This window comes from Eurypyga helias, unplaced genomic scaffold (genome assembly GCF_000690775.1).
Source record: "Eurypyga helias isolate BGI_N326 unplaced genomic scaffold, ASM69077v1 scaffold7735, whole genome shotgun sequence".
Taxonomy (NCBI): Eukaryota; Metazoa; Chordata; class Aves; order Eurypygiformes; family Eurypygidae; genus Eurypyga; species Eurypyga helias.
This window is the reverse complement of record NW_010253311.1, coordinates 26,842-88,886: the sequence shown is the minus strand read 5'-3', so window position 1 is coordinate 88,886 and position 62,045 is coordinate 26,842. Positions and strand designations below refer to the sequence as shown.

The following is a 62,045-nucleotide window of genomic DNA, read 5'->3' as shown; positions in this document are numbered from 1 at the left end:
GTGGATGAGGTGCTTAGGGACATAGTCTACTGGTGGCATTAGCAGGGCTAGCTAGTTAACAGTTGGACTTGATGATCTTACAGGTCTTTTCCAACCTAAAAGATTGTATGATTCTACTGTATCTTATAAACAGTGCACAGAAATCAGCAAGATTAAATACAGCATGGACAAGATGGCATAGAAGTCCAAACGTGCTGAAGTTGCAGGCCTGAATAAAAAGCAGAATAATGATGTGATACGAAGAGACAACAGAGAATTATTCTTTCAAGTGGAAAGGGGTTCAGAAAGATCAAAGGTTTATCCTATAAAAGTTGTCAGAGAGATAAGGGGATTTTTTAATTTGGACAGTAGGAGATGATGTTGGTATTGGCAAGTTCTGAGTCATCAACATACATGGGAATCAAATTTACTTACTAATGGGACTATATTAAAAAAGCGCAGGTTGGGAGAGGCTACCGCACTGAAAATATAACCCTGGAAATCCAGAGAAATCTACAGAGTGAGAATGATGAACCAAATAAACAATGAGAAGCAGGAGGGAATGGAGATGTGACCGAAATTACAGTCCATTTGCTAACAGAGGCTGGGAAGGTCAAGAAGAAAGAATAATATACATTCTGAGATTTGGATGTAGACAGGCTTCAACATGAGATTTCAACAAAGCATAAGGATCACTCTTTGAATGGCAGAATTTCTCGAGAATGGAATCAATGATGATGTAACTCCAGATACCTACTACAAATACACACTTTCACTTGCCTCAAAGTGAAGATGGAGAATGGTTCTGGAGAGAAAAATGGAGACCTTCATGCTCCTCCCAACATGGAAGATACCAAAAGAGTTTCCACAGCAGAGAAACAGAAGACAGTAAGTAGTGAAAGGAACAGTAAAGCAAGAACATGTGAACAGAAGAAACTGAGGAAAGTAGGGATGTGAGCACTGATACCTCTACGACAGCTCAACAGGCGAGAGACTGCAGCAACTCTAATGGGGCAAAACCGAAAAGACTATTGAGAGGGGAAGATGAAAGAGAGGAAAGTCACATAATGATTTGTTACTATCCTTCTGAAGGAACTGGTGAGATCCTGTGCAGACAAAGCAAATAAGACTGGAGGCACAAATCAAATGTAGCAGGGGCAGGGGGAACCACGAATGTTCTCATCTTGGCTGATGTCTTTAGACTGCGCAATACTAACATAGTATATTCCAAGGCTGAAAAGCAAAGAAAACAACTAGAAATGTTCAGAGTTAGAAGTTAAATTTCAAGGGCATTCATGGAGTCAGTGAACTTTCACTAACCTAGAACTTAATTTATTTAAAAAAAAAAAAAAAAAACAACAAAAAAACCACCAACCCACAAATGAAAACTTTAACATTAAATATGTGTTTGTTGGAAGTATTCAAATGCAGGTGGTAGTTGTTCTTACCACATATGGAGCCCTTTCCTGTGAGCTTGCTTTCCTCCACAGTTTAGCAATCTGCTTCACTCTTGTAGCCCAGTCTGCCACCAAAACAAAGTGTTAATACGCAAGGCTTTGGTAGGTTCATTTCACATCCTTTCAAATCAAGATCCATAAATTGCTACAAAATATTTAATTTCATTCCATAAATCACTCACCTGGAAATTCTTCCTTTAGGTTAGGGAAGTTGATATTTGTATAGAGAACAGGTGCTACTGTTGCCATTTCACCCAAAGCTTCTTCTTTTTCCCACTTAAGAGTGCTTCTTTGGGCATTGGACATTGTATCGCCTTCACCTTCCAAAGGTGGAGCAGATGGTGCCCAGGAGCTGTTTGGATCACTTACCATTGGATTGAACGCTGGATTCTTATCCCTGACAAATCAGAAAAGGGTTCTGTTTTATAGACACATTGCTCTCAATATTAAAAAAAAAACAATTAGCAAAGTACTTCATTATGTTTGCTATTTCAGCAGAGAACAGGCTGCAAGAATATGGAATTTTTGTAGCAACTGTCAAGAACTATGTAGTTAAATACTAATAATATCACAGTATTAAAACCAACAGCCTCCCAAGTGAAAAATGCTGAACAACAGAAGTTTTTTACTTCCCACCTCGACTTACCTGGTATCTGTATATGGTTGCTGTGTAATGGGAGAGAAAGTGCCCAGCCCGCCTCCAGCAGTCAGAGCTGTGTGAGGGAGATGGGGGTTAGGGCCGATCAGCCCGTTCATAATGGGCACTCTTGGAAATGCACTCTCTCCTGGAAAGAAGAAGTTTAAATTATTGTTTTGAAGGGTGACTACTTTTCAGGTAGAGGTGGAAGTTTTCAGTGAAAAAAGGATGTCTCATTTAATGAAAAATTAATCGCTTTAAAATTTTATAGTACTGAACTTGTACTTTTGGAAAAAATTTTAAATCAGTTGACATCACTTCCCTACAAGCTTAAGGGATTCTCTTCTACTCTATCACATCCCTGCACAGAGTTTTTCTTCCTGTCTCAAAAATCAGGTTTTTTAAATGGGTTTCCAAAACTTTTGCAGTAGCCCATGCCACGGTACTGCATTTTACATGGAGGCTGTCTGTCATGTTTGTTACACCCAGATCCAAGCAGCAGCACACACAGAGAAGGTGGTTTTCAGTCCTTGCAGAATTATCATTAGCCACCTGAATTAAACATCTCCTCTTCCGAGACTTCTGAGCAGTGTACCAAAGTAAGCCTCATTATCTACTAACTCCCTAATTTGTAACCAATGAAACAGATAAATCCAGTCAAATGAGCATCAGCACTTTCTAATTACACGTCCAGCCTAGCAGCACAAAGACAGGGAATTTTATTTATTTGATTACAGTATTAGGCACACGTGGCATGGGCAGATTCTTTCCAGCAGGCGGTCTTTGCAGATGTTCCTACACAACATTAACACTGGCCTTTGAATCCCTGTCACTTCAGTGCGATTGTAACTGTTATCCCAGGGTTTTCTTAAAACCACAGAAGCAGCAGAGGAATTAGATGCACCTGTAGGATGAGACGGTATCATTCTCTCATGCTTTAGGAGACTGTCTTCTGATTTACAGGTTACATACACTATGCAAGAAGTATAGTTTGGATGAAAGTAACTCAAAATTTAAGAGACTGTGCCTTACGACAGCTGCTAAATAGATGGTGACTGTGGAGATCTGGCAAACAAACAGGATGGGAAGTCAGGCCTCTGGTTTGCACTGTAGGATCCCATGTCTTTATGAGAAGAGAGCATTGATTTTATTTCAAATTGCTGAAACTTGATGCCAGCTTCCCCATTACTGAAGCATTTATCTGACAGAAACATGTGGATCATTACACCGTAACCGCATCAAATTATAAATCTAAAATTTTGTAACTGTGGCAGTTCCCACAGGGAGAAGTTACACGATCTTACAGAACTCAGGTGCTGAGGTTATCTCCATGTACTCAAGTAACTGGGAAACAGGCAATGATATCTATATTACCTTTTGCTTTAAATCACCTCATTATTTGCTTTAAAGTCTCTCCTTTCTAAGACGTTTTGAAGTCTTTCTTAGTTTGATGAATTTCCATAAAAAGGAAACCAATCATTTTTCTTTTTATGATTAACTCACTGGTGAAAGCAATTTGCATACTACTTTTTGCAGCACCAGGGTAACAGAATGGGCACTCTTTACATGATCTAAGGGAAAATCCCCCAGAGGTGATGTCTCCCCAGAAAAGAGTGCATTTAATTATGCTCATACACACTGCCAAGAAGAAAAACCAACCGTCTACTGGTAAAATCAATAAAATAAAAATATAAATATAAAATCAATCTGCTCCTTGCTTTCAATATAAAAGCAAGAACATGCTGCTATCAACTCATGATAATTTTAGTAGTAACAAAGAAAATAAATTATAGTCTCCCAGATCCAATTCAAAATTACTCTGCCTTCTCTCTATTGTTTGGATAGGACTAGTTAACATGTTAAACTGAATTCTTAAAGGAAATTAAGACGTAGTAAATCATTTTTATACAGACAGAGTCTTTCTTTACCCTTGAGGAGGCACTCAAAACTAATTAAAGAATAAAGTCAGAAGAGAACACATGCTTTGTTATCACAGGAAAATTGCAAAACCATGAACGTGTCAGCTAAAATAAAAAGTCAAATATGTGAGAAAAATCTAAAATAACTATCCATTTCTGTTAGCAATATTTATGTACATGTTAACCACATAGCCCCTTCAGAATAATTTTAGAATACTATTTCATAAATTAACAGCGGCAGCTTCCACAGATTAACAGTAGCAGAAAGTAAGGTGCGTCCTACTTTCCCATCAGTATTCCAAAGATGCACAGCTCTCCTGACCAGGCAGCTGTTTTTAAACCTTACAAAGGAACATACCTTGACCGTGCAAAGACATAAGTTGTGGTGGAGGTGGAGGCTGGGGCAAAGGAGCCGGCTGCGTGGTTGCTGGACTTAATACAGCTGTGAACAAATCTTCAACATCCTTTCCTCCTAGCTCTGAAAAAACACTGTGCATGAGCTGGCTGGCATTGTTTACAAACTTTATTTTATAAAAGTCAACAAAGACTAAAGCACTTACCTGGGATTTTGTACAATTTGCCAAGAATAGCACCTGGACAAAGTAAAGACAACACAGAATGAGTAATCATCAAAAGATGCAGTAACATTTATTCTGCAACCAAGTCCAAATAGGTATGTTACAATACAGAGATAGTCATTTGAGGACAAAAAAGAAAGAAGACGTCTACTTAAGTTTTCTAGAAGACAAAGATCAAGGAAGAAAAAATTACCATCTGTGACCATTTTGTCTAGTTCTGGACTCAGGATTCCATCCAACTGTTCTTCACTCAATGGCCGTGAACTCTGGTTGACATTCGGCTGAGGCAGAGAAGAAGGATCATCAGAGATGGGACCAATATCTAATCCAGCTGAAGGAAGAAAGAATATTGAGTTAGATATAAAGAGTAAAGTTTAATGATATAGAACAAAGAGCATATTTGGTTTTTTACTAGAGCTGAGCTACCAACTAAACCAAGACCTTCTAAGATTTGAAAGGTAACGCAAAATAAGACATTCATTAGAAAACAGTAAACAAAACAACCCACTATTTACCTCCAGTTTACTGTATTGTTTGAGGAATGTTATTTGACTAGAATGCAACTGGAAGAATGGCAAATTTCTTGTTGAAATAAGACTATTGAGATTTGGTTCAGCATGTTTTCGAGTCTATAGTTTTCAGTATATAGTTTCCACTATAACTCTTTATCACACATAAAAACAATCACACTAATAGTCAATATGGTTCATCCTCACGTACTTGAAGGTTCACTCTAAATGTTCTTATAATGTTACACTAAATATCTACTGAAGTGCAGTCAATATCAAACAAGTTATAGGTCTTTCTGTTTCAAAAACAATTACTAAATATTCTGGGTTACATCAGAGTGATTTGTTGGTACTGAGAAAACATAACTTATTACATAAATTTCCCAACATCCATTACAAGTAAATAAATCTCTCAAATGAGAAAAATCATTGAAAAAAAAAGAACTACACCTTCAGTATTTAAAATATATTTCTGTATGAGATACTAAATAAAACCAAATTTCAAGTAATGAAACATGCCGTTCTACTTATTGTCAACCTGTGTTTTACATCAAGTGATGTATCATCATCCAGTGGAAACAAAAAGACTTGATGCTCACTGCTTTATTCATGCTTTAATATATTCACGTTGTTAAAATGCTTTTTACAAAGCATTTACAAAAGATACCACTATGATAAAAACTACACGCTACTACTAGAAGTAATATTAACAGTGAGAGCAAGAAAATGCATGGGTTTGTATCATGAAACACAAAAACTCAGGAAGGTTTTTTAAAAGCTGTAAGCAAAACTTTATGCAGTACTTGCAGAGTGCAGAGTTTATAGGTTGTGTTAGACTCAAACACCACAGGAATAGTGGAAAATGAAAGCGTGAATTAAGTGACACGGTAAAGGAGTACTAGTTTCTACACATGCAGTTCTTTCAGCTAAAACCACTAGGAAAGATGACTACTTCTAACCATGGATCATCCATTGCTTAGTTTCTTACCAAATGGGGAGGGTGAGTTCTCAACCTGGAAAGTGCATAAATCAAGACCTACAGGACCCAAACCAGATAAAATGGATGATTATAACACGAAAACAAAAAAAAGTAAAGAAAAAGCTGCATGCTGAAAAAGCTATGCAGGTATGATAGACAACGGCAGCTACATTTTATTCTCTCTTAAGCAGCAAAGCAAAGAGCCAAGTAAAACAATGTTGGAAAGGTTGGGGATTTTTTTGGATAGAAGACAACAAAATCATCTCAGACCAAGGGATTCTTAAGATATGAAAATTGCACATGAAATCACCTAAAGCGTAACCTGTAAGTACAACACAACAAAGACAAGGATAATAACAAGCAAAAAAGAAAACAAATACTGGAGAGACCTTATAAACATACATACCCGAATGATCTCCAGACTTTACCAAATCATCAGAAAGTATTCCAAGAATATCATCATCCGTATTTAAGACCTCGGAAAGATCAGCTAAAGGATCGTCGGTGCTACCTGTATAAGATAAAACAAACAACACCAACCAGTCATGGCATTTACACATGACTCTGGTGATGTACTATAGTTTGAGCTATGAACAGATTTACCACACTATAAGGGCCTTCTGTAGTATGTACTTTAAGTCACTTTGGGTGAGAGCCTGTGCTGACCAGCATCCCCTCCCCCCAGTACTGCAGCCGTCCCCACAGGCTTACGTTGTTCAGTATTTTCTCCAATACAAAATAAAAGTGATAACACAATCAGTCATGTGGAAAGAATGATTTTAGGGGAAAAAAACCCCAAGATTCAGTATGAACTTGCAACCTCTAAGACAAAGGCCTATGAATGTAAAAATCAACAAATAGATTTTATAAAGAACACAACTCACAGCAAATCAACATGGAATATTAAAAAAAAAAAAAAAGAAAAAAGAAAACCAAAGCTAAACGTTAAGAAAATGATCAGTCACTTCTCTTACCACCACTATCTTTCTTAAGAATACAGAACAACCAGTTACTACACCCTGACAGGGAAGTAAAATGCAAGAGTAAGGAGCAGTAATAACTAAATGGAAATTGGAGATGCTATTTTTAAGGTCAGAAGAAATCCTGAAGAAGTGAGAACAGCCAGAGGTAGAAACGTCATCATTTGTCGTGTAGCAAAAAACTGGCCTGGCCCTAGCAATAAATTACTTAATATTAAATAATAAATTCTGGGCATTATCATCTTCTTGACATCCAATTCATTAGAGAGAAATGACTCCAAATAGCCCATCTGGTTTTATTAACTAGTTTTTCAGCACTATTACAGATGTGCAACATTTGAAGAGAATTTTTGACAAGTAAATCGAAGTCATGAAAACTATTTTTCAGAAAAACTGCAGCCTATCATGACTACACAAGCAATCACTGCCAGAGCAATGAAACATGACGGTACAGTAAATACACGTAATTAGAGAAAAGGATTAATACAAACCATAAAATGTGGAAAGCAAACATGGGCAGGTTGAAGAGGGCGCAGAAAGTCAAAGAACAAATAAATGTGACTCATATAGGGGTACCTTTCCCACTGTTACAACCCAACTACCCCACGACAGTATTTCTAGCTTAATTCAGAGGCCTGGTGCCAAGAATTTATTTCTATCATGAGGCCACTTTCCAAGCTGCTAAATTTCACAATGAATTAGCATTTCCCCTCTACCATTACTGAAAATCAAAATGAAAATGACTTCTGTGCTTTACTATTTTTCTCCTTTGTAATTCAGAGAAGATGATCCCATCCCAATTAAATGGTTGCGACTCAACTAGGTGGATTGGTGTGCCAGTGCAGACCCGTCCATTTACACGTACATGAAGAATATGGCTCCTCTTGATACCAGCAGAAGTAGTGAAAAAGTGCCTCAAAAGCACATCACTTTGTGGGTATAAGTATTTTGTGTACCTGATAAAATGTACTGTGAAATGTAAGGTTCTAAACATAATCAAGTTGTTGGAGTTTGGGTAGGGTTTGGTGGGACTTTCTGCTTTTCGTGGTGTGGTTGAGGTTTTTTTTGAGGTACTTGTTTTCCTTCTGGCAATTTAGTCTATTTACGCAAGTAACTAACAGCAGGCACCGCAAGGTGATGGTAATGACTTCAGCTAGCTGGTAGGCAAAGGACTGACTTTACCCATTGGTTTAACTTTCCTGAATTCCTACAGGAAGGCAGGTTAAGCATCAGGGATAAAAAAAGTCCTTATGAAGGAGGGACCAAGACTGTACTAGCAGCCTTTAATTCTTCTGTAGTATTTTATGTTATGGTGATTTTCTCCACAGTCCTTAGTAACGTCCTAAAAAATCAACTTCTAATTTGAATATAAATATACTGAGTAAGTAGCTAGAAAGAGCTCAGGTGGAAAGATATAACTGCAGAGTTTAACACCTGTAGCTACAAACCAGCCATGAATAAATTCAGGCTTCAAAATACAGGGCTCCTAACTATTAAGTCAGATTCTGTAATGGTCTTCCGATGAGATTAGGGGGTTGGAAAAAAGCTACCTGCTTTCAAAATGGAGCTTGTTACGTCTAAAAAAAGGCTGAGTGTTAGTGATAGCATAGGGCTACACTCTATGATCCATAAGACTCATCTAAGAGTAATCTACAGCATATTTTTTACAGTTTTCTTCTATTTTTTTCGTTTTAATTCCATGTGTGCTAAATATTATCTTGGAAACAACTAAATCACTTTAGTCAGCTGCTTCAGATTCGAATCAATAGCTGGTTGACATCATCTGCCAAACAAATAGCTCAATACTGCTCATTAATTTGACTCTTTCAGAATGGAGATGAAAACTAGGACAAAGCAAAAAGGAAAATAATTTGCTTGTAATGCTGGATCTCTAAGACAGCATAGTTCTACTGCTATCTTGTGATCCTAATTCCTCCAACGCATTTACTTTTATTTATTTATGAAGTTCTAAAAGAATAAATGCGACTGTCCCAAGGCTGCAGCCACCCCAAGATGTTTAATCAGGCAATAATGTATCTGGATAGAAAGAGTTCCAGCAGCATTTGAATCAGTGGCACGCAGACTCAGATGACTCCTCTCTTTCTGTCAAGGAAGAATTTCTTTAGCATTCTCTGGAAACCCTACTTGGGAGCCTAAAGCTCACTTCAGTCACCGTTACTAGAAATAAATGGCAAACAAAGGTCTCCAAAACCACCCTCCTGGCCAGCACTGCCAATCCCCATGACTACTGCAATCTTGTCTAGCAAAAGCTTCAGCTACCCTAAACCAAGCTCTATGAGTAAGCAGTCACAGACCGTGTCACCGAAACGCACTGTCAGTTGACGAGCAGCTGACCGCATCACCATTCGACTCCCGAGCAGCCCTATGCACATGTTGAAAAGCAAAGCAGATACAGGAGTCTCTTAGCACGTCTCTTTAGGTGCTTGAGAGCTGTTTGGAAGATAAACAAGTATATTTAACCCTTAATCCTGGCATGAAACCAGTGAGGTTTCCAAGAGAAGATCTTCCTTGTGGAAAAGACCTGTCCAGTTGAGCAAGGACTCTCACAGGAGTGAGCAATCCCTGTGAGAAATGGCACTGCAGGAAAACAAGTCGGTAACAGGATGTTACTTGACCGGTTGGAGCGAGTCCAGAGGAGGCCACGAAGATGCTCAGAGGGCTGGAGCACTTCTGCTATGGGGACAGGCTGAGAGAGTTGGGCTTGTTCAGCCTGGAGAAGAGAAGGCTCCAGGGAGACCTTATTGCACCTTCCGGTACCTGAAGGGGCTACAAGGAAGCTGGGGGGGACTTTTTACAAGGGCCTGGAGTGACAGGACAAGGGGTAACGGGTTTAAATGGAGAGTGGGGCGGTTTAGATTAGATATCAGGAAGAAGTTCCTCACAGAGAGGGTGGTGAGGCACTGGAACAGGTTGCCCAGAGAAGCTGTGGATGCCCCATCCCTGGAAGTGTTCAAGGCCAGGCTGGATGAAGCTTGGAGCAACCTGGTCTAGTGGAAGGTGTCCCTGCCCATGGCAGGGGGATTGGAACTGGATAGTCTTTAAGGTCCCTTCCAACCCAAACCATTCAATGACTCTATGATTCTATGTTCCTAAAGGGTTCCCAGGGCAGGGAGTAAAGCAGCTCACATTGTTCCTGCTCCAAAGCCAGGTCTGTATTGAAATGACTAAGATATCACTGGTGCTCCTGGACACTGCTGGCCTCCATCTCCTCTGCAACACCAGCCAGAAGGGAAGATGTGGCTATTGCTATCTCAGCAGTTAGCCCTTTTGCCAGGGTCTCCGCTAGGGATCTGGCTGTCTCACACGTGTGGATGCTATTGTGGAAATAACCATCTCCCACCAAGTCACAGTGAAAGAGTTAAGAACAATTGCACTGGAACTGATCAATACTGGCAGATGACTTCACCCGCTGCCACTCCAACTACAACAAACAGCTCCATCTGGACACAATTTTGGCTGGAATCTTAACAGTTGAGAGACAATTGTTGAGAACATTCCTATGGCCAGAAAGCACTGTCCTTTGAGTCTCTCGTATATAAAATGGGAAAGACAGTGGATTATCTGCTAAAACAGTTGCTGGTGATTTATTCATTTTTAAAAGCCACCTCATTATGATTTATTTCTGAATAAAAAGCAGAGGAAATAAGAAAGTTTTACAACTTTGCTTATTCATAAAGAACAGGGTTTTTAAAAAAAATCCTTTCAAACTCTATAGAAGGAGAACATTAAATTAACATCAAGTTTGTGAATTTCTAAAACCTTCTACTACCCACAATACTACCCACATTAGTGTCTTTAATCTTGCAGTTGGATAGGCCAGCAAAGACTTCTGAATCTCTATTTCTCTGAGAATGCTGGGGTGAAAAAAAAATCTGTGTAAACACATTTTCCTCTAGTGTTGAAACCAATGAAATTCAGACCTTGAAACACTCCATTTGCAGTGGTTTCCCCTTCAGGGGAAGTTAACTTTTGCATTCTCTATTACTCACAATTTCAACTGTGTAACAATCAATGTTTAATTATAATGTAGGCTTTTGCTCTTCGTTTAGCTCATTTTCACCAAGTTAACTAGCACAAATAAGCGACCTCTCTTCAAATGACTCTCTGGACACAAGAAACTACATCAATGTGTGTAAACATTTTTAGATGGAAAAAATTGTGAGGACGGGCTGAAACAAGCCACAAATTAACTAATACACACAAGAAATAGTAAGAGTTTTTTAAAAATACAGAGTGGTAAGAGACCTCTAGCTAATAGCACATACTACAGAACACAGAGGAAAAAAAATCCTTTGTTGGGGACAGTAAATTTTTGCTTTTAATTGCTCCTTTGTGTGAAGCTGCCCTTTCAGCAGCGCTCTACAACCTTCCGGCTATTTGCAAAACTCTCTGCAATGTTTTCAGTAAGGTTTTGCAATAGCAAAAGCAAAAGATTGCCTAGAGGCTACAAACTGTACCTGGAAAGGGCACTCATGTTCCGAAAGGACATGGTGAACCAAAAATTCCGAGGAGACTGGCAACCTAAAATAATCTAAAACATTAAAGAAAATAAAAGTTGGATGATATTCATCCAACTAATATTCACTAGACTACTAAAAATTTCTTTTAATTAAATTATTTTTGTCTTATTCTAAAATGGATCTGTATGCTTATTCTTCACAGAATTAATTTTCATGGATTTCATGGACACGGATGTTACAGTAAAGGAGTTTAAGATTTTCATTAAGTGCGAACTGTGGTGCCACCCACAGCTTTCTGAAACAGCTAAAGCCCTGGACCAGAATATCAGTGATTATTAATGTAACTTAACCTCACAAGGACAGTTAATACACAGATGCTGAAAGATACATCAGAAAAGCATTGTGAGGAAACTGGAAAAGAGAGCGGAAAGGCCCCGGGTGCAACAAGAAAATCAAACTACTGAATTATCACTAACTTTAGCTTTGTATACCTTGAGGTCCCAGTTTGGCCTGAGCTGGCATGGAGGTTGAGCTAAGAAGGGGGTCAGATGAAGGATCCAGGAAACTGCTGGTCAGATTTGTTTTACATGAGAGTGGAAGTGATTCTTCAGGTAAATTATCTAGGCTCATCTTGGTTTGCCTACTGGTATCCAGTAGGTCTTTCCCAAAGAAAGCTTCCTGCAAAGAAGATAAAATGATTTAATGTAGGAAGAGCACTGTATCTATTGAAAACGCTGGGTAAACGGCAAAAGTGAAATTAAAATCCAATGATTACTAGAAATATAAAAATACAGTCTCAATCTTACGCCTTCCAGTAGAGCAGGATCTCTGCCAGGCTATGAGGCGCTGATACGTTGAACACAACTTACCTGAGGTAGCTACATTATTAGTATTTTATGATTAAATTCACACCTTAAATTATGTAGAAAAACTATAGCGTTCTTATGTATATGTGGCACAGTGTACCAATATGGTCTTACAATATTATCCCAAGTTTTTAAGTATTTAAAACATGTCTCCTTGCACAAACAAAACAGTGGAAGAAGGGGAATACTACTGAGCAACTTGATCAAGGCCACACAAGAAGTTTATGAAAAACATGCAAGCGTACTGTGGTCCAAATTCAAGAATGATTGTACACTGTGTTTTAGTTGGCACAAAATCACCCTAACGTCAAACTGCTGTAACAAAACGCCTAAAGCTGTTTAACTTACATCAGTATCACTTCAAATGTTACATAACAGCACTCACTCACCTAAGCCCAAGTACTCAGTAATTTGACAACAACCTATCAAATTTTCAAGCCAATTTTTATTCATTATATAAGAGCTTTTTCTGTTTTCATGTAGTCTTTAAAATCTTGGTTTATGATACAGCTGCTAAAAATAAAGCTAAAGAAAGGGGATTTTCAGTATCTGTTATTCCAACATGTACAAAAGAAGAATCTAGGAAATATTCTATGTTTTACAGTGGTAAAACATGCACTAAGAAAAAAATATTTATCCTTATTAACAAAAAGGAAATGTTACTGAAGTATTTTCTTTTGAACTCACTTCCCCACTTATGAAATACAAATTATTTTTAGACAGAGATTGTTTTGCCTCCCTGTCAATTCCCTGCTTTCAATCCCAATACAGTATTGGTCATATTGGTGAATATCTACAACAGAATAAAGTTTTCATGAAAAAAGTGGCTAAGAAGACCAAGCCAAATAATGTTCTCAGTGACAGGCATATATATACCAGTCAGTTTTTAAACGGGTTGGAGATAGATAAATTATTCAATCACCATTAATATCCTGGTTATTTTCCATGAGTGCTACCTCTTATGTGCTAGGGACATCACAGAATAGGGGGAAAGAGAAGAGATGATTGTGGTAGGGAGATGCAGGGCATATAGAAACACAAAACAACTTTCCCCTATCAAATCATGTTCTATAATCTTTTAAAAAAAGAAAAAACAGTTGTCTTCAGGAAATGGCACGATCAGGCTACGACATCCCAGAGAGATGAATGCTGAAAACATCATGTTGTCTTTCCCCCGCACCCAGCTCCTCTCTCAGAACACATACAGACCTATATATTGAGAAACAACACCAGAGGACTGGAGATTTAACATGATATACAGCTTTCTGTACAAACTTAAGTACGTTCTTCACAGAAAAACTATTTAATTGGAATGATAAACTGGGACTCGGAAAAGAAACATTAATGGCTTAACAGAACTGCTAATCAACACAGATAAAGATCAGGGGTTTAGATGTATTTACGTAAGAAGCACAGCAATAGCTTTACCTGTAAGTAGGCGGGAAAGGTTTCTTCAAGCTTATTTTTCTTTTTTCTGTAACGCTTTTTTATTTTCTCAGTACTTTCAGAAGCTGGGGTAGACTCCTCAACTGGCGTGTCTGGCAGCTGTTCTGTCCAACCTAAAAAGTAACATTCAGGCACAAATAAGTAAAATACTCTGTGTCTTCCCCTAAAGGTACAGTGGCAGCACACCTAACGCATCTTGCTGCCTTTCTGGGCACAGGGGGTTATTGAGTATCACTCCAGATGTACCCTAAAGGTGGCTTTTACCTAGGCAGCTGTGAACTGCCACCTGATCATCTGGGCTCTGGCACTCAAATGCCATACGTGATACTAGTCGCATCACTACCTTGTTGTACCTCACTGGCTGTACATACACATTCAACTTTTCTATCTCCAAGCCAACCTAAGAATTCAGTAATTTGAGAGAGATTATAGGTGCCATTCAACCAAGTATTTGAAAGATAATTCCTCTGAAGTACTATCTCCAAATTAATCCATGCTGAGTTACACTTTAATCACCTTACATTTTATACACTAATTTTTCACAAATTAAAAGTAAAAGAACATTGTTTGAATCTGAGAAATTACTGTCATATAAATAATAAACAGGCCAGAAAACGAAATCCATAAAGAAGCCCTTCCAGAAAAATTACAAATTTATTCAGCTATCATATCCTGAAGTGGCACTGTTTATTCCAATAAACGCAATAGCACACTGTGCTCATCAATCATTGAATATTTTATTTCAGCAGGCCAGGGAGAACACTGTAGGTAAAAGCAGAACTTTTAAAGTCCTCTACTTCTGTCTCGCCAAAGCTAATTACATGAAGTTAATGACCCTGGCAAGTTATTTAAGAAATCATATTATTGTGGTAATAAAACCAGCGATCCTTTGTACTATCGTGATCTCTTGTACCGTATTCAGAGGACAGAAAGTAGAATGAAGCTCACCAGCACTGACCTCTGCATTGTTTGAGTGAGCTTTTGCAGGGAAAGGGGGTGGAACATGACAGGAGTAGCAAAAAACTTGGTGAGGCTGATGAGTACTGGCAGCTGAGAAGTGGGCTCTCAGCAAGCTACATTGATTTAAAACATACAGGGATTCTTCCTTGTTATTTTTTTCTTAACAAGCAATTGTGCCTGAGCAGACAAAAAGAAGCTCAAACTTTTAACTGAAGAATACTTAAGAATATTGCTTTTTAACAATATGCATTGTGCTGCTACCCAGAATGGGGAATAAACGTTTAGCCTTTTTTTTTTTTTACTTAAAGGAGCAGATCCCTATAGGAATGAAAAACTTTTAAAGCAAGCTTTTCAGCACTATCTGAAACAATGTAGCATACTATACTGAAATATTATTTACAAAGCATAAAAATGTAGCTATAACACCAAGATTAATGAGAAAGCAAGCACTGTATCTGAATAGGGAACCCAGCTAGGATATTGGGTTGCACTGATGAAAGAAACATCTGTTGGCTTCATAAAGTAATTCTACAAATGCAAACAAGGACAACTTTTAACTATTAGTTTTTAATAGTGCTTGGAAGCAGTCTACCCCATCCTGTACAAATGCATAGCAAGACACCAATCTGGCTCTAGAAAGGTTAAAAACCTCAATAGCTGAACAGACAGGAGAGAATAACAGGAGAAATCAAAGGCCAGGATCTTCTGAGGTGGTACCAGCCACCTTTAGAAGCAGCTGCCTCCTTCTACTGACTTCATAGGAAACAGGCTCTAAACTAAACATATTCCACATCTCACCTTAATGGCACGTCAGTATTTTCTAGAGTAGATAGTGTGAATAAATGCAGAGGGATGAAATAATTTAGCCTAATCACACACGGCAAGCAAGGGACCAAGGCCCATAAAAAAAATCTGATTTCTTGCTCAGTGCCCAGTCTGCTGAGAAGTACAGTGTCAGAGGCATTCAAATGGCTTTGCTATGAGAAGAGAGACCAGAGGAGGATTCTTCAGCTCTGGAAAAGACTCACGGGGGAATATGACGCATACCTAGAAAATATTTCTGTATTATGAATTAATATGGAGTTGTATTTTTTAAAATAATCTTTCCTAACAAAAAACAGGAGGGTAGCTTATGAAACTCTCAGATACCCAGTTTAAAATGAAAAGAAATTGTCTCCATGCAACAATAGTTGCATGTTGAACTCCCTAATGTAGGATTTTCCAGAGCACGAAGAGATACATAACAGTATCAGACACATTTGTGGAACATGGAACACTGGTGAATATTGAAACTGATGGTTCAGAACACACCTCTGGATCAGGAATGTATCTGGAGGAGGGTGTATCAGAAATGGCATTGCTCTAAACCTACCTCATTTCTTATACTTCTTTCTGTCTTCTACTGGTCAAAGCTAGGCTAAACAGAGCTCTGACACAATACCACATGTCCTTACAGTCCTCACTATTTATCTCCCACAATCGCCTGCAATTCATCGTTTGTTTCTTTGTACATCATGGGCTCTGCTGAAATTATAAGTATGTAGGAACGAGTATTTTCAGTTAAATCAATAGGGCCATCACGACAAATACAAAGCTTTTTCCTTTGTTGCACATATCTGGAAAGAATCGTGTGTTGATGAGCTGCATTGTTTTTACTGCATTAGGCATGAACAGAAATTTAAAAGCAAGTTTCTGCACTTACCTTCATCTCTGCCAGGCAACTGCTCAGAAACAGATCCAGAAGAATCTTTCCTGGAGAGAGATCTCTTAGTCTTCCCCTGCCCTGTACGGCTTCTCTGACGTACCATAAATCCACCAATACCTAACAAGGAAACAAAGTTCCATATATTGATTAAAACTATGTTTCGCAGTTTTAATGACAGCTGTGATTATCCTGCAGGTAAAATGGACTACTGCATCTGTAGAGGTCTAAGAATGAATCTAAGATACCTAAAGAGGTTTCATTCAGAGTTTTACCAAACAGTTCTGAATTTTAATGTCTTGGTGGGTACACATATAATTATCAAAAAGATCAATACTTTAAGACTGTAAAACAACCACAAGTTTGAATTACCAAACTGGGCAACTTTCAGATATTGGTTTTCCCTTCCCTTGGCAAGCTGATGGACTGCTAGAATTAGAAGTCAATCTACCAAATGAAACCTATTAAAGAACCTTAAAGGACCATAAAGAAACCTCTACAAATTGCTCTAGGGAGCCCAACACTCCAAATGGTGGTACTAGAGAAGGACATATCACAAAATTAAAAGATAATTAATCAACATCATACTGCCTGAAACGCCAGAATCCTTCACTAGAGATTGACTGCAGTGCTCCTGATCCTTTACAGTTGGTGTGTGTGTATGCACATGCATCAGACTGAGGTTTGTTTCATTTTTCAGGGAAAGTGTTGGCTGCAGAAAACTAACAGATGGCTGCTCAACTCATGATCCAAAGCCACTCCGAGCAAATGAAACTCTTCTCTTGAGGACCCAGCAGTAGAAAAAAATGGCTTGTTGAGGTGCATTAATTGTAGAGAAAGAAAATCTCCGTTAAGTGATGCGGGTTTGTACCACCATCTCCCCAGGGTGGGCCCGTGATGGCAGGCAGGAACACATGGGCACGATCTGCTGAGATGGGGCTCTCCCTCGACACTGGGAAATGATGTGCGAAGGGTAAAACGTGGTAGAGATCTGTTTAGCTACTGAGAGAGAAGCAAGAGAAACTGGACCATGTTGCAACTCCTGCTTCCTTTCCTCCCTTCACTGTATTCCTTGCTTTCACCTCCTCAATCATTCCATTGCCTCTGTTCTCCACCCCTGCTATCTTCTTGATGGGAGGATATGGCCCCTTACAGCAGGCAGGGTGGGTGTGACTGGCAAAACCAGTATTTGTGACCTCAAAGACTACAGTCTACTTATTCACAGAAGTGGGAGGCTGCATAATGAAACACAAAACCAACACAGATTCTGAGACATACCAAGGCATGGGATAGAGGGGCTCTTCAAAAAGCTGGGCAGTGTCTAAGCACAGCTTATTATCTGGGGTTCCCTTTTAGCCCCTAATGGATCAGAGCTACTTCCTATGGAGTCGCTTAGGTACCTATAGCTTTTTCTGCCTGCAGATAGCTCAAGTGTTCCTGCATCCAGGACACATAGCTAATCCACAGGCAAGATAAGAGTCTACTGCACTAATAAATTAAAATAAATTCATTCATCCAATAACTGAATTAACTAAAATTCACTGCCAGAAGTCTTCTGCAAATACTTAGTAAATTACTGTTACCAAGTATTTCAGAAAATAAGTAACATACCTGCAAAAAAGTTCAGATACTGTCAGACATACATGCATATATACACAAACCCTGGCCTTCATCACATATACAAAAGAATATAAAAGAATCAACGCAGGGTACAGATTTGAATTACTAACCAACAACTGACAGCATACTAAGAACAGGCCTACAGCAACCTTTGGAAATGCATTTTGATAAGAGGCCTAAAAATGATTTTAAACAAAACACCCCGCCCAAAAAAATGTAAAATCAACAATTAGCAATATAATACTTCGGAATTCCATACTATTTTTTTTTTTAATTATACGGGATAAAAAGGGTGTTAAAACAAACAAGGGACACACAATCATATAAATTACTGTATCCTACCAGGTCTATATGGTTTCCGCTTCCTCTTTTTAATCCCATCAGCTCCTTCTGCCACTTTGGTATCATCATCCACAGCTTCCCGTTCTGGGCTGGAATCTGATTTTCCATCACAATCCATAAGATCACCTTCTGCAGAAAAGACACAATGGTAACTTTAACTGGAAAAGGGAAAGGAGGTGTTTTTCCAAAATTTCTACATCTGATTTCGGAGAAACCGACTGAGAATGACAGCATTTTCAAGAGGGTGACAGATACCCATGCTCTGTGAACACCTGTGGGAAACCCACCCCAGCTATACACAAAGACCCAGGTGTACACACATGTTTGGGAGATGATGGTACCCAAAACCAGAGAATAAATGCTATTGTCAGTGGTATGAGTCTGAGACATTTTTTGGTGCCCCTTTCAGAAGCCTGTCCTATTGCATTTTTTAAGTGTCTGAGCAATTTCTAGCCATACATCAAGGAATATGGATACGATTTAAGACCCAAGATATACTTTATTTTGTTTACTGTCCTCTGAAGTTTTTGTTGGGAAGGTTATTTGCTTATTGAGAAGACTGACTGAAAAACTGCAGCCTACGCTTGGAAGGTAATATCCAAGGACTCTTAGTTCGGAGTGTTCTTGACTTGAAGCTGTGTGACTGACTCAAAGCAGACTTATCTATGCAGAGTAGTTTGACTTATATAGTAGAAAATCCAGCCCAAAGGAATTATTCAGCCTGGAAGATGAAAAATTTTAATTTTGAGTTGGAGTTTATATTCTGTGGGACAGCTGGGTAGAAACAGCTGTTAAGTATGATGGCATTAAAAAGCCTTTGGTGTTGAAGAGAGAGTGAGTTAATTCTGTTTCTGATATCCTCAAAATGTCAATATAATAATGACCTTAAAACTTCATTTTATTGTAAAGCATTTGAACCATGTTAAATACAATCTTGCCTCTGAAGATACTGGAATTCTAATTCCCTGCTTTGAATTGAGGTGTTGTGCTGGTTCTGGACAGAATAATTTTCTTCATAGCAGCAGTACAGGGCTGTGGTTTAGATTTGTGCTGAGAACAGTGTTGGTAACACAGGGGTGTTTTCGTTGCTGCTGAGCAGTGCTGACACAGAGTCAAGCGAGTAGCCTGGGGGTGCACAAGAAGTTGGGAGGGGGCACAGCTGGGACAGCTGGTCCCAAGGGAACCAAGGGATATCCCACAGCATATACAGCATCATGCTCAGCATATAAAGCTGGGGAAGAAGGAGGAAGAGAGGGACACTCTGTTTGATGCTGCTTGTCATCCCAAATAACCGTTATGTGCGATGGAGCCCGGTTTTCCTGGGGATGGCTGAACACCTGCCTGCTGATGGGAAGTGGGGAATGAATTCCTGGTTTTGCTTTGCTTGTGTGCATGTCTTTTGCTTTACTCATTAAACTGTCTTTATCTCAACCCATGAGTTTTCTCACTTTTACCCTTCCGATTCTCTCTCCTATCCTGATGTGGGAGGGAGTGAATGCACAGCTGTGTGGAGCTGAGCTGATGGCTGGGGTAAACCATAACAGTATGTAATTCTATATGGTCTAAACCCACATACAGTTGTAAGAGGGAGCGATACTGTTATAACAGGCAGAGCTGGACCCTTTCACATCACTTCTGCAACCCTTGCACTTCCACAAGCTGGGCCACAGACCAGACATTCCCATTGATGAAGACTTCTCCAAGTTATCCCTGCAAAGCTGGTGGCTTGGCACAGGCAGTCCCCACTGACCACCAAAGCCCATTCCCTCCTCCCCTTGACAGCACAGGTAAGGTCTCTTTGCAATGCGTCCACTTCTGTCAGAAGATAAACTTAAGCTTGAGCGCCAATGTGTCTTGCTACACATGCTGAGCGCTGAATGCCACAGTGGTCCTTCCCATGTACTTGGGCAGCACAGCTCTACACACAGTAGCAGAAGAGCCATGTTAAGTCTATCAAAGCTGGTGCTCCCACTGCAAGCTGAACTACCATGTAGCCTTTAAAATGTGGAACCCCGGATGCCGAATCTGAAGAAAGCCTAGAGATGAGATGGTAACAAAACTACCATGAGCTCAATTTTCTCAGATACAGCCTCTTTTTTCCACCTGGAACTCTAGAGTCAAAGTAAAGGTTATTTCTGTTTGCCTGGAATTAGTACATTATGTTGCTCCAACCAAAGCCGTGTTACAGCTTTATTAAGATGTTTAGAGAACAGGCACTGATCCACTCTACAGGGCACATGTAGAGCTACCAGGAAACGCAGCCAATCTACCATGTACATGCTCTGCTGTTACCAGCACATGTATGAATGTTCTGTGACACTTGAAAGGGCAATGAAAGGTGATCAGATCTGAAATGAAAGTCTGTGGAAGCTTTGGCTCTCCCTTTCATATTCTGCTATTACATTTAGCTATCTTGTTATCTAGTTGAAAAGAGACCGATAAAAGCCAACAAGCAGATAATGAAGTTAGACAAAGTTACATAGAAAACAGGCACACGTTTGTAAATGTAAAGATAATAACCACTGAAAAAGAACAAGGGAAGTGGTTAATTCTCCATCTTGATGCCTTCAAACCAAAATCAAAAGCTTTTCTTCTTTCAACAATCCACCTGATGAACTATACAAAAGTTTGAGATGAAATACAATAGTCCATGTAATGCTAGGATAATGCACCAAGCCCGGTGAGTACTGAAGAAAATGAAAAAACAACCCCATAGTTAACTGTTTTAAAGGTTATAAACAAATGAAGGGAAGCTATAGTAAGAAAAATACACTTGTAGTCAACAGCAGACAGTAAGAATGTGCTAATCAAACAACAGGAACAATACTTACAGCAAGTTAACACTGAAGCTGCACTGATGGTTAAACTACCCAGTTATCTCAAGCACACTCTTTGTATCTAAAAAAAGCTTCTTATGACATTTAACCTGATTAACAACACAGCAGTGTTGCATAAACAGAAAGCACTTTAGACTGTGGTGAGGTGGGGTGCCTGTGTTCCTTGTTCCTCTCCTAACAGACACGTGCATGACTAATGTAATGACTTTCACACCTGCCAGGACAGTAAGCCCTTCCCCAGGCCAAGGATTAACACCTATTCCACCAACACACTGAACAGGAGACACAGCCAGACCATGGCAAGAGGACAGGAGATGGTACTGCACCATGCTGGCTGCTGTTTCTAGTGTTGAAGAGCAGGGATTTGGTGAATGGGGCTAGCTGCTCCTACATGCTTTTCCCACTCTCATCTCCCACCTTTGGTCTCCTTTGGCTGTGGTTGCTGTGCTTGCTCAACTGGGAGGGAAGCAGATGAAACAAGTCCTGTTGGCCCTGGAACACACAGATCTTTATTCCATGTCAAGACCTGTGGTGGAAGGAGCCCTCCCAAGGTCTTCTACCCACCTACACAGGGATGTGTTTGGGTAGGCAAGCATTAGCCCTTCATCTCTCATCGGCCTTGGAGGTCATGAAACCACTGTTACATCTTCCCATCCTCTCCATACTACATGGATACTCCGTCCTGGAACCTTCAATCCTTTGGAACAGCTCCACATACAGCGTCATCTACTTGAACTAGAGCAACACCCAGAATTCACTTCCAAACACAAATCCTGTCTTAAATTCTACTTTGGAGATGAAAAGAAACAAAATGTTCCTATGGAAATACAAGGAAAGTTTCTTCCTTGGACCCTAAGGTCAACTTCTTTCTTTCTTTCAAAAAAAAAAAACCTCTCAGCAACGAGCTTTTTACTCCGCTTTCCCCTTTGTTTTAAATAGAAGCTTTACAAGGATGCAGACGTTGCTTTGCTGAGCCAATGTTACCACTTTCAAACAGCTTTTGCAGTAAATCTAAGAGCCTCAAATACACTTGTCCTCAGTGACCACACAGGATTTCCCACAGGGAAGCCAAGGATTAGACAAAAAGGCAACGAGCATTTCCAGTGTTGCCAGCCTTAGAAAGGTGAGTTTCCTACAGGATGGATGACCCGTATGCAAAACAACAAGAAAAATCCCTGAAATGGACAACAACAAGCCACAACTATTGTTCAAGTAATTCCCATAAAGCATTCTGTACGGAACGTAAGAGTAGCGGTATAATAAAAACTCCCAGGGATATCTGCAATACACACATGTACTGGAGCAAATGCTCCAAGATACAAGACATGCCAAAAGTAGACTGCTACCTCTACTGTCATCCATCTCCCCATCTCTTGAGTGTTCTGACTGGGCATCTGGGGGTGTCTGAAGCACAGCCACACTGTTCTGATTTATAATCTTCAGCTTAAGCTTTGGTTTCGTCCGTTTTCTTCTGGGTACTGTAACAGTTAGGCTCTGTAACTGAGACATGCCGGATTCTGTCAAGCAGACTCCATCCTGGGTGTATGTCTTCGGTGGGTCTATAAAAGTTAAATGAATCATAACAGCAATATAAAACTCTTTAGTTTACAAGTCTTTTATGAATAGAACTTTTAAGAGTTAATAATCCACGTGTATGGAGCTGATTCATGAGTGAGGAAAGTGGTATAAATAGAGATATCTGATACTGTCTTACACATTACAGTTACAGCTTTAGAGTCTGATGTCAAATCCAGCAACAATCCGTTACATTGCTACAAAACACCAAGGATTCATTAGAGTGAACGATTTGATTAGGGAAACTGGTGCCTTGCAGGGTATTTCTGTATCCCTGGCACTCACAGGAAACCACGGAAGTCTTACTTTGGATCCCTGCTGCTCCTCGACGAAGGCCCTCATCCAGCCCTCAGCACTGTACCTTCATCTTATTAAGTCTCCCAGAACTCTTGCTAACTCAGGCAAGTTATTAGCTCTGTTTTACAGGCAGACAAGAACCAATTTATATCAAGTGAGCTGCTCAAGATCGAATGGGAAATCACAGGTAGGACCCAAGTCTCCCAAGATCTGCAAGACTGCTTCTTCTTCCAGCTGTTACACGACAATTGAGTCTACCACTAAAACTCTTAACATTCCTTAACTGACCATCTAGAAAGGAGCTGTCACCAGTGCGGGGGCCCTGCAAGCAGAGGTTTGGGAACTTTCACAGAATTACCAAGTAATGAAGAGGCTGCATGATGCTTTTGCTCTTTGGAGCCAATTAAACAGTGATTTGATAGCACAGCTTTTGAAAACATAAACATCCTAACTTTTGTTCCCTTTAGCCACAAATTTTTCTTAAGTAACAACTCACACCTCAAAACACAGCTGGTTCTGAACGCAACTCTTCCCAGATCACTTTTTTCTTATGCTGAACTAAAAAAAAAAAGTGTTTGCTTTAAAAAAAAAAATCACACACTCTTCTTCACACTGAAGATTGAAGGGAGAACCTTCTCTCAGAACTAGATTTGTGCAGTATCAAATGGAAAAAAATTCTGAGGTGAATGTCCTAACATGATGGAAGCTGCTAGGTACTATAATTTAAAAAGTGACTTGTGAGTAGACTCGTCAAGATTATAAATTCCTAGCACAAACCAGACAAATACAGAAAACTTGTGTCCTCCGACAGCTTGAGCCTATAAACATTTGTGTACATGCTTGACTCAGACCCACTGTGTTATCACCGTTAATATGAAGGCAAGCAACTAAGTCTGCAGGACCAAAGCATAATTTAAAGTAATTACAGTGCAGGTATGGCAGGCAAAAGAGAAGAAAGTAGAGAGAATGAGGGAAAAAAAATTAAAAGCATGCTGCCGTAACTGAAAGATAGTTAATGCTGTGTGTTATCAAAATCATAGAAAAAGGAACTTCTGTCTCATGTAAAAATATACCCTTAAAATATGCTAAATGATCAAAGATTAAGCATTTACATTCTTTACCTAGTTCTTTTGATTTTGAAATAATCTGAGCTCCAACTGATGAATCACAACAGTCCAAAGAAGGCACTGAAAAATATAAGGAAAATAATTTCAACTTTTAAAAATGGTGACTTAATTTAAACTGAAACTGTCAGTTAATTTTCCTTCAAACGGTTCTGTTAAACTCCCTGATTTATACTGTTGGCAAGATTCACTAGCACCTTATAAAATAAAGTGCTTTTCAGCGCCACAGCTGATGTGACTACAAAACAAGCCTGATGCAAACTGAACTTCTCCAACCTCCTAGGGCCAAGAATGGCATTGGAACGGCACTGAACCCAATGGTAAATGATCTGCTGCTGGACCAAGGGCTAGTGAATACACTGGATCTACTGGATTGGAAAGCAAGCTCTACTCTAGCCATGACGTTCAGGTTTTGCTGACCTAAGCATGAAAAACGGGAGTTTTGTGAATTTGGTATTGACTGCTGTTTTGTTTCCCCAAGGAGGGGCAGGCACACTCCAACAGCTTCGCACACAAGATTCCAGCTGTGTCTGTGCTGTCAGATCTCGTTATACAACGCATATGAGAAACAAAATAAGGCTGATCTGAGAACAGATGATACATGACTTGGTCTAGTTACACAGAGTAATTCTTATTCAAGATAAGCATATCGATAAATGGAACTGCAGAAACTCATTTAGAAGTATCTACAGCTTGTGCGCTTCAGGGAAGCACTGGAACAGTGCGGCTGAACAAATGATGACCAAAATGTCCTACAACACTAGGCTCCTCTTCTTGTGGGCAAAAATGCTTTTCCCATCTGCCTTAATTACAATAACTGTAGTTGTGCTTCAATAACGTGTGATGTGCAGACCAGACTTTTAGTATTAGTACTGCGACTCTACAGAGATTATGTAGACAGGGTAAGTGAAGTGAAAATTAGAAGCTTCTATCTTGCAAACACTGAGAACTAGACTCAGAAAACATGTTAGTTTGGTAAGGTTAGCATTACCATATAGGTATGTTTATCCATACTTTTTTTTTTTTTTTTGCCTAGAAATCTTATCCATGCTGCATTTGAGATTTAGACAAAACATGTGGAGTATTTACTTTGCATCTGCCACACACGATGAGACCACTGAGGTAAAGCACGTGTGGGAGGTTCAGTGTTTCTCAGACGGGTCAGCCCACCGTACGTGTGGTGCTGCTGACCATCTCACACAGTGCAGGAGTCGGGGCAAGGCTAGGAACAGCACAAAAGCTTCCAAGTAACACTTCAAGTCTTTGCTAAATACAATAGTGAATGTGAAATCTAGAGGATGCTCTCTAAGCGTATAAGAAGATTTAAGAAAAGTGAAAGTCTGTCTTCAAAAACTATAATCCTTTGCAAGTGTTAGGTAGGATGCAACTGAAGTATATGGTATAACCTACAGAAAATCAGATTTCCCTGCAATCGATAAATGAAAGCCCCCTATGAGAATTACTGAAAAACCGATACACAGAAATGGAATGAAAAGACAAGGAACAAAATAAATTGTGTACGAGATTTTGAAAGAGATGCTGAGCTGGAGGGAAACAAAAAAGATACGGGACAAGCTGCAGGATGGAAGATACTCCAAAGCACTGAATTGAAACAACAGGGAAAGGCAGATTGTAAGACATACTCAAAGTAGAATAAGTCACCTGTTCATTTAATTGGTCATAATTTACAAGATATTTTAAGACAGAGATAGCACTTATTGAATTGGAACCTAAGGTAAACAAAAAATTCAGAGAGACAGCTGTGATAGGGAATTTGAAATCCTTATTTAAAAGTCAAACAACAGGGAGCGTTCTTCTGGTCCAGGTCAGACTGTGAACAATCTTAGCTTTGGAGACTGCACAGAGTTGAAACAGTCAAATAAACAAGCTGATGGTGACAGAGGTAAGGCCTTCAGAGACCAACTCACAAAAACTGCACAGTGTTTGAAGACAGTATCAAACAGACTTCCAGAAAAGGAGCTAATTAGAGAGCAGATTAAGGATCAGAATCAATAAAATGGATAACAGAGAAACAGAGTACTGTTAGAGAAAGACTGTTCAAGGGGGAAAAAAAAAAGAAAAGGAGCAAAAAAAAGGACACTGTTTTCTGAGGCAGTTAGCTAAAGTTAAACCAAAATTATTATGCCCATTTACAAAAGGGTTTAAACATGCTGAATACTGCACAGCATTTAGTAACTTCAGTTGAAAACAAGCAATTGCACAGAACACAATACAATGAGAAGAATCACAGTTTCAAAAAGAAAGGGTGATGCCATCTGTAAGGCTGTAACAGAAAAGAACAATTCTAGGAAGAAATTAAATGAGCGTAAGGGACAGAACAAAATGGTTGGTGCAGAAATACCACACTAGCAGAGCACTGTCGGACGCCTGCGTAACTGTGTGCATGATGCAGGCATTTCTTTGTAAATGCAGTAACTTAAAAGCACTAAAGATCTGACATAATAAATGTGCCAAATAATAAGTAATTCAGAAGTTATTTTTTTAACATATAGTATTATGTTGCTTTTGTATTCTGTTTGTAAAGACACTGAGTTAAATTTCAGAATGAGTAAAAATTTAATTCAGGTTCGTGACAACTGTACAACAGAGGCTCCCACCCATAATCTGCCCAACACTGGCTGTATGGAGCGTGTCTGAAACAGTGATAGGAACTCTTCAGCGCCTCTGTGGGCATGCTTCCTTGAGGAGGACTACAGGGGGGGCAGGTACCAGAAACTGTTACCAGATCCGCTCTAACTGGCTAAAGAAAACCAGACAGAGCTGGTCCCTTTGCCTTCTGCAAAGAAAGAAAACCAGCACAAAGGGAGCAGCAGGCTGGAGTGCGTGAATGCAGAGAGGATGGGAGTAAGTAGGGAAGGGATGAAACTTGCAGATGGGACATGTGACACACGGGCAAACGACAGAAAGGTGGAAGTGATGGGTAGGTGGTTGAGAATTCAGCCTGGAGAAGAGAAGGCTCCGGGGAGACCTTATTGCAGCCTTCCAGTACCTGAAGGGGCTACAAGGAAGCTGGGGAGGACTTTTTACAAGGGCCTGTAGTGACAGGACAAGGGGTAACGGGTTTACATTGAAAGTGGGGAGGTTTAGATTGGATATCAGGAAGAAGTTCTTCACAGAGAGGGTGGGGAGGCACTGGAACAGGTTGCCCAGAGAAGCTGGGAATGCCCCAGCCCTGGAAGTGTTCAAGGCCAGACTGGATGAGGCTTGGAGCAACCTGGTCTAGTGGAAGGTGTCCCTGCCCATGGCAGGGGGGGTGGAACGAGATGGGCTTTAAGGGCCCTTCCAACCCAAACCATTCTATGATTCTATAAATTGCTGGTCTAGGCATGTATGTAGATGAGAGATGTACACACCTCTCCTGAATGTGCAGGAATTACAGCACAGAGGAAAAGCTGCTGCTACCTAGAGCAGCTGCTAGTACCCAGTCATGGCAATATTCAAGCAATCTAAAATAGAAAAAGATTTTCTACAAGGCACAGCAATATGCTGGGGGCCATATGTTACAACTTGAGACACTACTAAAAGGAACATGATGAAACACTGATCAGAGATGATTATTTCAAAACAATTTAGTAATGAAGGTTTATGGTGCACTACTTCTGAGCAAATCTTACCACATTCTGGCTTTTAATATTTATGTATATTCAAGAAGAAAAAAACCTATTAATCTTTTCTGTTTCCTGAAGATGACTTCGTAAGATTATCAGATATGATAAGATGAGATAGGGAAGAGCTTGTAAGTTTAAGCTTCCATTTTCTGAAGCAAGAAAAATAGAAGCTCTTTCTCAATACCTACATGCTAGAAGCATTTACTCTTTACCAACAGTAAACCTGCAGTGTATTGGTAGTCTACTAGGTTGAGGGGCTCTTGCTTCTTCTAGAAAGAACATAGTTAAAAAGCTTGTAATTATACTTGAGGCACGTCTGTGATACATCTAATGGTTAAGAGAAAGAATCATCCCAGTGAGAATCCCACAGTATGGTACATTTTAATAAGCTTTCCACTGTTAACTAACATTTGTTTCTGTAAGTTTATCAAATGCTAATTGTTCTCACTTTGAAACAAAAAAGCATAGCAAATTTTCAAGGGAGTTGTAGAAGAATTAATGAAAGACTGAAACATTTCACACAAAAGTACATGCAAGTGTTTCTGTGAACATGCATCAAATGGCATCCGCAGACATGCAGCTGTGTAAATGTACACGAGTTTAAGAGGCAGTATATATACTGAGTCAAAACATGAAAGGGTAAGAGAAACCGGTCTTATTAAAAAAGGGAAAAACCTGCAAAGAAAGCTTGGGAACTCCCTGACTGGTCTTACAGGACTGGTTCCAATTCCTCATGAGACAAACCTACGCAACACAACTTCATGAAGGTGTGCAGGAAGGACGAACTCAGGGGCCACCTTATGCCTGAAGTGAAACATCTCTGACACCATCTTGTGAAGCTGTTCCATCTCGCATATTATAGGCTATAATTATCTCTAAAAGGTAGCTCTGCCAGCTTGAAAGAGAAAGGAAGAGGCAGTATTCCTTACTTGGACCTTTTTGTTTTAAGTGCCCAAAGCTTATTACCAAAATAAACAAACGTCTGTGTTACCTTTGCAAGATTCATGTTTTTCCCACTTAAAAAACCTCTATTTGAATCTGTGAAAGCAAACCTCAAAGATGAAGTGACTTGTAGAAATACATACGCATAAGTCATTCTTTCTACTAATAGTGGCAAAAGCAGGATACTTGGAAGCGTCCCACAACCATGTGTAGTTGACAAGGGAGTATATAAACCTCCAAGGTCACCTCAGCAAGTTACAATTACTGCCACGCTGTTATGAGGACATGCCAGTGTGAAGGGACGTTAGGTGCTCTACTGAACTTCTCTTGGCAGAGCTCTCCAACACATGCCTCATGGTATCTTCAGTCTTCATCAGGAAAGCTGATCTTACTGGCATCTTCTTGGTGGCTATGAATATTTCTTGAAACTTCCTCCTACCACACTCTCACGATATTCCAAGAAAGGGTTAATGTGAATACTTTAACATGCTGTTCTTCTAGGTATAGGTGTCAATGCTCTGTTGAAGTAGCAGACCGAAGCAGAAACTCCCGTGAGCTGACGTGCAGAGAAGAGGCCTGGGATACCGGCCTTGCAGCAAGACCATAAATCATGTAACAGGCCAATCGAATTGCTGACAGGCCACTCACAGTAACATTAACCAGTACCATCCCACAGACACTGTAGCTGGGCTTGAATCGAAAAACTGCAGTAGCCTCAGCTCCTGAAGTACCACTGCTACAGAACTACGGGATACAGACCCATGAGGAGCTGGTACGGAAGCTGGTACGGAGCCCTGAAGTACCACTGCTACAGAACTATGGGATAGACCCATGAGGAAGCTGGTACATATATTCACGGATAACATGGGCGGAGAACAGAAAAGCTCATCAGAAAGAACTATACATTTTAACAAGAAAGTGGCGACTCCTGAGCAGCAAAGTATGGCGACTTCTTTTAAAGCCTGCAGCTAGGGAGGGAAACAGTGGTCTTAAACACGGGGAGAGCTGAGGGCGTGGTATTAATAAAACATGAGGGAGGAGGAGAAAAATGCTTATCCAGATTGTTGTTACAGCTCCTACTCCTTCAGACAGCCTCAGAGTACTGAAATGTTGAAAGTTTTTCGGCTTAGATTGATGTTCAGATTCTTCTGCAGTTAAGAACTTCAGAGAACTGGGTTCTACTCCTTCCACTTGACAAAGTGAGATGCCTTTTACCCTTTCAATACCAAATGGTATTAGTCATTTACCCAAAATATCTCCAATAATTCTATCCAGAATTACATCCACGTTTTCTCTGGCCTTGCAGCCAATCTCTAGAGGGTGTGAAAGAGCTGAGGACACTTCCAGAAGGGCCCTTAAAATAAACATGAAAAATCTAACGTCTACTATAAGCCGAATCTCCACCAGAGAAAAGAACCGTAACACATTCCCAAACCTATTTATCGCAGTGTGCAATCCTGCCATTGGTTTCAATTGTCTTCTTACCGTTTGTTGGTGGTATGTATGGCCTACAAATGGTACAGTCAAAACCCATATCAGCTATGTTTTCCACTTCCTCCTCTGTGTTTAAGTTCTGACAGATTGCATGCATCCATCTAGAAATTAAGTGGGGGAAAAAATACAATTTAAAGGAAATATGTGGTGTTTTAGGAGACCCAAATATCAGTATATGGTCCAAGTAAATGTGAAATACTGGTTTAGTTTAAACTCTTTCAGGGAGAAATGATGACTCAGGTTCTCCATATATAGCATTCCCCTATGGTGGTGTGTGTTAAATACTGTATATATAGTATCAGATTACCTGTTTCCCTTCACAGGAAGGAAATCTCTATAAAACAATGTCCAGGAAGCAAATATGTCTTATTATTACAATTTTCTCCCTTTATTGCAATAATTTTAACTACTTACTTCATACGATGTACATTTAGCCTCACAACTATAGACTTGTGAGGTAAATTAGTTTTATTTTTACAGAGAGGGAAAATGAGGCCCAGATTAATTAATTTGCCTGGAGTTGTATAATAAAGTCTGTGGTACAACCAGGAAAGAACTACTAAGAGATTTCCGAGACTCAATCCAGTGCTTACCACGAGACCATTCCCTTCATCTTTACACTTTCACATTAGGGGAAAAAAATTAAAATAAGCCTTAAACAGGGAAAACACGTACAATATCAGAAATCCTTACCGATCACACTGTCTACACTGAATTATCAGCTCTTCATCCCTGTAAGTGCGATAGCAGATTGGGCAGGTAGACAGACTTGCGCAGGGAGCACACTGTGTGTAATTATTTTGCCATTCACATCTTAAACCCGGAGACGTTGCTCCACAGTGTCTGCACCAAACACACCTGCAGAACAGCCAAAATGATCTATTAATTTCAGTTCACAGGAAGATTATCATGTGGTTTTAAAACCCTCCTACTTAGAACTGTGTAAATAATTAAATTTTAGTTAACTAACCACTTTGGTGGGGGGAGAGGAAAACTTATTTCAGGTCAAACAACATTTCAATTGAATAAAAATTTATTATTTAGATATCAAAAATTACCATTTTTTATACTTTTTAAACAAAGTTCCTAAGAATTCCTTTTAGCCTGAAAAAACAGGCAAATAGGTGTTTGTAACAGCTCAACAGGTCAAAGGAATTCCTGCTTCCAGTTGCCATTCACCTTGAGATACGAAGAGGACTCTTTCTCAAATTGATTCTATGATTTGAGAAAGAGTCCTGCCTGAATACTTGCAGCCAGAAGTGGGTGATACGTAACTTGTACTTTTGTCATTGAAAAGAACATGCTAAAGAGGTTCTCCTTCCTCTGAAGACCTTGCCAGATGGGAGAACAGCAGTAGAACATTTAAACACTTTTAAAACATACCCAGGCTTGTGGTGCAGTTGTGCCACAAGAGAAAATGTTAAACCCTATCTATGACGTAACCATGTGAGAGGTCTATTCCGTGTTTCATCCAACATGAATGATTTTCAGAGGATTTCATTTTGAGAACGATTTGTTGAAGTATCCATTCATTTTTCCAACTGAATGTTGGAATGAAGGTTCCCATGAAGGTAAATTGGGGTTAGGTTGGGGTTTTTTTGGCTAAGAGTTTCAAAAGACAAATTTTGCCCACCTCTACTTAACGTGGGTTTTGGCATGAAGAAACAGCATGAAGAGGAGATAACAGTTACACTGGTAACTGAATGAAACTATTCAAAATATTTGGTTTGCTTTGTTTAATACACCTGACTCAAATACAATTAAAACATTATTACATTACAAACATTACAAACATTATTACTGCAAATATAAAGGGACAAAAAGAAACAGAAGAGGCCAGCAGTCAGTATCTCTAACCCCAGAACCAAACGCACCATTTGCACTTCCAGCCTCCCTTTGGAACTGTCTGCAGGGGTGGATCTAAGCAGTACGTGTGGTAGCTGATGTCGCAGTCGTCACAGAGAAGCAGTCTCCCTGGGTCTGTCGCTTTCCCACAGGCTTCACACACCGTGCACTCCAGGCACCTCCAGCCTTTGCTAAGCACCACTTTAGTAATCTGGAAATGGCAAGGTGACAATTACTTGAAAACTGCTCTCTGAAGCGCGATCATTATATTAAGTAAGGTCTGGCAAGTGGAGCACAGGCTGCTCCTTCTGTCCACACCATCCACATCAAGTAGCTGTTTATCAGTTAGACTTTCTGAGGCTTCAATACATGGACTGAACAGCAATAAACTGTAATTACTGACACCTGATGCTGTTCCAGAATATAAATTCTTCAGATAAACAAGCATACCAGAAAATATATACTGCACTGCATCTACATGGAGGGCATTTACTCCTTAGAGGGGTAGCTGGTCTGGTAGGGATGAAGAACACACGGCTGCTTTTTTCAGCTATGTAGTAAAGCCAGGATTCAGGACACTACAAATCCCCTATCCTTCCTGAATTATCTGTGACACAGAGCGCTGGGTTATAGCCATCTGAAGCAAACAACCAATTTATTACAATTAATATATAATGCAAGAGTAGTATATAAATGCAAAGCCAAATTATAGTTGAATGAAATGCACATATGGCTTCATAAAGTACATTTAAAATAAAGTTTTGTGACATGTCTAAAAAACCCCAGTTTTACACAGATGTACTCATATAAGGAACAATAAAGAGCTTATATATTGCAGTAAATAACTTACTATGTGCTTGCTAAGTCACCTGACACCATTCAAATTTGATTTTCGCACATTCTCTCCTAGACTAATGAATGTAAAATGTATTAATTAACCACTCCAACTGCTGTCAATTCTGACAGCCAACAGACAAATTGAATCAACTAAACCTTATGCCCCTAGCAAATGAAGATGCAATATAATTTTTTTTTCTTTGTTTTTAATTCTGCTTGTATTTAGGTTTTAGGCTCATATCTCAAACTGTTATTTTAACCAACTGCTGGATAATCAGTGCTATTTACGGTCGTGAAATTACAAAAAGGTTAATTTCTCTTGAGGCAATGCATACTATAAAATGACATTTAATTAAAGTCTTTCACAAGTCGCATACAAATAATGGTCACATTAGCTGATGAATATCTAACAAGTTAATGACTCCCCTAATTACCACAAAACCAAAGGCAGCATACTGCTATTAAAGTACAATATGAGAATACTGTAATCAGGTAATTCTTTTATATGGCAAAAGACTCACCTTAATACTGACACAGTATGGATGGTAACACTGACCACATTGAGAACAGGCAAGCAATCTGCCCTCAGCACCTTGGCCAAAACTCCCACATACTACGCACATATCCTGAAATGATAGAAAAGAGCCGATTTAACACACGCCAGACACTGAAATCTGGAAACTTGTAACTGTAAAATCCAACTAGCTTGCTGTATAATTTAACTCCTAACAAGGACATTCTTTTACTTCTTTCTAATTAAAAGCAGAGAAAAATAAAAATAGAGTAACTATTATCCTAACCTGATGGAGAGTGAACTTGTCACTGTTAGAGAAGAGGACAACTGTATTATGCATTGAGTTTTCTTCCTCATCTTTGTTAGATGAAATGTCCATCGTTGTGACCTATTAAAAAACCACAAAACATAAATAGCAAGCACATCACATTTTCCAAGACATGAGACAAGATGAAATTTATTCTCTCATAAGTTAATTTTTAATAGTATCAGAGAATACAAGCTTTGTAAATATTTATTCATACAGTATGAACTTTCTTTAAAAGCAACCTGCACCAGAAATTACTATGTTAATTGACATTGGTTTGCACATCAGTACAAGCATGACTGCTATTTCAGTTTTACAAACAGCATTCTCTTCCTCTCCTTTGTCCACCTTTACCCGTTACTCCATTGCATTTTAAAACTGAATTAAAAGAGGTAGTCAAGGAAAAAAAATCACTAAGCAGAAATTGTCATACTGTGACCAGTCTGCTCTGTTCCTGACATACAAACACTGAAGTTCTCATTGAAAAGTTAATTGCAGTGACATAGTTTTGAGTATTAATTCAAAGAGCAAGAGCAGAAATGTAATTTGTCCCATATTGCCCAAAATGTGGTTTAGCTAATGTTCCAATTACGTCTGAGGAACAAGCACAAGTGCAAAAGTTGCTATAGTTAAGATACTCTCTGTAAGCAATTGTTTTTTCGAGGCTTATCTAGCTTGCCCATTAAGAACTTCGACTGAACTTCAAACCCTTGTTTTGATCTCGATCCATAAGGTCTCACTGTAGACAGCTGTTCTCCTTTTGATCAAGGGATTGTTATTCTGACCTGCCCTTTACTAATTCAATGTATACAGGTACATAGAACTTCTCAGAAAGGAAAAAAAGACTTCAACCGTGTTCTGACTTTCTTGCAAATCCTGCTATGCAAAATTTGTCATCCATGAATTTAAATTCAACCATAATTCACATGATCGAACTATTCACTCCCTGAACCAGTAGTGGCCACAGAAGTTTGGAAGGTAAGAGCACGGCTCTAAATAAGAACAAATGCATGACAGAGAAACGTAACCTTGTTTTACCAGCTGTTCTAATTTTATAAATGTGGATTATTTTAAACACAGTTTAAGTCTTACACTGATAGCTTTGTTTACATCCTAACTTAAATATTTTACAAATCCAAACATCACTCTATCAAGACAAATGTAAATACTGTGACAACAGCTACAGGAATCCTTCTGATACACTGTTGCTGGAAATCAGTGTTTACTGACAAACAGCTAAAAAGGGAGTATATTGCTAGCACGCTTTAATTACTGTATGGTTGAGAGCGCTGCAGCTGTAACTAACTAATTAACCAAAAAGCACCCAAAACACCTCGTGATATATTCAGGGAGAGCTCTTCCCTCACTTGCATTTCCACAAAGTTGTTGGAATTGCTTGCACACACAGAAGAGGAGAATCTGAAGGCCAGAATCACAGCAATTTCGATGCTTGCTTAACAGCAGCCCTGACCCAGCTTGAGTTAACCTGGAACCACTGCCTTCCCTGTTCCCAAGACACAGCAGGATATTACCAAATGTGTGTGGTTGTGCATCAGCCGTGATCCCATGCTGAGTAAGAAACACTTTGTGCAAAGGGGCTGAAAATACTCCCATTTCAAATGTTTATCTGGCAGAAGGCTGGTCTCTTTCTTCATCTGTTCTATCACAAGACTGCCACATCTCTGCTCTAGAACTCTGAGGCTGCTGTTTACTTGACGAGTCAAAGGATCAAATTTCTACAGGAGATTGTAGAGAGTGATGTCCATTTTGTATTTAGAGCAATTCACCTAATCAATATCCTCTGTTCAGTTACAAAAATTTTTAAGTGTTTATTCTGTAAACCCCAGCTTTTCTTGAAGCACAAATCTGTGCTTTGTAACACCAAAATAATTATGTGAACGCATCAATTCATCAAGGTACCTACGACCAGCCTGCCTGGCTAGCGACTAGATGTTTTAAACATATGTTTAAAATTACATATTTGCTTATGAATCTTGACCATCCCAAGCTTTAAAAGGGAACAATGACAGAGACATTTATTCCTTTCTCAGATCACAAATACCAGAGTATTCCAAGCAATTATTATACAGGCAGCAAAAACTGGCACAATGCTGTGTAGAGTCAAACAGATTGTATATGGGAACACAAAGAAGCAGCTCTAAAGAGAACCTGAGGAATTACTTCATGAAGACATAAAAATGAGTAGGCCCTTCTCTGAACATGAGGAACAGGGAGCCTCTTGAAATCTCCAGGGCCGACTGATAATCAAACTTTCAAAGCAATGTTCAAAGAATACAAATCCATAGCAGGAAGAAAACCCCTATGTACTTTTTGCAGTCCAGATTTCCAATAGTTCTTCATACCAACCCCTCTCTTAAGGAGCAGACCAGGACTGTGTAAGATTTAAGAGTTTTAAAAGGCTGCAAGTCTGAAATAGCTCAACTATCAACTGCAGGGAGCAACGACTTGCTCTGAATCACTTCAGTGTTGTACAGGAGATGGCAAAGGTAACCATCATTTTCTCAAAGGTTTCTGGAGGGAAGCTGTGTCCTGTCCTACAGAACATCTGCCACCTGATCCCAGCAGAGAACTTGCAACCACTTTGATACAGCATCTTGCTGAAGAGTCGAGGAAGCTTCAGTTATGGTAAACCATGACCTACCAGGGCTCTCTGAAAGAGTCACCAAGCCTGGGGTCAGGGAAATCTGACTGATGTAATTTACTTCATTAGTACATTCTTTTGGCGAAGTCCTTCACCAATGCTCCTTACAAAAAAGGTAAACTGACATAGACTTGGAGGAATCATCCCTTATTGAGACAAGACACCAAAGAAGGAGTAGGAGAACTTGGCAGTTTCTATGTGGGAGAACAGCACTGGTGGAAATCTGATAGGGGAAGCCTGCTAACAGGCCGTGGTGTTCAACACACTCGTGTGCAATCTGAAAAATCAAGCGAGGAGCAAGGTGACAAAACTTGCCAACAAGTCTACACTATTCAGAGTAATAAAAAATGAAAGACAACTGTGAAGAACCACACAAGAACTTCACAGAGCCAAGTGCTGGGCTATAAAAAGGCAAACGAAGTCCAAAAAGTAAAAAAATTAACATGACAAAACTACTGACAAGGATGATCAAAAATACTGAATAGCTTCTATGCAAGGAACAAATCAAAATACTGGGATTCCTCAGACTAGCAAGGGAAGAGTGGAAGGAAAAGGAGGTGAAATGATGGAGATTTGTAGAAACTGAGTGGCATGGATGGAGGAGGTGAACAGAAAAACCTCTCCACTGCCTCTTCTGTAAAGGCACGAAGGAGCAGGCAGTGAAACCAACAGGCAGCCACTTAAACCAACAGGCTCATGAGCCGTAGAGCTAAAAAAGGTTAACATGGCTTCCAAAAGTTTTTAAAAGTGAATAGACAAATTAATGAAAGAAAGCTCCAACACAGGCTGCCCAAGACAAAGAAACCACCTCCTGTTCGCATGTCTGCAAGCCACAAATGGTCGAGTTCTCTAGGCCTTTTCTCTTCCTGTACTCTTCCCTCAGATTTGGTTCCCTGGGTAGAAGAACCTCTGGTCTGATCTGCTACGGCTGCTGCTACATTATTATGCACAAGCCTTGCTCTCCCCTTTTGCGTTGTTCCAGTGAGTACTGCCTTTACCCGGTGTGTTTTCCACCCAATGAAATGGAAGAAGTACTCTAAGACTCCCAACATTTGTCCCTTTAAGTGGTAAGAACAGCATAAAATTGCTTCCTGTCCATTAAGCTACAGTGCTCCAGTTCCTCATCACAAACACTTAGTAACAGCCAGGCTTTACCCAATACCTCTGCTTTTCAGTGCTCTCTGGTTTTACACAGTATTTTAATACAAGAATTGTAGCTGAGCAAAATTATGTTACATTAACAGAGTGCAATATGACTTAAAAATAAACGTTCTTACCCCTGGAATGACTACAGTCCCAACTCCATTTTTCAGTTTTGATCTACCTCTGCCACCTCTTCCCGAAAGACCTGCACCACGTGGCCTCCGCTTCCCTGGGAATCCTGATCCACGGCCCTATTCAATATAAGATAACAATTTAAATGCAACCTGAAGCTCTTTCGTTATATGGGATTCAAATTTGTTCAATGCATCTAGGCAAAAACACAAGAAAAAAACATCCTATGGTTTCAAGTCAGTATGAGCACATTAGGCCATAGTAACTAAGCCACTGCATAAATCGTTGTGAAATACCTTTAACTACTTACATGACATAATATGATCACCTTTATCACCAATGAGAAAGCAACCAACGCCAGAAATGTCTATTTTCTGCTCAGGAATAACTGTATTTCCCCCCCCGCTCCTTCCACAGTTGCAAAGAATCCAAAATAAATATCCTCTATTCTATGGTTCATTTTTATTTTCTTTTTAAACAGTCAGTTCAGTCATGGGCCTCCTGAATAGGGTCTGGACACTGGATTACTTCCAATTGTAGATGCTTTTCTTATGCTATGAATAACCATGCAAAAATTGGGATTTATCAGGACCCAATCCTGCTCCCAAAGTGAAGCAGGAGCTGGCTCCACCAAACTCTCTTAATTCAGCAGATAGAGAGAGAGCTTTTTGTGTTGTCAGTTACACTCAGATTAACACCTCCCATAATACAATGTTTTTCTTATAAAATATCCACTTACTTTTAGACAGTGTCTTTCCCACTTCCTTATTTTAGATGCAGATGTACAGTTCTAGCATTGCGTGCTCTGGAGTACTCACAGTATGTTCAACTACAATTAACTATGGAAAAGTAAGTACGTTTTAAATAATAATTACCTGATACTAATGTTGTGACTTGGTGGCTTTGTTTTGTTTTATATTTCAAAAAGAACTAAACACAAACAGGATCCCTAAACCTCCTTAATATTTTTCCAGAGCGATAAGGAACATACTGACAATGTCCCTGAGTTCTGGCTGGTATGTCAGACACTTTTGCAATGTTTCAGAGCCTCTGATCTGCAGAAATGACGATAATCGTGGTATAAACTCAAATAAGCACCTTTCCTACTACAAAATAAGCAATGAGATCATTTATTGCATTTCAAATTTGTGAATCATCAGTCTGACACCATCCGCAGAGTATCTAGATTTGCTGTTTGTATCCAAACATTTGCTAGAAACTACTTTTAATACCAAGATAAAACATTTACTCAAGAAAACAATGCTGCCAGAACCATAAAGCTCCAGGGGACGGTGTCACCAACAGACATGAAAAGTCTCTACTGATGGATACAGGAGTTCCCTGGATGGAATGCAGCATTATGGGCTCAGTATTACCAACAGTATTTTTCAAATATGCCAACTCCTGTTTTAAAGATCTGTACGTTTATGGTCATAATTAAAGGGAAAACCGAAGCATCCCAATGTTAAAATTTTATTAACATCCATCTGTTAATGGAAAGAGAAATTAACTTAATTTACTCCTACCCAATGAGGTAATGGAACAAACAGTAGTTTAGGAAGTGAAATGAAGGATGCTACTGATGGCCGAACTGTTTATATGTACCAAGGAGAAAAAAAATGTTGTCCTTACATATATATGGAGTTAATACCTATGCACGCACAGGACATACAAGCGTCAGTTTTTTTAAGATGTAAACCCTTCTGGCATGTTTTTGATTTTGCCTGTCCCAGACCAGGTATCAGTATTGTTATTTTCAGACAACTAGTAACAGGAATAAGCACATACTGGTATCAATGTTAATGCTGAGTATTAAGCTGAAAATTAATGCTTGAAGCAGCAAAAGCTAAGCTAATGTCAAATTAAAATAAAATTAGCATGAGAGTTAAAGTGAGATGAAAACAAATAATTGGGAAGCTACAGCTATTTATTAGAGTTTCACCATTTAGCTTTTTTGCCTTCATTTTTACATAATAATTCCACTTAGTTTCTTCAGGTGTTTCTAGTGGTAAATGTCACTGTGGATACAAGCTTTGGTCCATCTAGTAAGGAAGGAAAGTTGCAATTTATTCCCCATAAGCTAAAAATGATGTCACTTTGAATCTACTCTGCAAGACTTCTCCACAGCAATAAATTCAAGCCACCCTTCTGATCTCTGCTCCTTTCCCTGCCTAGCTTACCTTACTTCCAGTCTTAAGGACATTCTCCTCCTCAGGTAATTTATACTGACAGCTACGTAAAGCCAACCACAAAAAGCAAAGTACTCAACACACATAAAAAAATGGTAATACAAGCTATTCTTTGCCACTGAAAATCAGGGCAATGCCATCATATTCTACACTCTGGAAAGCATTCTTTTTTTTAACTTGAAAACTCCAGAGTTTCAATAATTTTCAAAGGCCTTTAACAGTAAGAGAACGGAAGATGAATTCAGTTGTGAGATACAGAATTTCATCACTAGTCTCTAGAGCAGAAAGATAGCAATGGATACATGAAAATAAATTCAAATTATTTACCACTTTGATGCTCCAAATGGCACTGCCAGGAAGCTGTCTGGATTTAAAAATGTCCCGACCTTCTGAAATGTCTGGGGACCAGGAAGGTGGGCTGACTGTATTATTGGTACTCCAAGCCCCCTAGGATATGGTAGGTGAGAAAATAGATGTATAAAACTTCGCAACATAAAAAAAGAAAAAGAAAAAAAAGAAGAAAAAAAGCAAGCAACAAAAAAAATCTGAAAAGCAAAGCACATGCAGGCATAGGCATTTCTATGTTAAGTAGTCAATTAGTTCACTGAGTGAGAGGAAGGTGGGAAATTTTTAGGTTCTCATTGAAACATACACAAAAACAAGCATTAACCTCCAACTGATGGTTAAGTTCAACAGAATGAGTTTTATAAACAAAGCATCATACAAATTGAAACCAAGCAATCGTAACAACAACAAATTATAAACCTAAATTTTATTGCATCAACTGAAGACGACAGTAGTTTGAGATGGTAACATCCCCTTTTACACTTCACATCACATTTTGAAAGAAAAATGGCCTTAGTCAACTTCTGAGTCTAATCTACTGAGAATCACAACAACAACAAGTTTGAGAAGCATGTGAAACAAAAGGAATATAAACAAAACACTGGGGGGAAAAAAAAGAAAAATAGCCATGGCAATTACCAGAAAGTTTCTTTCCTGCAAGTTTACCACAAATTAAACATTGTAAAACCCCACTACCCATTTTTTTTCATCCCAGTGTCTTCCTGTTACGCTGTGGTATCAAATTTAATGTGTTATGATATACACATCATAATATACACTCAACACAGTTTGTACCTACAAACTCTTTCTAACTGATTGATTATTACCCCTATTCTTAGCGCCCATCGTGGTGAGATACTGCATAACTGTCACAAGAAATACAGCAAACCAAGATGTAAGATGGACAAGAAAAAAACCCCACTGAAGTGCCTCAAACACATTTAAATCTGTGGATCTCCCAAAGCCTGAGCAAAGACTGCAGGAGATAGCCATCATAAAAAACTTCATTCCAAATTTACACATTAGAATGGTTAAAGGATAATATGTTTTCCTAATTCTCAGTTTGTGAGAGTAAGAAATAATGAATACCAAAGATAAGAAGCAAAACAGATGAAAAGTATAGGTTTACCTTCTCGAGAATGACATTCAGCAGCAGAATCGCATGGATGATATGGAATAACCTCACGCATACCAAACAGCCCCAACTATTCACACTGCACGACTGCTCACACGGGCAAGCCCAAACACATTTATGCCTTTGAATACTGCTCTATACAGTAATAAGATTAAGAAAAATGAGATAGCTTTGCAAAATGTGGGTTTTCTTCTGAAGTGAAATATTCTCCATCAAGACTGTGTGGGAAACAGTTTCTTTGGAATCAACAACTCATCAAAACATACATTCATCTCAGACTGTAAACAGGTATTTTGCTAACAGCTGCGCTGGCTGAAAATAGGGCTATCCCTCAACTGATTTCAGGCCAGAAGGATCGCAGGCAAGACCTCCCTAGTCCCTGTAAGGCACAGCCAGGTTAGCTCAATCTGCTGATGAAGGTGAGCAGGAGCCAACATCTCTCTTACCCTCGAGCAGATGAGGAACAGCTCATATGACGCCTTCTGCCTGCAGAGCTGGGTAGGCAGTAACCTACGGCTGCTCAGATCGCTCAGTATTCAAACTAGCACAACAGATCCAAAAAAACCCTTTTGTCAGTGACCTCAAAGCCTAATTACGCATGAAAGTCGCATTTTAAAAATGCCAACATCCTCCAAGTGGTACGACCCACAGTGTGGACATGGTGGTATAAATCTGCTTTTCTAGGAGTTTAGCTACGCCTGCATGGGAAAGGGAATATGGACAATAAAGCACTTCAAAAAAACCCCAAACCAAAACCCACCCCCATCACTTTACAATTGTACACAAGGGGGTACTTAGACACACAATCTACAAACTGCTCAGTCGCCAAGGAGATTACCTCTGTGTTTTCAACTTCCCATCACTGTCCTCCCTCTGCCAAGGTGCTTCCAAAAACTACTCCAGCCAAACTGCTAGTGCCAGCAACTGCTCACCTGCCCTTGGGTCAAAGTGAGAATGCTCGGTTCAACCACCCTGGGTTTTGCCTGCCTCCAGTTAGATGGTCATCCTGCAGACAACTCAGCAGAGCAAATGGATCAATGACCTCTAGTAGGGGAATAGTGTGGAGCAGAAACCTGCTGCACCTGCAAACACAGAGCTGGATGGAGTCCTTGTTCACATCGGGGACGTAAGGGCGTAACATTCATGGTATAACATGGGCACAACCGCAGCGAGTCAGAGACGGGGAAAGCAAGGCAGCAAACTTCCACAGAAATGGAGCTCGAGGCACCTACCCAAATACACTGCTGGAGCGACTCCGGTGCAACACACGTCACTCTCCCTGTGCTGAACCACCCTGGGCTCCCCGCGTGGTCAGCAAAGGTCAGCGGGTGTTGGCAGAAAGCAACTCAGGGCAGGGGATGGAAGGTGTCGGTCTCACCCCACACACCCCTGCTGTTCTCCAGCAACTCTAACGGGGACCTGAAGGTGACCACAGCAGATCTTCCGCACTGCAGCTATCTGTGCCTGGGTGAACCCCACTCCTCGAGCCCGCAGCAACTTCCACCAGGCAGAAACGGCAGGACTGCAGTCCGATTTTGTTACTTCAGGAGCACTGTAGTTTACTGATGAGCTCCCTGTCGAATCGCTTGTTTTTACTCAGCACTGTCACCCTAGTTAACAACTACATCAGCAGGTGTGTGGTAGTAGGAAAAATTTACCTTTACTGTGCTCCCTCTATTTTCAACATCAAAGAATGTTCCATTTTAGCAAGGTAAAGTTAAAACTTTCACTGAATTTTAGTTACAGTTTCCCTCTATTTTTAAAACTCAAAATGCATAGTAACTGTTCTTATAAATATGGCAACTCAAAGAAAATCTGTGTATCATAGAAACAATTTTTACATAAATTCATGAGGGAGGCAACATGCTGGCTAAGGGTCAAAATTCAAGATCTCAAACATGCTGAAAATATTTAATCAACAACTAAAACTACCCACTCTTAATTAGGGTATACAAAATTATTTTCCTTTTAAGAAGATACACTTCTCTAGTGATTAAGTATATTCAAAAGATTAAAAAGCTAATAGAATATTAAATCTGAATATGAAATATTTGGTCTTGCAAAACAAAATGAACTGTATATGATTCATGAACCATACTGTTAAGAATTAAATTGGAAATTTAATCCAAGTTTTATTGTAGATCAGAAACATTTGAATTCTTGGTCAGATAAACTTAATTAAAAACACACAGTTCCACAATACTACGAACAAATGATTTACATCAAAGAGATGCATTAATTATATTTTGGCTTTTAATTAATGTCTATTACCACACAACACTGAAGAGAAAGTTCTATTCAGTTCATTTACATCAGAACCAAGGCAGTAATTATGTACAGTGACAGAAAAGAGAAGTTCTAATTCTCCTTCATGTTCTGGAGTCTTCCAAACTGAACAACCCAGCTGCAAGTGAATTCTAACAAAAGGAAACCCAGTGTCAGCAAGGGTCAGGATCTCTCACGGAATTACCATGGTCTGCGTTCGGCTGCTTAACGCCCTATGAGATCCACTGCCATCGCAAACGCATAAACCTGGATTTGCTTTTTAATATTCAATGTAATTTTAGGGTTGTGAAAATTTAAAATTTAATCTGTGCAAAATATAGTTCCCCTCAAAAAAACCCAGAACGTTAGAACCATAATAAAAACTAATCCTTGAAAAAGACCCTTTTTCACTTTTTTTTTTTTCCCAAAATCTACCACACTACAACAACATACTTAGTGGTACCATCTAACTGAAGACAGCAAAAAAGCCGCAATACCCAAGAAAGAACATACACCTGAACCCATCCTGGTGCTTTGTGGTTTTCAGTGACATTTTAGAAAATCTCTTAAAACACCTAGAAATACCTAGTGAGCCGTGTACTACCAATCACCAATATCTTCATGATGAAAATTAAACACCTCTAATCATAGTATTTTCCATGGAATGCATTCTAAAATAATACTTAGGGTAAAACAAAACCAGTAGAAGGTTATTATTCTACTCAATACTACTCACAGACCATTCTCACCTCTTTACCTACCAGTCTTACAATGCTGTATATGCTGTACTACCTCCATTTACTCACTTCCCATTATGCTTTCCAGTACATAGTGCTGTTGCAAAACAACTATTTCAAGTTTGTTCCATTCAGATATATAGAACATACCCAGTACCATCTGAAGAATACCTCCACAGAGAAAATACCCTTTTTCCTTGGGATGATTTATTTCAAACTAGATATACGTCAGATTAGTTATTACTAACCTTACAGGACAATTTTTTTTAAGACTACTATTTCAGAATAAAGAAATATAAAAGAGGTCAAAGAGAGGTCCTGCTCCCAGCGTAAATTTGCAGTTTATAGGCAAGGGTGGAGAAGCTCCACATTCCATGGAGAAGCCACTGTACAGACACAACTCTGAGGACAGCACTGTAAAAACTTTATGATGCTGACAGCTACGAATGAGTATCTCTGATCTATGATATATGTAAAAGCCAGTTTGGCTCCACTATGGACCAGGATAACAGAAACGAGAGCCCAAAGACCAAAACCCATGGGAAGTCAGTAAATTAAGCCTGGCAGATGGAGAGTCCCTTCACTGGGCTGGTTTTCAACTGTCCAATTAAAAACCAGCACAGTGGGATGCAGATTCAAAACCTAGCCATACCCGAAGGTATGGATAATATGCTATCCTAACAACACTGTTAGCAGAAATGCACCTTCCTGATAGGACTTCTTACGCTGACACAGAAGAAACCACATTCTCCAAAGTGGAATAAGCTTATACCAGCCAAAGCAATTATCATCAGTATAACTGTACCTACATACTGATTTATACATAGCTCCCCCTCTTGTTTAGAAGAAGGTGTTTCTCCTGTTGCTCCTAACCAAAGCAGTGCTGCCTGCAAAAATGCTGGGGGGAAGAGGGGTGGTGACGACAGCGCAATCCAAGAAGGGGCTCACAAAGTCTTTTAGAGCAGACTATTGTCTTCGCATTTTGTGAGAGGGGTTTTAATCCTTTCAAAATATGAGTGATGTGGTGGTGTTGCGGCACATCAATGAAGCCTATTACAAATGCAAAATACTAAGATCCAATACAGGAATTCACTTCAGATTATGCATAACTGTATTCAATAGTCAAATTGAATAATTATTCAAATATATTTTATTAGCAACTGTATTAATACATTTTGAAGAAAGGGATAAACATTCATCCTACTACCCACAATACATTCAATTTAATGAAAACAAATGCAAATCAGAGACTATCCCTTTACATGGATTCCCCTGACATCAGTGAAGCATGTGTCTTATGAATCTGAGGAGCAACATATTCAGGATCCAGAGAAACGTTTTTTCCTATTCTTCTTCCTATGAAGTTCCATAAACCCAGTGCAATGTATTTTTTAAAAAAATAATTAAAAAATCGATAAAGAGCACAGGACACTCCAACAAGGTAAACTACATATTGAAAGATTAAATCCTCAAGGAGAAAGTGGGGAATATTGCCATCTGAGGAAACTGGCTAATATTGGCTTGTCTTCAGGATCTATGGAGTAATCAGATTCCATGGAGTTCTATTTTTAACCTGTGCGCTCCTGGACAAGGAGCTAGTCTACAATCACAGAATCTTCAGGTTGGAAAAGACCTCTAAGATCATTAAGTCCAACCACTGAAGTCCCTCTGTGCAACAGGAGAAAGCAGCTGTGGAGTCAATGGTAGCTTCGCCAAGTATGGGAGCCACAACCTCTTTAATCAGTAAAAATAAGGCAATCCTATTTTTGTAACCTTTCTCTCTTACTTCACTGCCCTCCAAGCCATGTTGCTAAGAACTCGGCCAGCTGCAAGGTAACATTTGCATCGCGTCACCTCGGTCCTGACACAAAGCCACACAACAGCATTCATTATGTCGTCTTATTTTAAACAGAAAGAAGCAGCCCTGAGAGCCATACAACTAACCTGCTTTTGAGAAGGCAAAATTCCTCTTTAGTGACACCAGAGAACCACCACACATGACCTGCTTTATTCTCATCTGCTATACCTACAACTTCATAGAAGCATCTTTTCCTCCAGAACTGTTTTCCCCACTTCTTACTTGTTTCGGATCAACGTGATCATCTTTGGACAGACAAGCACTGGAACACTGCATTAGGCTAAAATGTTTTCAGTGAAATGTATGTACTTCTTCTGTGGTGAGGCCACACTTTGCATGGAAAATAAGATGGAACAGCAGAAAGCAGCACTTTCCTCAGCTGCCAGCACCTGCCCAATATGCTGCTCTCCCTAAGCCAGAATTGGGAGAAAATACCAATTTTGAAGTAGCTATAGAATATGACACAAAGAATCAACAGGTCTTAATGCTTTGTTTTTTATATCTGGTGATAAACCTGCTTAACTGCCTTCAAACCTGTGCCCCAGAGCTGCCTTGTAACAGGAAAGCAAACCAGACCTGGCACCGGTAAGCAGCCAGAGAGCACCGGCGGCAGGCGAGAGAGCATCAGAAAGAAGCACAGCTACAGCCGTGAGGCTGCTTCTGTCTTCTGCCAATTTGTGAATCAGTTTCTAAAATCATACATAATGAGTTGCTTATAAAGAAAGTTGTGGATAGGGCTGCTGGCACAAACATCAGAATAACATAGCATTTTTTTCTCCTGAGAACTACAACAAATATTAACAAAAAACCCACTATATGTAAAGTGCACTTTTTAAGATGACATAAATTGAACAGAATTAGATAAAAACACAAGGAGTTGACAATCAAATATATTTAGAGGTTTCTGCTTTTATCCACAACTCCTGATTTGGAAAAGCACACAGTTATTTTAAAAAACTGAGCATTTATAGCAAAAATAATAGTTAAAAAAGACCCCCCAAACCAAACCTAAATGCATTTGTGTGCGCAATTCAAAGGCTAAAGCATTTAAACACATGCCTTATTTATCGTGATTTGTCCAGTTACATCATGCTGAAAAGGAAAGCACCTACTTGCAACTGGACATCTGTAAATCTCTAATACATACTCTACAGACCATCATTTGCCAGGTTTCAGTCCCTCAGCAAAGGCCCAAAGTAGGAAGTTAACACAGCAAATGTACAGCACTGGAGATAATTCTGTCACTGTTTAAAGAATAGATACTTTTGCAAATATGATATATGCCCTACTGCACAGTGACCTAGAAAATTCCAACTGCAGGTCCTAATAATAAAGCTGGGTTTAGAAAACATCTATTATATACAAGCTTTTTTACTTCCCCCCCTGCCCCCGCCGAAAGACACATTATCTCCAGAGACTCGTATCTTCATCTCCAGCATGGAAAATTAGATGAACAAAAGCAAAAACTGACAGACGAAGAGTCTGAAAAAGGTGATAAAGCCGAAATCTCTACCAACTAGTTAGGCTGAATTTAGATTACTGATCAGAAAAAGTGTGTATGATTCACTAATCAAGTATTCGTGGGGTGTTTGGTTTTTTCTCAGTCCTTACTCAAGACAACTTCTATGAGGTGCTCATCTGTGCTAGAACTGAATAACCACAAAAACCTAGAAAGCACACTGCCACTTCAACAACATACGGATATGCTTTTCTTACCAGAAAATTGCCATTTGCTTCACAAAAGTCCAGCTTAATAGGTGTTTAAAGTGCAAGGCAAGATAACCAAAATCAAAAGAAACCTCCACAGACTTCCAACATACAAGACAGATCATGAAGTTTACAAATAACTTGTCCAATTCTACAGGTGGTATTGCTAAGCTGCTAAGGACCTTTTTATTTTAAAATATCATTTGAAAACTTTTGAAGAGACTGTATTGATTTAGCATCACAGCTAGCATTTTGTGTTACACCTGACTTATAAACTGTAATTCAGCTCGGTTTTATTTCCATTACTCACAACACATATTAAAAGGTTAATGGCTGTACTCTGTTGTATACAGATTATACAAATTGCTACTTCTACAGCTGGTTTTAGTTTTCAAGTTTTTTTTAAAGATGTGTATCTCTTCTGCTACAGGCATTTGCGGTTGGGGTCAGCCTTCATGTTTTCCTCAGTGGGTTCTCTGGTGGTTAACTAAGTTTATTACCAGTCTCATGATGCTGGTTCCCATGCAGAGCAGGGGTAAATTGCACAGAAAAATAAATACAACTCCTAGTGGAACATAAAAAGCAAATAAACTTACCCAACATAAAACCTGAATTCATTTTAGACTGGCTAAGAACCCCTCCCCTCTTCAATTTGCATCAGCTGAGAAAAGAAATCTAATTTCTAAGACAGAGTATTAAGAAAAATTACTTTTATACATGGTTGTATATGAGGGTAAAAAAAACCCCATAGATACTCTAATACCTTCCAAATTTAATTTCTTATGTTTGCTGCCTTTATTATATCTTTTAACCCTTTCTGAACAGTATCTCATACCTTTTCTTAAGAATCAAAAATTTTGAACCCTTAGATAACACACAAAAATGGAAAGAACTGTGCAATATATAATAAGCTTTTTAAACACTAAGTTCAGAAAAGCATGACATCATTAACCTAGAAGTCTCAAGGACTAAAAATAAATTGTGACAAGAACAGAAATAGAACACTAATTTGTCACACTGACATACTTTTTGTACAGAATCTGGTGACCACAAAATAAATCCTACAGATTGATGAACTATTAATCCCACAACTATGCAATTCGAATAGCGAGTAAGATTTTGCAGAAGGCAACAGACTTAAGGATTCTTTTCACTTATCAAATTTAACCCTAGCCAAACCACAAACACTGGTACTGGACAGTTCTTACAAGGTATTTGCTACTGTAAGAAAGCCACCAAATTATTTGCAGCATCATTAAAAATGTCCATCAAGATTGTATCTGGCAGCGTGAGGGAAACAGGAGTTGTGGCAGGTTTTTCTGTAGGGCCAGTTTGAGAAATGTTAACATACTTTGACAGTACTAGCCACAATAAACGCATATATGAAAAAGATTAAGAGATAGGTTAAAAGGCACAACAGCAGGTGTATCTGCATTTGTATTAAAAAGATAACATAATTAAAGTTTGCTCTAAGGTGAAAGAAACTTTAATTCTCACTAAAGAACCTTTCCGATGTCTGACTGCTCAAGTATTTAACATGAAATTACTTTATGGAAGAAACAAACTAATGCATTATACTGAAATTTGAACTGTGTGCTTCATAAATGTAAAATGAAATGTTCTACATGCTTACCTGTCTTGATCTGGGTCTTCCAGGCGAAAACTTGCGTTTGGTGATGGCTGGTTTTCCCATGCCAATTTTTGGAGTGACTGATATGTACGTCGTTGGGAGAGCACTTCCAGCAGTGGAAGGCAATGTCGGGGGCTGGCTGTGCTGCACAGCCCGTACAGAATGCAAGTCTAACGGAACATCTGGCGAGGAAGACACATTTGTCTTGTTTATGTTAACTGATGGGGGAAGGGAGGGGTAAGTCTCAGCTGGTGATTTTATGGGTTTGTCTCCAACTGGTGAACTACTTGCAACACCTTCATTTGCAGAAGTAGTTTCTACTTCCAGAAGAGCTGGTGTTTCTGACTTTTCATGGGTTTCTCCTTTTTCTACCTCTTTTTGCACTTTTATGATTTCCAGTTGTTGTTCTACGGTGAAACAAGTATCTCCTTTACCTTCAGTCTCCTGTATTTCTGGCGTCACAGTTACGGTCTCAGGTACTGAAGACAGAGACCGAGAGTCTACTGTGGATGCTTCTGATACCTCCACACTACCTTGTGGTGGCTCTGTCTCTTCCACTTGTTTGTCCAACTCCTGCTGTACTGCAGCTTGAACACCTTCCATCGCTTCCATCATTTTCTCAGTCTGACTCTCACCAGATGCTGGTGTCTTTTTAGGAGACATTTCCATTTCTGCTGAATTAATTTCAACAGAGACTTCTGTTTCCAGTTCTGTGGTCTGTTCTTCTGGTGATATGCCTGTAACTAAGCACAACCAGAATAAAGGCTTAGTGTGAAAAAGAAAAACTTACACGTGTGTAGCAGTCAACAAGTAAACTTGGTACACATCAAGTACGCCAAGTACCTATCACTTTACTTCAGCGAACTTAATACGTAGCTTAAAATATACCTCATAAATCTCTTTCTTTGTACCTATGTTTACAGTAGTCTGTGGTTTTAGTTCATTATTTTTCTTCTCTGGAAACACAGCAGAGTAAATCACAGGAAAGCAGACCCAAGATTAATTTCCGAAGAACCTGAACACACACTTCCAGGTAGGCAGCTACAGGTAGCTTCTTCCTTTTCACTGCTGCATACTGAAGACGTATTCTAGCATAAATTAAAGTATTTTAAGGAACTGTCCAACACTTCCAAAAAGCAGGCAGCTAAGAAGAACAGGACAAGTACAAATAAAAAGCCTTTCCCTCCCTAGCACTTTTTCAGACTTTAGGAAATCACCTGAAATATAAACAGCTGATGCTGTGTTTTAATTTCATGATGTCTCATGGATTTCTTTAAAAAATATTTGTCTAGCCTTCCCCTGAACCAAATCAAGCCCCTTTCATCATCAGGGACTTCTAGAGTCTTATATCCATTCCACAGAGAACCACATTCTTTGTATTTGGCTCCTCATATCTTCTGATGGACCCTAACTCTCTTACAGGCCACTTACTTTTTATTACGCTTGCACTCTCCTTAAATTCACGCTGCTACAACCTCCTCAGCCACTACAGGTCAAAGCCTGGCATTTCATTATGAATTTGTCTTCACTGATAGTTTTAAATCATGGCCCTTATACCACAGACTGTGACGCATTACAGAGTGATCACAGCTAACCTGCCATGTTGCTATGGCTTTAAATGCAGGTTTCTTGTTTCCCCTTATAGCAACCATCCTCCAGCACTGGCTGGTAGTGGACTGGACATACTCGAATGTTCTTTGCCACCAGTATCGGTCACCAACACATTTAAAAGACGTGACCCAGAAAACATTCAATTTGCATTCTTTTCTTTGGCTGGTACTTCATGTCTGATTGATAAGATACATTTATTCCCAGAACACAAATGATCTGCTACTGCAGCCCAGCCTGTCTGGATGAGTACATCTGATTATTAAACAGATTATCTTTTATTTACAAGGAGAACAAAGAAAAGAAGAAATCCTAGCCAAAGATACGAGTGCAGTTACACCCAAAAAGCACATAAACTGGAAAGAAGTTCTACAGTGTACCCCAAAACACACCAGGGTAAATTAATCCCATCCAGTTACTGGCAGCTACAACCAAAAAAGCCTTGAAGAGGAAGTGTGAGTGATTATATTTGAATAGCACCAAATAGTGGGCTTTGCTATAAACCTTCAGTGTACAAAAGTATTTAACTATATTTCCAGCTTTTGGAGAAAGCCAGTCCCAACAAACAAGTAAACCAACTTTCTCCTACACAAACATTCTGAAGACTCTCTCAGCCTTCAATAAAGTACTTCTTCAGCAAAAACATTAATACTCTTGTTTGTTCAAACAGTAGAACTGATGCACTTTGTCTCCTGCTTTCTAGGCACTTTCTCCTCTTAAATTTATGAAGTACCACAAACCTTACTGAATGGAAAAGGGTTCTGAGGGTTCTGTACTGGCATTTTCTCAACATGCAAAACTCTTTCTTACCATCTGTGACACAGCCAGCAGCTGATTCTTGACCAGGGCCATCACCAGTAACGGGTTGCTCCTGAAATGTCGCATCCTCTCCAACACTTTCCATTTCCATCTCATTTGTACAAGCTTAAGGAGAGGCAAAGAAGTTATCAAAATTGATACTGTGTTTGTTCAATTACTTTGGCATCAGTAGCTGCTGTCATTGTTTGACCTTTTGGCTAAAGAGGATGGTATTTAATGGTATGAACAAAAGTAGGACAAATCAGGTCTTTGAGGAGGTTATGTAGACTATACAGCAATCCTTAAAGATTAAGATGCTTTTCCTCATTAACACTGAATCTGTTTTATACCTTTCAGACAGTGAAAAATGTCTGTAAAGGAATTACATACACGTAATTGTGAAAATTCAATTTACACACAGTCAGACTTCAGCATTACCCGAGCAACACAAAAAAGTCTTTTTCTCAAATTCCAATCTGCTAAATTCAATAGACTTTGTAGCATGAAGGCCTCAAATTTTTATACAAATACTATAATGGCTTATGGCAGAGATATGAGGCTCCACCTACCATGAGCATTTGGAACACTGATTTTCAATCTACCTGTTCAACAACATGAAAAATACATTTTGCCACTTTGGAACTAGGATACTTTAAACCATGAGTTCCTCATATTAAATAAAGGAATTTGCATGGAAAAGGCACTACTGAGCACATCTTCGGCTGACAGTATGGATATAGAGCACAAAACCAGGGAATACTTTTTTTTTCCTTGTGTAAAAGCTTTTTCATTCAAGGAAATTCATTAAAATGCACGAGACAAAATAGGAGCAGGAAAACCGAAGTATATAGTGTGCATTAACTCCATGGAGGAACTGATCCTCCACGGATACTAGCACAAAAAAAGTCGAATATAGCATTCTCTTCAGGAAAGTCTCTTTAAAGTTCAAAAAGCCAGGAACTATTAGGGGATGCTACTTTTAGCACCAAAAAACTGCTCTCAGACTCTGCCAACTCTGAAGTGCTATTTTAACTTTGAGGAAATGATCATTTCAATTGGCTCCAAATCTGATTTTAATGTACAAAAGTGCTCTCCTGGGTATAAAACACTGCGTGACTGTACTGATGTAATAGCTCCAGATTACTCCTAGTAGTTGAGATGACAGTCCTGTTCTTCCTTGGGGAGAAGAACATGCTAGTCGATGCTCCTACTAGAGCTAGAAATCCTAAGAGAGTACTATTTAAAACTTTAGCCTTGCAAATAAACCTGTTACTTATTCAAAAGGGTTTTCAGTAGAAGACTGGGAGCTTTTCTAGTGTAAATTCTGGATATTACTGGGACACCTTCCTAAATGTTCTGAATACACTGCCTGAGAGTCCAACAGCCTCTACTAACCTTTCAGAATGGAAGTGATCTTCAAAGGTTGAAGTTGGCACTTTTTCTACCTCGGTGCTCGTGTTCACTGACAGAGTTCTTCTGCTCATTTACATACATTTACCTACTGTCACTGCCCTTCCTCCAGGATCATCTCTTTCACCATTTCCTTACTGCTCACGAAAGGCATGCGCACTTAAGTGTACAGGATAACATCAAAGAGAACGACTTGTTTACACAAAACATCAGTTTGAACACACAAAAATTAAGAGTTTTGCTGTAGTCCAACACTTCCCCTTTCTAGTCAAAAATTAACAGGCTTTTGAAAACGCAGATGCTTATGCAACTGAGCTATCAATTTCTTTTAACAAAACTTCAGTGCACAAACACTGCTGTTTAAGCATCAAAAATGCACATGCCAGTGGCAGTGCAGTTAATTTTACCTTGCTTCCAAATTTAACCAGACCTGTACTACTTCTCTTCGGTGAGAGTCAGTGCTAGCCAACAAAGTAGTGTCAAATACACAAAGGCATTCTGTGCTAAGTTCATTACACAGGTCTTGTGGACAAGCTACCAGATGCAGTTCAACAGATCCATGTTCTCTCTGTGCTTCCTTACTGCCAGCGAGTAGCTTTTAAAAAAATACTTTACACTTTCCAGCAACTTCCTTTTCCACCTTTTGCTTGAGTTGTCCATTTGGACAAGAATCTCTCAGAAACAAGATAACTAATCATGTATTTTTCTGCAAAAGGACACCTGATTAAAAGTTATTTAGTTAAATGTACCTGTCCCTTGACACAGTCCAGCTTCCACTGTGGTGTCCTACCCAGACACTGTGAGGAGAACGGGCACCATGAGACTGACAGGTAGCAAGAGGAAAAGAGGAAAGTTGGATGTCTCTAGGAACACCTAGCCAGAAGCTGGCTTGTGCCTGCTAGTTAGGCACAAATGAATACAATAGTTAAGTTCTCAAATGAACAGTACATTTATGAACTGTACCATATCCAAAAAAATTAGAGAATTATACAGCTAGCGGCTGGGAAGCTGGAGCTGGAAGGCTGAGAGCCACCATTAAGGTGCTTACTTGCTCATGTTTTTAATACAAGATCCCAAAGCCAGAAAGCCAGAAAGCATATTCAGAAGAAGGCTCACCCCATGTTTTGCTTGAGAAGGTGCTGCTAAATAAAGGAAAGGATGAACTCCACAGGGTATGAGTGTCTGGCTCAAAAAAGATTTGTGAGCCAGCTGCAGGTATTTATATTTGATGTTTACATTTTGGAAACAGAAAGATTCTGTTTGATTACCTGTTACACCATCAGGTTCAGGAATGAGTTCAGAAGTGTCCATTATATCACATGACTGAGTCTGATCCCCTTCTCCTTGTTTACAAAGAGTGCAGATGTAGTCTTTCAACTGAGACTCCAATTCACTACCTGGAGATCTCTCACATTCTACGTGAATCCATCTGAGGAGATTAATTTAATGTGATGATGATTTTAATAATAAAAATACAAAGTATCCTAGTAAAAATCAGTTGAAAAATATCACTGTTTTCTATTACTATGGGGAGATAAAAACTTCAACCAATGCTTTATTATGGAGAATATTAGAGAAATAAGCATGATGCATCAGCATGTCAAGCAGTGAACAAATGTAAATACGAAGACCTAAGCTGTCACTAAAGTATGTATAGCAATATCGTGATGTTGCACAGCAAGATACAACAGCATGGAATACGAAGCACAGTCTACATTCTTAAAAGTTTCCCAACAGTGCTTTTTTTTTTTTTTTTTAAATTGCAATAGCAAACCACAGTAAATTGAACAAGGAAGACATACTTGAAAATTAAAGGACAATTGCAAAGAAGAGTCTTTAGAAGTTGGGACAAGGACTCTTCTAGTGTGCTTATTCGCAAAACAGATGCAACGTAAGAAGCAAGAGCAGCAGCACATATCTCTGTACACCTCAGGCAGCTGCCAATTAATACTTATTTGCCAAGATTAAAATAAGACTCTTCAATATTGTTCATTGTATTTAGGGATGAAGGACCAAGACGTTGCCCAACAGGTACTATAGCCTTGTAAATCAAAGACAGTCTACACCCATCACAGAAATGTATCAGTGCCATTTAGCTCACTTTAGGCATTTTAGTACAATTTAACAAAAATTAGGATTCTTACCTTTTGCACATATGACAATGCAACATATCTTTCTGGAAGTCTTGGAGGCACAGTTTTTCACAGAACGGACAAGATAAGTTGTCTTGCTGTTGGTAACAACTGTCACATACCAAACAATTATGGTGCCACTGACAACTTGTTCGTGTGCCACACTCAGCACATACTCTACAGTTCTAGAGATCACAAGAATTTAGTTGTTAATTATGATATTTCACAAGGTGATAGAACTGCCATTAACTGACATTTTCCTGTTTTGAATTAAATTAAAGTTTCTGTCCTTGGTAACACTAATATATTATCCAGGATCTGATAGTAGAGCATGAGGAGCCTCTGCAACAGCAAGAGGAGTTGAAGTCCACTCCCTGACTTGACACAATTATTTCTTATGAGACCAAACCTTTTAATTCCTAATCTCAGTCATTTTATGACTGCCACAAACTGACTATAAAATTACATACATCTCATGTACAGGGACGTCCCTTGTTATGCTGAAACCATACTTTCATTATCGCTTACATTTACGTACAACGTTACTGATAAAATAACAAATTCATCCTGCCCTCCTGAAATGCAAAGGAACTCTTGAGCTGCAGAACTACTGTTCTGCTAAGCCAGAATCATAGAATCACAGAATGGCTTAGGTTGGAAGGGACCTTAAAGACCACCTAGTTCCAACCCCCCTGCCATGGGCAGGGACACCCTCCACTAGACCAGGTTGTTGAATATTAAGAGCCTTCAAGTACAGATTACATATACTACTGCCTAGGTTTTAGTTTACACTAGATCATGAGAACAGCTGTCATTAAATGAAGGTTACCCACTCTACCCAGATCCTATGCTTCTATTTTCCCCTGGAGGGGTTGATTTACTGTCCTACACAGGCCACTTCAGCCCCACAAACAGCTACCCTCAGAGTGCAGCTGTGGAGAGCCACACAATTACATACAAACAGGATTGCTTCAGAAACTACAAGTTACATTACACAGAAACTGCAGTCCGCCAGCACATCCAGAACAGCATAATGTGGGTAATTTGGGCCCTTATAAGGACAAGAAATTATTCTGAAACCTTTCAACTTACTTTACATTTCCAACCATTTGTTGGTACAGCGTCCATAACTGGCTGTAGACAGAAAGTATGGTAGCCTTTGTCGCATGTATCGCACACCAGCATCTTGTTGTCTTCCCCAGAATGTCTAAAAGAAGAAAAAAGTGGTTAAAAAAACTATTTCACCAAGGCAAAACCAAAAAAAAAAAAAAAAAATTTGTTTAGTGGAAGGTCTAAACAGGAAGACAAATAACTGATCACATGGAAATATATGAATACTGCTTACAAATAGCTCCAAAGATAATGGAAATAACTTCTTTTCAAGTATGAACTCAGACCACTATGCTAACTTTAACAGAGCTGAGCCTGTGCAACCAGTTCGAATTTTAGAAGTTGGCCCACTTCCATTTACACATGTGTAGGCAGATTTAATGGCCTTTCTGTACCGAAATCCGTTCAAAATCTGAAATATGCACTTCATTTCTTTCTGAAAAGAACATGCAATTGTACTTGTTCCTACAAACACTCTGACTGTGTTTTTCCAAAGAAGAAAATGAGCTATCATCTCTGACTACCAGAGCTCCGACAATGTCAACCAATATGACTGTAACAGCAAAACAAACAGTAAAGGAAGAGATTTCAATTTTCCTATAATCATATATTACAGAGGTCCACCACAAATATCAGTGATAAAATAAATTTGCAGAGAATAAGTCAAATAGATTAGTAATATCTAAAGGCATTGTGTTCTGCCTCCGTTTGAATAAATTAATTCAATAAATAAGTATGCAACAAGACTTGCCTGGATAAAACTTCTCAATGTATGGCATTACACATACTAGATACTATTTCATCACCTGGGAGACCTGATATTTTTAAAACCAGGAAGTGCTCTCTCTTTGCATGGAAACAGGCTTAAAATTCTGTTCTTCAACACTGGCATACAACCACCACACTGCATGAAGTAGTAGGTGTGAAAACATCACATTTCCTTCTACTTTTCTACTAAAAAGAGGGTTTGTTAGCAAATACTGTAACTACCGAGTACGACATTTTTAGGGATACTGGTTTTTTTTTTACAACATAGCTTCATTGCTGGCATTTGCTTTCAGATGCGTGTGATCAGGGAAAAATTTTCTTTAAAGTGGGTGAATCTGAATGCAAATACCGACCCAACTGCTCTGCTTCTTTTCAACAAACATCAAATCTCAGCAGGTGCGTGAGGCAGTAATGAAGTGGCTTTTTTCCTTCATTCTGTCCCAGCTGATCTGACTAAAGCTGAACAAAATTCTTGCTTCTTTTCTAGTAAGCCCTTTAAAACAGAACAAGCAAAAGAACCCTGCAGTGCCCATCAGGTTGGGTTATATGAGAACAAGCATACAAGCGGTCAGTTTTCTACATGAGCCATTCCAGTACGGCAACTATTATGTTTTGTTGTCTCAGTATTTGTCTGCTCTAACAATTCAATCACGGTCACTCATGTCATTTTTTTTTTCCTTTGTTCAACTAAGCCACGTTTTTTGTTTTCATAATGACTCATTAAGTGCCTCTGAAAGATATTACGAAATAGAAAAGAGGGCCTAATGCAGGGGACCTACCCAGTACATGCCACACGCAGAACTGAAATGTCAGCCTAGTTAAAAGCACGGATTCCCAGTCTGTAAAGGCACAATATTACATCAATTTGTTTATTTGGTAAATTTGAGAAAAGTCCTCCTGTATAAAAGCAGGAAAAAGTCAGAAAGTTTTGCTGCTCTCCAGAACCTGCCGAGATAAAGGTAACTCTGGGGGTATAATGTGCAGGAGTTCCAGCTCAGCTCTTTTAGAAGAAAGTTCCCAACAGAAGGTTTTGTTCAGCTACTTAATATTAAATCTAGACAAATAAGACACACTTTTTGGAAATAAAGAAGAGTTAATAACACAGATGTTTTAAAATCACAGCACATAAATCTCACACCGTCCTCCTCCACGTCCTTTAAGTCTCACTTACTTGCAGTTCTGGCACACTTTGCAGTCAGGACACTGCCAACCTGCTCTTTTTAAAGGTGTAACTTGAATGTCCAGACACATCCCATGGTAGTGCTGGCCACAGGTAGTACAGAAAAGTTGATCTAGGAGGTCTCCAGGGCTGTCGCACACTGCACAATTCGCTTCTTCCTTTGCTACAAAGAAATCGTGTTTTTCAATTATTATTTCCTTCAAAATTATGAACAATTCAGTGAACCCAACGAAGCCAAGACATTCTTTAGTACTTCTTACGCATACAAAACTTGATCAAACTCTAATATAATTAATACACTTAGGAACTACTCCTTTCACCCAATTTTCTGATATACTCAACTAATCTTCTTGTAACAAAAGCACATTAATTTTAAACCTTAATAAATCTTACCCAAAAGAAACAGTTTTATTCTCCTCAAGATAAAACTGAGAGCTTTAGGACCAACTCTTCTTTGGAACAAGTACAAAATAAAGCTCCTGTCCTATTATTTAGCTGAAGCGTTTGCAATATGGTTGCTCTAACCTGAATTAGTTCAAATTGATAGGCTTGCTTATCAACTGGGAAAACTGGTTTAACAAATGCACTCCTGAGCTGATCCTACCACAGAGCCGTTTTCGCAAAACCTGGTACTATTTGTGTCATATGAATACTGCATACTTACATCTTTCAGGAGCCTGATCAATATGGTCTGGACAAAGGAGGGACAAGTTACTGAAATCCTGAAATGTGCCTGCTCCAGCAGCACAGGGGTAATGGTACATCTGGGTACATTTCTCTTCACAGCATTTGATAGTGGCTCCAAGGTGCTTACAATATGCACATCGCTGAAAAAAAAACATAACAGATCATTCAAAACCTGATTTTTCTTGTCATTTTCCAGCCAGATGTGTCCCCAGCCTCATTTAACAGACAAACATCTTGGCCAGCAGAAGGGAGCGAATACTGAGGAAAAGGAAACCAGTGGACTGCGCCTTTCAGTGGCACTTCCACATCTTTCCAAATTACAGTGTTTAACAAAACCCACTCTAAATGCACTCTGTTGACTGAGATTCTTCTGCTCACAGAAAAGCATTTTTCTTCTGTATGTTATCTAACTTGAGCTATGCCTTCAGTAAACAGGCCTGAAGACTTAATTCTGAGTAATAAAGGCAGGCCACACTACCTTAGGTTATAACCAAAACCCACACAGCTCTGTAAGTTGTAATGTAAAACTGTAGACACTGTAATCAGGAATGCAAGTAGAAATGAAATATCACGTTCTACTGAAAATCCTACGGACATTATACAATTCCCTCTGGGATGGGAACACATTATATAACCTAGCACTTTCTTCTCACCTCTCCTTTCAAGGCTACACAAATATCACCCCCAAAATTTTAAGAAGTCATAAACAAACATGACTATTATTAGAGACCATAGTCACATTTGTAAAAAAAGTAATTTCTCAAAAAGATCTACCCAATAACCCCTCAGTTCCCTAGTCAAGAGGGAACAGATTCCATCAGCCTGCTTGTAAAGGATCACCCACACCTTTCTGATTCAGTTAATCAGGCTTTTTTCTTTCCTGGATTTGTTACAGCCCCTGAAGCACTGTAACATGCTTTTGCACTTTTTCACCAAGGCAACAATACTTTTTAAGGCTAGAGGCACAGCACCGTAAGGTGTGGAATAAACATAAGAAAAAACAGGTCAGTGGCTCAGCAGAAGGCATACGTAACATACAGCAACGACTGAGCTCAGGGACTCTAGTTTTTCATAATAAAAATATACTAACACAGGCATGTTTGATTACTAGCTCAAGTGTCAAGTAACATCCAACTAAGAACATATACCAAATCAAAGAAAAGTTACATACTGCATCTGCTTAGTTCTTAGAATACAGGCAACATTCATTACCGTAATTCTTCGGTGTTTTCAAAGCCTGGCATGAAATAGTGCTACTACAAGTCCACAGATATCAAAACCATCCCATACGAAAATACAAATCACAAAGCTGTCTGTGTTAACAGCTACACTGACATTCTCAAAACCAGATAAAATTACCGTTGTCAGCAAAATACCTGCCTGCACCACAACTTACGGACAAGGGAAAGAAAAAATATTAGTTTACGCTACTGCAGTGTAAAAGATAAAATGCTTCGGCACAGAAATTGAAGTGGGTCACTAAGGACAGCGACTGCTACAATGCTTAGTCTAGTCTTCAGATCTGAAAGACATCTCACCTCTTCCCATGTCTAACACCTACTATACAGTATTTTCAAATACAGTATGGAAAAGATATATTCTGTTACTTTACTAGCTGAAATTCAGAAGAGAGAAGGAGGGACAAGATAAGTGAACGGTTATAGAATGGTTTAGGTTGGAAAGTACCTTAAAAACCATTTAGTTCCAACCCCCCTGCCACGGGCAGGGACACCTTCCACTAGACCAGGTTGCTCCAAGCCTCATCCAGCCTGGCCTTGGACACTTGTGGGCGTGGGCATCCCACAAGTGCATGGGGCATCCGCAACTTCTCTGGGCAACCTGTTCCAGTGCCTCATCACACTCTCTGTGAAAGATTCTCTGAAGAATTTCTTTATTTAATTATTCTTTATATGGAGTTCCTAAAGCAGACGAAGAAGGCAGCAATGCTAATTCAGTTTAAGGACTGGCAACAAAACCAAAGTCATGCAAGAAATTAGTTTTAAGGAATGATACATTCAGTAAACACTCACTGAGGATGTTGTACAAGGTAAATTGTGAACTTACATGTGAACACATGAAAATAAAGCCCAAAGTCTCCAACTTTACAAACTGCATCTCCACAAACAGCACACAACCCACCACACTATTTTGGACTTGACACGCCTAGAGCCTATTGAGACGGCCCAGATTATGGCTAAGGCCCAACTCTTACAGAAAGGCTGCACAGTTTTCAAATATGTTACTCGGGAAGAAACGCCAGAAATGGGAACTTGTGAGGAACTAATGTCCAAAACATGTTCCTCAAGAGAGTACTCAACAGAGACTTTGTTATATCCCATAATTAACCCTTAACAATTACCTAATTGGGAAAGAAAATTTTGAAAGAACTGCAAGCACTCTAAGAATCCAACATTTACGAAAAGCTGGGAAAAATGGATTAAGATATCAATATTAATAAAATTTTTAAAAATCACATTTGCTTTTCAAAATCACCAATCAACAATGTACATAACAAATACAAAATCAGAATATACCTTTTTCCAAACACTATGTGACTAAATGATGAAATTATTACAAAAGAGCAAACTACAGGATTACTGCAAAGCCTTGAAAAATGGTGATGTTGACTTAAGGAACCATGTAAAGATGCTGGGAGAAAAATGGAAGCCCAAATTATATTTAATTGAACCCTT

At 39.2% G+C, this 62,045-nt stretch overlaps 2 protein-coding genes across 2 annotated transcripts in view; both read right to left on the bottom strand.

The window, feature by feature from the left end:
* Positions 1 to 1,618: 1,618 nt before the first annotated feature.
* LOC104510384 (histone-lysine N-methyltransferase 2C-like) lies at positions 1,619 to 57,719 on the bottom strand (the record flags this gene model as incomplete). Its single annotated transcript, XM_010152617.1, has 25 exons — positions 57,708 to 57,719; positions 57,017 to 57,153; positions 56,700 to 56,814; positions 55,620 to 55,792; positions 54,744 to 54,904; positions 52,078 to 52,191; positions 49,663 to 50,402; positions 37,796 to 37,912; positions 33,836 to 33,937; positions 33,557 to 33,661; positions 32,228 to 32,409; positions 31,047 to 31,211; positions 30,345 to 30,454; positions 24,286 to 24,351; positions 22,639 to 22,851; positions 18,456 to 18,584; positions 16,494 to 16,613; positions 13,814 to 13,944; positions 12,011 to 12,197; positions 6,465 to 6,569; positions 4,764 to 4,901; positions 4,553 to 4,585; positions 4,351 to 4,470; positions 2,083 to 2,221; positions 1,619 to 1,833 (listed from the first exon to the last, which is right to left on the bottom strand). Coding segments are annotated over exons 1-25 (3,829 nt in total), but the record flags the coding sequence as incomplete, so codon positions are not given.
* Positions 57,720 to 58,777: 1,058 nt separating this feature from the next.
* Positions 58,778 to 62,045, bottom strand: part of LOC104510383 (histone-lysine N-methyltransferase 2D) — a gene marked incomplete at its 5' end in the record, with an annotated part of 29,484 nt that continues 26,216 nt past the window's right edge. The window contains 2 exons of the mRNA XM_010152616.1: positions 58,778 to 58,828; positions 59,330 to 59,492. Of these exons, the coding sequence (XP_010150918.1) occupies positions 58,778 to 58,828; positions 59,330 to 59,492 (214 nt within the window). The remainder of the gene's footprint in view (positions 58,829 to 59,329; positions 59,493 to 62,045) is intronic.